This window comes from Chenopodium quinoa, unplaced genomic scaffold, assembly GCF_001683475.1.
Source record: "Chenopodium quinoa cultivar QQ74 unplaced genomic scaffold, ASM168347v1, whole genome shotgun sequence".
NCBI lineage: Eukaryota > Viridiplantae > Streptophyta > Magnoliopsida > Caryophyllales > Amaranthaceae > Chenopodium > Chenopodium quinoa.
The window spans coordinates 1790933-1863021 of NW_018745675.1; the positions used below are offsets into that span (position 1 = coordinate 1790933).

At 42.4% G+C, this 72089-nt stretch overlaps 2 protein-coding genes across 6 annotated transcripts; both read right to left on the reverse strand.

Annotated features, from left to right (window-relative positions):
- Positions 1-8833: 8833 nt before the first annotated feature.
- On the reverse strand, positions 8834-14081 carry LOC110717257 (flocculation protein FLO11-like). The gene is made up of 8 exons (XM_021895914.1): positions 13754-14081; positions 12367-12522; positions 11996-12265; positions 11176-11207; positions 11001-11096; positions 10374-10530; positions 9626-10290; positions 8834-9344 (listed from the first exon to the last, which is right to left on the reverse strand). The coding sequence occupies exons 1-8, from the start codon at positions 13854-13856 to the stop codon at positions 8985-8987; spliced, it is 1839 nt and encodes a 612-aa protein (XP_021751606.1). The 5' UTR covers positions 13857-14081; the 3' UTR covers positions 8834-8984.
- Positions 14082-29113: 15032 nt separating this feature from the next.
- LOC110717236 (interactor of constitutive active ROPs 2, chloroplastic-like) lies at positions 29114-34472 on the reverse strand. 5 transcript variants are annotated; one of them, XM_021895891.1, is made up of 4 exons: positions 34163-34472; positions 32902-33028; positions 31560-31773; positions 29114-31036 (listed from the first exon to the last, which is right to left on the reverse strand). In XM_021895891.1, exons 2-4 carry the CDS (start codon positions 32919-32921, stop codon positions 29378-29380), a joined length of 1893 nt encoding a protein of 630 aa, XP_021751583.1. In that variant the 5' UTR covers positions 32922-33028; positions 34163-34472; the 3' UTR covers positions 29114-29377. The 5 variants fall into 5 exon arrangements, with proteins under 5 accessions (XP_021751583.1, XP_021751584.1, XP_021751582.1 ...); XM_021895892.1 differs by lacking the exon at positions 34163-34472 and having other exon boundaries at positions 31560-31770; positions 32902-33368; XM_021895890.1 differs by lacking the exon at positions 34163-34472 and having other exon boundaries at positions 32902-33366.
- Between the last annotated feature and the right edge of the window lie 37617 nt (positions 34473-72089).

A 72089-nucleotide genomic window follows, 5' to 3' on the forward strand; every position in this document is an offset into this window, starting at 1 on the left:
TCTTCCTTGCCCCGGCTGCCTTACACATGCGGATACCGGCTAGCAGGGCCTCGTATTCTGCTTCATTATTTGAAGCTTGAAACTTGAATCGCAGAGCATACTCGTATTTGTCCCCCTCTGGGGAATGACAAACTACGCCTGCCCCACAACCGTTCACAGTAGAGCTCCCGGGTCTACATACACTTTCCAAACTTGATCAGTATTATCCAGCTGTACCGGCCTTGTCATTTCAACAATGAAGTCGGAAAACGCCTGACCCTTCACTGCCCGCCTAGGTTCGAAAGTGATTTCCAGACTTTGAATCTCCACGGCCCATTTAATCATTCTTCCGGATGACTCTAAAGTGGTCATAGGCCATTTGAGCGGCTGATCAGTATAGATGGTAACCGGATGAGCCAAGAAATAAGGTTTCAGCCATTTGACTGCTTTGTAAAAAGCAAGAACAAAATTTTCAATCATGGAATAGCGAAGTTCAGCATTCCAGAGGACATGACTTATGAAGTAGAACGGGAGCTGGTTGCCGTCTCTCTCAGCAAGGAGAACGGCACTTAGGGAATGATCTGAGACGGCTAAGTACATATAGAGAGCCTCCTTGGGTAGGGGACTCACTAATCTTGGCAAAGAATGCAAGTGTTGTTTCAACCTCTAAAATGCCGCCTCAACCTCTTCACCCAATTCAAATCTTGACCTCTTTTTGATTGCTTGAAAAAAGTAGAGGCACTTGTCACCTGACCGGCTGAGGAATCTCCCCAATGCCGCCAGACAACCGGTAAGCTTTTAAGCCTCCTTGACGGTACGAGGCAACTGCATGCCAATCACCGCCTGTACTTTGTCCGGATTGGCCTCTATGCCCCTCTGGTCAATCAAAAATCCGAGAAACTTTCCAGACTCAACACCAAAGACGCACTTTTTTGGGTTAAGCATGACTTTATGCCGCCTGAGGGTGGTGAAGGCTTCTCGGAGGTCAGCTAGATGATCCGCCTGCAACTTGGATTTGACTATCATGTCATCAATGTATGCCTCAACATTTCTCCCAATCTGATCATAAAAAACAGAGTTTATCATTCGTTGGAAGGTAGCAGGCGCATTCTTCAACCCAAACGGCATCATCGTGTAACATTATAACCCTTGATCTGTGACAAAAGCCGTCTTCTCTTGATCTTTCTTCCACAAGGGTATCTGATGGAAGCCGAAATAGGCATCCATAAAACTCATCAGAGCATGACCAGCTGTAGATTCGACCAAGTGGTCGATCTTTGGAAGCGGGTAACTATCTTTCGGACAAGCTTTGTTTAAGTCCGTGTAATCTACACACATCCTCCAGGTACCATTCGGCTTTTTCACAAGGACAACATTGGCTACCCAATCCGGGTAGAAGCATTGCTGAATGAACCCAGTATTTAAAAGTTTCTTGACCTCGGCTGCTGCCGCCTGAGACCTTTCCTCGCCATGGTTCCTTTTCTTTTGCCTTACCGGCTTTTTCTTAGGATCCAGGGCGAGTTTATGAATAGCAAGATCCGGACACACTCCCGACATTTCTTCTACTTCAAAGGCAAACACATCTTCGAATTCTCTCAGCAATCAGAGCAGGTCGATTCCCAAGTTGTCAAATGCAACCTTCCCAACTTTGGCGGTTCTGTCTGGACGGCTGTCTTCTAGGATAATGTCAATGATTTCCCCTGCCGGATGGGGGCGGAGATCATCTGACCTCTCCCCTGACAGTGATTGCTATTGTTTCTCTTTAACGGGGGCCAGTAGTTGGTCCGCCTTTCTCTTTTTACCGGCTGCCTTAGTAGCCGGTAACTCTTGATCACACTCATCAAGTTCAACTAGTTCCTTGTCTTGATCATCTGTGACCAATGTGGGTTTGACGTCCGAGAGGTAACACTCTCTCGCCGTCTTTTGGTTCCCACTCAAGGAGCCGACTGTGCCATCATCCCTCTCAAATTTAATCAACATTAGAGATAGGATGATCACTGCCTTTAAAATGTTAAGGGTTGGGCGGCCAATGATCAGGTTGTAGGCCGTCAGTTCCCCTACAACGAGAAACTTGACAACCATGTGCCGGGCCTTCCCCTTCTCTCCAAACCGGATGGGTAGGTCAACCATGCCCACCGGATGTACTATTCCTCCCCCAAAACCAACCAGAGGATATGGGGCCGGATGCATGCTACTTGGCTTATACTTGAGTTTTTCCAAGCACCGGTAGCTTATGAGGTCAGATGAGCTCCCGGTATCAATTAAGATTCGGCCAACTCGTTGATTAGCGATTTTACATTCAATGACTATTGGGTCATCATGAGGCCGCCTGACCTCTCCTCTATCCTTTTCGGAGATATGGACCTCCGGGAATGAATTTTTAGACGACTGGCCCTCATCCACTGAGTTGACCAGTTTCCTAATGTTATCCTTACTGCCCCGGATGGTAGGCCCGCCGCCCGCAAATCCACCGACTATGGTTAGGATGGTATCCTCATCCGTATCAGATTAATTTGCCAGTGTCTTTGGAGGTGGTCCTTTGGCCTGGTTGGGAGCACCCTTTGATTTGGATAGATAGGATTTTAGAGCTCCCTCATCAGCAAGGCGGTCAAAGAGCCGCCTGAGGCTAATGCAGCCTTCAGTATCATGGCCTATTTCTTCATGAAAAAGGCAATATTTGCTTTTATCCCGGCTGCTCACGGGACTCTTCATTGATGTCGGTTTTTCAAGACTCAACCGGTTTTTAATTTCCTTGAGAATGGATGCGCAATCCTTGGTGAGTTCGTACTTCGGAACATACGGATCCGACCTCTTTCTCTTTTGGAATTGTTGTCCGGGTGGCTTTGCCGCCCAGACCTCTTTTCGCTTCTTTTCTTCCCTTTTGGCCGGCTGGGTAGGCCAGCTTTCTCTTTTATCGGATCTTTTATAATCCGTTGGAAGTTTAACAGCGCAGAGTTCCATTGCTTGGATGTAAGCCTCCGCCTTCATTAATGACTCATGAAGATTAGAGACCCTCTTCCTAACCAGGTCAAACTTAAAAGTTGACCCGTCTTTTAGGCCTTTGAAGAAGTCAGTATAGGCAACCTCATCAGACAACCCCTGAATTTGGATCCTCATCAGGTTAAAGCGCCTGACATATGACCGGAGTCCTTCCTTATCTCCCTGTTATATTGCCCCCAGATCAAGGCTTGTTTTCTTAGCAGGGATATTCATAGAGAAGTTGGACGTGAACCAGTAGGCCAACGTTCTAAAATTATTGATGCATCCGGCAGGTAAGTTACCAAACCAACGTTGAGCAATCCCTTTCAACGTTGTCGGGAAGCACCTACACAATGAAGCATCATCCAAACCCTGCAAATACATCAGGTTGGTGTATGCCATGAGGTGATCTTCTGGGTTGGTGGTACCGTCATAGGCACCAACCAACACGTTTTTAATTTTTGACGGCTGGGTTATCTCGGTGATTTCCCTGGAAAACGTCGTTGGATGTTCCCCAAGGTTGAGCAGCCGGAGCTACCAGTCCATAGGCTGGGCAGGCGGCTGTTGCTGTCCCCCGAAAAGACTCGGCTAAGAATAAGGAGATCCAAAAGGCGTGTATGGTGATGCATGTAATGCCAGTTGGATGATATGAGGGCCGGATCGGGCGGAAACCTCGCTCGTCCGGCTGTCATTGTTTGTTCTCGAGTGCCTCCCTGATGTGACATGGTAACTGTCTCGAAAGGTCGACGTTGATGCCGACTCGGAGCGCTTCTGAGTCTTTTTATCCTGGATGAGCGTCCGAGCATCAGAATAGACTTTCTTCGTTCCATCCGGCTGTATGTGCCGGAAGGGTTTTCTGGCTCCCTCCATGGGAGTGTGAATTTTTGAGAAATCAATGGGCCTATCCGGCACCTTTGACTTCGGGTGTGGGGTAGACGCTCTACTTTTCACTGTCTTGGCCGTCTTATTTCCAAGACGCCTCTCTTCCGCCTGACCCTTGCGGGGGTCGGCTGAGTTGTCCAGAAGGCTTTTGATTTCCCCTTTAAAACTCATCATCATACTTATGAGTTCATCCCTGGAGACTGGAGTGGCTCCTTCTGAAGCAGGAGTTAACCCAAGCGGTCCCCTGGTGGGATGGCTTTGGCATGCCAGCTGCTCTGCCCGTTCCCTTTTGTCTTTGGAACGAGTATGCTTGGTATTAAAAGAACTGTCGGCAGCTGTGTAAGTTTCCACCTCATAATTGTCGGTTGTATCTTTGTCCGAGTGGACCTCAGCCTCAACAGCAGGCTGATTATCTTTACCCGGTAGTACAGGTTCTGAAGTCATCTAGAAAGTACTCTCCCCACAGACGGCGCCAGATGTTTGGGGGTTTTTTATGTGTCCTACGGGAGGGTTACAATTTCCTAGTATGCTCTTTCCTTCGCCTGTACCTACACAAATAACGGAGACTCCGGTTGGGGGGTGGGAGTTCCGCCTCCGAAGATTAAGTTAGAACCTTTCTGAAGAGGAAATAAGAACAATAAATGCTTCTCGATTGGAGAGCATTTGCAATGGGTTTCTGTGTTTGGTTGGTTGTTGGAAAAATTATCGATCCTCATAAATGAGGTCTGCCCCTACTATTTATAGTAGGGGAGAGCTGTATCTCAATTTAGGGTACAATGACACGTGTCGCAAAGGGATTGAGCCCTTGCTGATCGTTACAAGCTTGACACGTGGCAAGCCTTTATAGGGTCACATGTCCTAGGTGTATTTTTACCCTAAACACGTTACATTGATCATTGAATAAATAACCTAAGATATTCCACTATTATAAAATAAAAGTATATAATTATGTTATGACGTAAAAGACAACGAATACACGGTAGTTGCATGAGTTGAATTGTACCACTTATGTAAGAGAATTTTGTAAAAAAAAATCTTGTATAAGAAACAAGTCACTTATGTATAATGTCAAATGTAAAGAAACAAATATGATTATCAATAATCAATCATCATTTGTCATATATATGTATAAATATAAGTGTGAATAATGATGAGACAATTGTTTGTTTATAATTTTCTTATACGAAACAATTAAGTTTAAACTATAAGGTGGCGTTTCAATCTATATCAAGGTACAATGTTCGAGTTTGAATGACTAAAAGATATAAAAGGGACCCATTGTTCAAAATTTGGAATGAATCGTAATATAAAAATTGAGTCTCTCCCTAAATATTTCATACCCATTGTTAATCATTATCCATGATTGGTACAAATAAAACTTACTCCCTCCATCCTAATATATAGTTCTTATTTGTGTTTTTTTTCATGGTATTTAAGAAATTAGAGGAGAAAGTGGATGAAGTACATGAAAAAAAGTGCAAAGTACAATTGTAGACAAAAGTTAGAGAGGGGAAAGTGAATGAAGTACATAAAAAGGGTGAAAAGTACAATTATAGACAAAAGTTAAAGAGAGAAAATGGGAAAAAGTACAAAGCTAGTGGAAAATTTATGGGTAATTTAAGAAGTATAATGAATAAAGTTAAAAAAAATGAGGGTATAATGGTCTTTATATTCTATCCAATTATAGAAATAGGAACAATATTTGGTTCTCCAAAATAGGAAAATAGGAATTATAATATGAGACGGAGGGAGTACGAAATAAATTTCATGCGTGTCCTAATTAATGAGTACATACTCCAAAATAAATACTAACTTCATACGGACCATACCCATCGATAATCATTATCCTTAATTGATACAATACGAATAAAACTTAAATAAATTTCATTCGTATCCTAATTAATGAGTACATAATAAATACTAACTCCATATACCCATTGTTAACCACTATTCTTGATTGATACAAATAAAACGAGAATTTTTTTCAGTAGCATGTGGAGTGCCACATAAACTATTATTAAAATTAACCAATTATATATTAAGTAAAATAAATTAATTGCGCAGGAGCAACATTACAAATGAAAATTTGAAAATTCAATTCATTGACACTTAAAAAATAAAAACCCTAATAATTTGAGGGTTTATTTTATTTTTAAGAATGAAAACTTATTTTTTGATATGAACCACAAGTATTAGGGATTTTATCCCTTTGATAATGAAAAATAGATTATATAATTAATTATATGTTTAATAATTTAGTAAATATCTGTTATCAGTCAGTGTAGTTTTAATCTTTTCTTCCTACATTTGATAACACTCCCCCACCAGCCATCATCACTTCCAAGTTGACTTGTTTGCATAGTTGCAGAGTTAGGTTCAGTTGAAGCTGATATGTGACTGTAAGTAGCACAGGTAGATGCAATGTTGGCATGGGGAGCGCCTATCTTGAGGTTGTGGTGGTTGTTGCATGAAATCAATATTTGGAGAGAGCATGTTAGTCATAGTCTATTAGTAGTAACTTGGGGAATAAGCTAGAGGTTTGTTAGGAGGAATTTTCTATAAATAGACTTCATTAGGAAAATATATATATATATATATATATATATATATATATATATATATATACATATGTTAAATATTGTGAGGTTTGTTATTGGGAGAGAATGAGCCTCTCGAAAGCTCATATTTGAAGAATACCCACCTCTCGAAAGTGGAATTATCATTCGAATTAGTGTAATTCTCATCTTATCACTATAATCACCATTTTTCTTCTTATTTTCTGCCATTTTTAGTGCTGTAATTATGTCAGTTCCTAACAAATTAAATGATATCAGAGCAGTATAGTCTTTGGTAGATTGAGCCATTGAAATTCATTTTTCAAGAAAAAAATGAGAAATTCCTGTTTCTCATAGTGAGAAACGAAATTTGTTTCTCATGGGCGCGTTTTCGTGAATAAATTTACAACTTTTTCATTATTGTGGGCTTCGCAATTAAATAAAGTTGAATAAAATTGTTGGTTTATTTACAAAAATACCACACTATAAGAAATTGGGGCTCCCTCGAAAAAAATGAAGGTTATCGGAGCTCCTAGTCTGTCACCACCACTTAAGGAGGAAATGATGGAGATATCAAAGAAATTCTCTGAAAGGATGGAGGAGGCCACGAAGAAATTTTTTGATAACCTTCAAAGAGATCAGGTGGAAATCATTGATAATGCTTTCTCTCCGATCTTCTCTTCCATACAACTGGAATTGAAGGAAAAGAAAGAGGAGCTTGAGAAAGAAGAGAACCAAGCAGATTGGATAGGGGAAGTGCCAAAGAACAAACATGCCGGCGAGGAGTTGGGTGAAGGAGGCATATTCAACCCTCACATGGTGACAACCTCAATCAGGCCAAAGACATCGAAGGAGGTGGAGCTGAAAGATCTAAAAAGTACAATAGGCAATTACATTCTCAGTAATTTTGGAGGAGGCTCACACGGTGGTCCTAATGGTTGGTGTGGCTTTGTTGGCAGAGAATACAAAGCTACTGGTGGCAGGAATGACTTCCCACTGCCATGGGTAGGTGGAAGACGTGGTGATTTTGCAGGTGGATTTACCGGTGAGGTCGAGGTGATCGCACTAGCGAAACTGGTGGTGTGCCTTTCGCGGGTGGTGTTATCGGTAATTTGAGAGTAGTGTGTCGAGAAATAAGACTGGTGGTTTTGTAGGTGGTCTGGTGGAATAATTGAGAGAGGTGATGCCAGATGTTGTGGATCCGGTGTTGGTGATTTTTTGGGTGGCATGGAACCGTGGAACTTGCTGCAGAACATTCCAGAAACAATGAAGTATGGGAGAAGCCACAATGAATCCTTTGTTGACTTGGAAGGAAGGTTAATTCCAGAAGGAGTTAGTAAGGGTATTTGTGTCATTTGCCGAAATAATGACATAATAGCTGAGGTAAGAGTTTGTGGGTCTTTCTTTTCATACCAAAAGGTTAAGTTGGTTGCTGAAGAGGGGAAAAGGGAGGAAATGGACCCAATTTTTGTGAACGGGACAAGGCCCATTTCTGACACTTCTAGCTCCCAACCCATTCTCTCATACCCAGCTTTTCAACCCCACTCCTCACATTTAATATTTTACCCCACTCCTCACATTTAATATTTCCTCATGTCCCTCCAACCCACGTAAAATATATGATGGAAGACCAATATCTAGCTTTATTAACACAAGGCTTATATGCACAAATCAGTCGCCTAGTCCCCATTACTCAATCTCTGTGCATATATTTCAGAATCTACTACCTGATGACTGCTACAGAGCTTTTGAACAGATATCCATTAATAACTCTCTCAATCCACGCCCTTACAAATCTAAGACCAACACCACCAACGCCATGCTTTACTTCCATTACAGTATAAATTCTCCACAGCCAAGTTCAAAACCTCACGGAAGCAGGACCTTGGTTACGATTGTGAAGACAAGTTGGACACAACTCATCATTGCCACTGCCGGGAATCGAGTGCCAACTACTACCCACCTTGAGGACAAGGTGAAAGTTTGGGCAGCGGGTAATGCAAGGAATCAATATTTAGAGGGCATGTTAGTCATAGTCTATTAGTAGTAACTTAGGAAATAAGCTAGAGATTTGTTATGAGGGATTTTCTAGAAATAGGCGTCATTAGGAGGAAAGAGGATATGTTGAATATTGTGAGGTTTGTTATTAGGAAAGAGTGAGCCTCTCGAAAGCTCATACTTGGAGAGAATCCACCTCTCGAAAGTGGAATTATCATTCAAATTAGTGTAAGTCTCATCTTATCAATATAATCACCATTTTTCTTCTTATTTTCTGCCATTTTTTAGTGCTGTAATCATGCCAGTTCCTAGCAGTTGTGCAGCAAAATAAGAGTCCGGAGGGAAATATGGCTGACGACTATTTGACAGTATATGAATACCTATGCTTCCAAGTAGTTGACATAGATTCTTCTACCCTGAATCTACTAGTCACTCAAATATTTACTTATCCAAACTTCTTAAAATGGTAATATATCATCCGATCTATACCACAAATGTATAAATTCTCTTTGAATATGTTCATGGCAGTGTACTATTCACTTGCCCATACATAATTTACCTTGGAACGGTATATTGCATTTCACAAAAGTGTCAGCTACTTCCCTTTTGAGTTATCTCTAGAGAAGGCACTGCGTCACCCTTTGAAAATGATTCGATGCCTGATCCAGGTGGCGAGGTGCTTACCTCAACCACATTAGATACCCTATTCTTTACTGTCAAAGGAGTCCTTGCTGCATCTGTTTTAAGGTTTGCATCAATGATTTGTTCTTTAGGCTTGGCAGTTGCAGCAGCAGATTCTGTTATTTTAGAAGCACTAGTGCCAAAGCCAAGTCTTGTTTTGTTTGTCGCCCCAGAAGTTTTGGGTGTTCCTGCTGCTGATCTAGGAAGGCTGCTGGGCAAGGCAGAACGAGGTTGTGAACTGCTACTAGGAGTCTTACCACCAGCTTTTGCCTGTACAAGACATTCCTCATTATTGCAAAGTATGGACAATACATGCAGATAGGATTAACACTAATAAAGCATACTACGTATTTTAAATTATGGAAACATCCAAGAGCAAATTGGGTATAACTCAGCAGATAACTCCACCCAGCAAGTTGCTGCTTTTTACAGGCTTTTGAGTTGTGACAGCATGAGATAAGACCCAATCGCCCTTCTCTCACAACCCAAAAACAGCAGCAGGCTAGGCTCGAGAACCTTGAAGAAAAATTATCAAATGTTAGAAAACTGACCCCATCAAAAAAACCAATGTTTGGTGATGGCATTCGAAGACCTGATGGTTTAGCAGAGCCTGGATGAGGATTGGACACAGCACTCCCTATTGAAGGTTGTATCGCAGATTGGCTAGATATTGGCACTTGATTGTCATGATCACCCAAAGCTCTATCACTAGATAGATTAAGCAGATTTTGAGAAACATTGCTATCAGCACCAACATCATGAGAGGTAGGGGGACAAGGATTCAAGCCAAAATGTTTTTGATTAACTGTAGCTGTTGAAGAACATGACTCAGTGGACCATTCACTAATAGAGCTTGCAGGTGATATACTACAGGAAGGTGTCGATCTGGACTTCAGATAGTCTGAGAGATGGGACTGCTTATTCTGAGACTTCACCTTTTCTACAGTGTTAGTTGAAGCTCTATTCTTGACACCAGGTAGCAGACTGACATTCTTGTCCAACGTCTTTTTTCTGATTACACCCATTTGAAATTTTCGGACATTTTCAGATGCAGAGCTACTAGAGCTGTCACATGACGAGCGTGAACTGTATGTTTTGGTTCTGTTCAATACTGAAGAAGCTGCAGAAATTTTGGATGAAGACGGAGCTTTAGGTAAAGGCTTTCGCGAATCAACTTGATGGGAAGCATCTGGCAATGAAGTTCCCTTCCCTGCGCCTATTCAAATCAGGCTTAAAATTGGCTTCATTGTTTACATATTGATTCAATAGGGTAATATAAAGAAAATTAGTCTTTTTTACCTTTCACATTTCCTGCAGCCTTAGAATCTGATTTGACGCGGCTGGCACTAATTGACATTCTCTTGGTAGTTGCTGCTACTTGCAAACTTGGTCCACTAGCTGGCTTAAGTGGCCTAGAAAGCAGTGAGGTAGGCTCTCTGCTACGGTTGACAGGAGGCTTTATTCAGAAAACAAAATGTGGTCAGTCCAACTACGTTGTTGTAAGCACAAAGTACATTTCCAATATAGTGATATCACTGTAGTCAAAGCTTAACAATAGTTTTAAAAATTAGAAAATACTCCCTCCACCCCAATAATATATGTGCAATACCTATGAGTTGCACATAAAAAACAAAGGAAGCACAGAAGTTCCTAAAACAAATGTCTGAAAATATTTATTCACATATGCAGAAAACTTCATAAAGTGTATTAATCCTCCGCGTAAAAACTCAAAATGTAAATATTTTAGGGGACGAAGGGAGTAATAGACAGCTCTGTCCAGAATTGTGAAGGAACTGTAAGACAGGTCATGTTCCAGATTATCACAATGTATGCAATAAATTGTTTAAATTAAAATGCAGCTAAAAACATACATAAAGTGAAGATATGCACATATATGGATGGTAGTACAGCAAGGGATTTACATGCCTTAATCTCTTGTTTGCAAACAGAACCTGGCTTTAATGTTCTCATAGGCCCACGTGCTGCCATATTAAGTTTATTGGAGGCTGTTTTGGGCTTTGCCTACAAGAATCAGAACACAACTAATCTGAGTGCCACCAAAATAATCAAACTCTAAAAATGCCTTGTCAGATCAGCTTACCAATTTGCGTGAAGGTTCAGGTATCTTTGTTGCTGGGAAAAAACAAAAAAACAGAATTAGTAACCAAAGAGGATCCTGGCACTGAAACGGACAGTTTGCACATGACGGTCTTCAATATTAGAGTTCTGGCAGAACAAAACCAAACACTATTGATATTACAGATGAAATGGAAGGTTAAAGATGTTTATTCTTTTAGACATGATTAGAGCCCATCAGCCCAGTTAGCCACCTTGGTATCCATGGAATGAATAACAAAACAAGTAAACTCTGATACTTCAGGACTCTTAACAGATTACATGCAATTGAAACTTTATCTTCATTAAGCACTCTTCAGGGAACTACAACAAGAAGTCAAGAACATAATCGAGTACTTTCACAGTCCCACACAAATGAATATCCCAAATTAGAGTTCATAACTTCATATCAATAATATATAACTTTATTGGAGAATTATAAATTCTATCCTATTCTAACGTTGGATTAAATCCTATCAGCCAAGAAACAAAGAGATTCTAACCTTGCAGTTTCTTCTCTAAAGCTTTTCCATCGCTCTAGTAGTCTAGTTGCACATTACGAAACAAGGCTGAACGTGACTTAATATTAGTTAAAAAACAAAAACCTTGATATGTTTATCCTAAATTGAGATATATGAAAAGGCAACTAAAACTACAATGCCACCCAACCACAACTCCAATATGTCAGATGAAGTAAGGAAAATGATTCTAGCACAAATGCAATCAAACTCAAATTGAATTGCTGGCTTTCAGCAAAATCTTAATGTTAATAATGCATGCTAGAAAGAGCACATCATGTTACTTACAACAATCATTTTTGGGTTCTTCTCCATGGATTTTAACGTCACCACTACTTTCTTTAGTCGAAGACTTGCTGCATCTCTGAATTGAAGCTCTTATATCGCAGAAAAGATCAGCCTCAAGACTTTCCAGCGTCACATTATCACTCTGAAAAGTGGAGATTGAATCAGTTGACTTGCTTAATTCCTCTTGGATACCAGGTAGAAACGGGCTTTGCTTCACACCCGTCTCAGACCCCTCCATTATGCTAGACAACTCCTCGGGATCAAGAACTCCTGTTTAAAGTAGACAGAGAGTAATAGATCATCTCAATGCAGGACAGAAACCATAGGATTAAGGAATAACACTCAATATAGTACAAAACAAAAGCAAATACCAGCATTGGTAAAAAATGCACTATCCCAAGCCAAACTTTTGCGCAGGTTACATTTGCCAGTTTTCCCAGGTTTATGTAAAACCAAGGAATCAGATGGTTGGTCTGTAGGTGCTCCTTCAGTAAAAATATGGTCTGCATTGTCCGCTATGCTGGGTTCTGTGCATCATCAAACAAGAATACTTCTAAATATATGCAACACCAAGCACACATGTATCGTTATGCTCATGTAGGACACAATTGGAAGAGAACACTAAGACTTTCTAAACAAAAATTCAAAACTTTATAGTAGAAATCAATTTTCGGAAAAGTTATCATTAGGAAGCCTATAAAAATAATTCTTTGGAATCATTGTGCACACACACACACATACACATCTTTAAGGACTAGTATCACCCTACATTAGTAGAAATACATTACAGAAATTAGCTACAATACTGATTCCATCAAAATTAATTTTATGATAAGTACAATTCTTTTGGTTAATATTTCCGTAAAAATTACAAGGAAACCATGGCTTTTTCAGGTTCAAAATTATGCTTGTCATAAAGTATTCAAAAATCAACATAAACTCATCTGACCACAATTACAGTAATCAACAAAGCAATTTATGTTGGTAGCACATGAGTTCTGTATGGAATTTTACACTTGGAAATAAGTAAAAATGTTTATAGAGAAACGTAAACGTTAAATATCATAGAATTAAAGGAAGTGAGCTAAAAGTACCGTGGTAGTAATGAAACCCATCTCATATCCTCCCATTTACTTGATTTTAGTAAGGTCGTGATAGTAAGACCAATCATAAACCGCCATTACAAACGAATATGACAATATGTAACATGATTTATAAGACCATCTAAGAATATACATAATATGTGATAACTTTGTAAGTATTCATCAAAAAATTATATTCTTCAATATATTGGCAGCATAAGAATCAAACGCAGTAGAGCTACTTGAGCAGTACACTAGAACAGGCCATTTCTCACAATTTTCAAACTGCCGTTTCGTACATGATTTGGTGGGTTCCCGTCTTCCCGACGAATGGCCCAGTAAATTGTTGCTGCTATTACAAAAATTGGAATTTCCATTTAACAATGAAAATTCAAAATAACTTCTTAAAGCTATCATAGCACATGCTTGCTACTAATGTACTTAACCAAAGAATGTTTATATCCACTCTATACACACCAATCTATTTTCACAGCATATAATCAGCAATTAGGGTAAATTAAAATTAATTTTTTTTTAAAAAAAAATAAATAAAAAGAGATTCTGAATTTAAACTACTACCAAACAAATTGACAAAAATTAAGCTGAATTTCACAAAAGAATGCAAAAACAGCTGTAAATCATCGACAATTAAGATCGAAATAAAATCGAAAATTACCTGAGGAAGAAGCCAAAAGAAAATCATCATCGGAAGCGGAAACGTCGATGAGAGAGAAAGCATCAGTTTCAGCATCAATTTGAGGCGTTTCGAGAACCTCCATTTTCGATTGATTTGTAGATCGAACAATGATTGAGAACTCGGAAGTAGAAAATGACCTAGAATTCGGCGCAAATTTGAACAGGAGTTTTCAGTGAAGCGAAGAGTAGTAGATGAGAGAGAAAGGCAGATGAAAATTTTGAAGTTGAATATAGGCGGTTTAAAGTTGTTGTGGACGAATAAAGGGATGGGAAGCCTATGAAAGAGACTGTAGAGTGGGTGTGATGTGTGAAACTTCTAAATTAGACCGTTATATTTCATGCCACCAATATAAAAACAAAGCAATTTTTATACTACGTATTTGGGTTCTTAAACATGGCCAACATTTTTCATCATTAACACCAACATGGTCATGTCCTTACTACATTCCTTTAACCTGCGATCCACAAACCCCTTCTTACTTGCGACCCACTACCTCTCCTTTACCAGCGACCCACCATGCTAATAATCTCCCATTGGCGACCCACCACCACCTGATCACCAACGGGGGAGGTGGTGGTTTTTCATTTGGGCAGCCTACACAACCGGCGGCCAAAACCAGTCCAACCTGTGGCTAAACAGGTTTGGCGCCGGTTCGACCACAATCTATATATTTACTATCAATAAGACAAACGGATCAATGTGAAGTTGATAAATATCGCTCTATGATTTGCTTCGTACTTACGTAATTTTTTTATTATCAGACATTGTTAATATAATAATTATATTTGATTTTTCCTATAATGCTGTAAAATAAAGTAATATATGCTATTATACTTTCTCCGTTCGTTCACTTTAAGTTGCAACACTTTAACTTTTACGTTTTCCGGCGCATAATTTTAATCCCCCGTATCTGTAATTATACACAACCTCTGTTTTCCTAAGTCTTAGTTATTGTAACTATGGAAAGATTGCAAACCCAAAAAAATGGAAAAGGGAACCATAAATATGGGTACTTTTGTTTTAACGAGGAGAGAGATAGAGATTATAGGTTTTATTAGATATAATCATGCCCCACAATGTGAGTTTGTATGTGATAAAAATGAATAAAAGTTTATTATACTATGAATAAAGTAAAAGTGAGTAAAACTTAGAAAAACGAATAAAAGTAGCAAGTGAATAACACTTAGGAAAATGGATGAAGCTTATACATAAAAATTATTAAAAATAATAGATTTTTGTGAAAATATAAATTGAGACTAATCTAACACGCGATCCCACTTGACTATATTTTGCCCTGCATATAAGGCCTTGTTTAGTTCACCTTATATTAGCTGATCTGAACTGAACTTATTTTTTCTAAGATGATCTGATAAGAACTTATTATTTCAAATCTGATCTGATTTGAACCTTTTTTTTTTATCTGATTCAGAACTTTTTCTTTTTATTTGATCTAAAATTATTTTTTCTAATTTGATGTAAAGTAATTTTGATTATTTTATTTTTCAAATTTTAATACTATCATATTATTTATTTATTTATTTATTTATTATTATTATTAATTATTATTATTATTAGATGTAAGCCCGTGCGATGCACAGTTTTTTTGTATGGTTTTTTTTATACACAAATCTAATAAAGAAATTTTGTTGGGTAAACCATATAATATTTTAATTAAATTAATACTGTCTATTAGAAAAAAAAATTATTATCATTAAGTAACTTATAATGTAACTTTATTGGTCAATCTCAAAAAAGATAATTTTCTTAGTTAAATCATATACTTCATATTTTGATAAAATTACTATTGTATAACAATTGACTTTATTGAATTTTTTTAATTCTAAAATAGAATATATATGTCGTTTTTCATTGGTTGCAATAATGACTTTGTTTATATGGCACATAGTCAAAAAAAGTTATATGTATTTGTTTAATTCAAGTTTTTTTCATTATATGGTTTATACCTCATTTTTTATGTCAAGCTTATAAGGTATTCACATATAAGGCCACTAAGGGCACAAGCAAAAAAATATATCTTTTCAATGAAGGATAATACAGAGTATTCTCATTAAATTGGTTATTGATTGGCCTCCTTAGTTATGGTCACCGTTCATCGCATTCAAGAATTTCTTGATGTTCAACTTCTGAAATACGCAAGTTGTTGGTATTTGGGATAATATTCTCATAAAATTGTATGTTTATTTGTGTGGGATTGCCATTAAATAAATTATATAGGATTAAAAAAAATGCTAAATTTAAAGTGTTGATAATTATTTCATTGAAAATGATAAACTTTGTTAATGTTGTTTAGGGTAAAAATTACCCTAGACACGTGGCCCAATAGGCCCCTGACACGTGTCATCCCCTTAGTGGTCAGCAAAGGCTTCAATCCCTTTGCGACACATGTCCATTGAACCCTAAAACTGGAAAATAAAGTTCCCCGTGGGGGAGACCACATTTATTGCATATACACAAATTGAAACACAAACCCCGAGCAATAGATAATTGCAGAATTCTCCCAATCAGCGAGAAGTATTTACTGTTTCGCACTTATTACATTAGACGAATTTTAACTTAATCGTCGGAGGCGGAACTCCACCCCCCAGCCGGAGTCTCCGTGATTTTGCAGGTATAGACGTCGAACTGCGCATACTAGGAATTGTAACTCTCCTGCAGGACACATCAAAAAACCCTGAAACATCTGGCGCCGTCTGTGGGGAGAGTACTTCCTAGATGACTTCTGAGCCTGTACTACCTGGTGGGAGTAAGCAGCCTCCCGCAAACCCGAGGTCCATTTGGACGAAGACACCTGTGACAATTATGAAGTTCAAATTTATACTGCCCTAGACGGGTCTTTTAGAACAAAGCGCACCCGTTCCAAAGAAAGGAAGGAACGAGGTGAGGCTGAGGCTGCTCCTAGCAGCCCGACCAGAAGAGCGGCTGGGTTAACCCAGGCGGCGGAAGGAGTTGCCCCTGTCTCAAGAGACGAACTCCTGAACCTCATGACGAGTTTCAAAGGGGAGATCAAAAACCTCCTTAAGTCAACCAACCCTCGTAAGGGTCAGGCGGAGGAAAAACTTCGTTCCGGAAAGAAAACGTCCAAGTCGTTGAAAGACCGCATGCCTACGCCTCACCCAAAGACAAAGGTGACGGATAGGATCATCAACATTTTGAAACTTCGTTTCCCTGCAGAGGGAATAAAGAAGCCCATCCGGCATATACAACCGGATGGATCAAAAAAGACTTACTCTGACGCTTGAACTTTAATCCAAGAAAAGAGAAGTCACCACATGTCCGCGTCGGCCTCTATGTCGACCTACCCGGACAGTTTCCAGAATGCATCCATGCAGCATTCTGAGACAAACAGAGAAAGTCAGTCACGCGAGGTTTTCGTGCGTTCTGGCCTAAATATCATCCATCCGGCACCGTATGGGTCACTATACATGCCGTATGGATGTCCCTACAAGTAGCCGACCCTCTTTGGGGTTCAGCTGTCACATGTCCAGCCTATGGACTGGCAACTCCGCCTGCTAAACCTTGGGGAACAGCCCACGACGTTCTCGAAGGATATAACTGAGGCGGCACAGCCTGCCAAAATAAAAAATGTATTGGTTGGTGATTATGATGGTACCACCAATCCGGAAGATCACCTCATGGCTTACACCAACCTGATGTATTTGCAGGGTTTGGAGGATGCCTCCTGGTGCAGATGCTTCCCGGCTACTTTGAAGGGCATTGCTTAGCGGTGGTTTGGCAATTTGCCAGCCAGATGTATCAACAATTTTAGAACGTTGGCTTACTGGTTCGCTTCAAACTTTTCCATGAACATTCCTGCTAAAAAGACAACCCTTGATTTAGGGGCAATACAGCAGAGAGAGAAGGAAGGACTAAGGTCTTACGTCAGGCGGTTCAATCTGATGAGAATCCAGATTCAGGGACTGTCTGATGATGTTGCCTACACAAACTTCTTCAAGGGTCTGAAAGACGGGTCTACTTTTAAGTTTGATTTGGTCAGAAAGAGGGTTTCCACTCTCCACGAGGCCTTGATGGAAGCTGAGGCCTATATACAGGCGATGGAACTTTGTGCTGTAAAAATTCCATCAGAGTACAAGAAAGTTGATAAGAGAGAGAGCCGGCCTACTCAGCCGGCAAAGAAGGAAGAAAGGAAAAGGAAATAAGTATGGGCGGCGAAACCTGCTGGACAGTCGTCCCAGAAAAAAGGAAGGAGATCAGACCCATACGTTCCGAAGTATGAATTTACAAAGGACTGCACCTCCATTCTAAAGGAAGTAAGAGACCGGTTGAAACTTGAGAAGCCGGCAGCAATGAAGAGTCTCGTCAGCAACCGGGACAAAAGCAAATACTGCCACTTTCATGAGGATGTTGGTCATGATACGGAAGGTTGCTTCAGCCTCAAGCGGTTGTTTGACCGCTTGGCTGATGAGGGGGCACTGAAATCTTACATACCCAAGTCCAAGGATACCCCCAGGCAGATCAAAGGACAGCCGTAAAAAACGCCGGCTGGCCATTCTGACACGGATGAGGAAATAATCTTCACCATAGCAGGAGGTTTCGCTAGTGGGGGCCCTACCATCCGGGGAGCCAAGGACAATATTAGAAGGCTGGTTAACTCAGTTGATGAGGACCAGTCGTCTAAAAACACCTTCCCAGAGGTTCTCATCTCTTAAAAAGATCGGGGCCAAGTCAGGCGGCCTCATGATGATCCCATAGTCATTGAATGTAAGATAGCTAATCAGCGAGTAGGCCGGATCCTCATAGATACTGAGAGCTCGTCTGATCTCATAAGCTATCAGTGCTTGACAAAACTCAAGTACAAGCCTGGCAGCATGCATCAAGCTTCTCACCCTTTAGTTGGTTTTGGGGGAGGAGTAGTACATCCGGTTCGTAGGGTTGACCTACCCATCCGGCTGGGTAAAAAGGGGAGCGGACGGCACATGGTCGTCAAATTCCTTGTTGTTGAGGAACTGACGGTCTACAATTTGATCTTGGGACGTCCAACCCTTAATGTTTCGAAAGCAATCATCATACTGTCTCTCATGTTAATAAAATTTGAGAAGGATGATGGCACAGTCGGTTCCTTGAGTGGGGACCAAAAGACGGCGAGAGAGTGTTACCTCTCAGACATCAAACCAACAATGATCGCAGACGGTCAGGGAGAGGAAGTTGTAGCACTTGACGACTGTGATCAGCAAGCACCGGCTCCGAGGGCAGCCGGTAAAAAGAGAAAGGCGGACCAAATGGCACCCGCCAAGAAAGAAAAGCTATAGCAATCACTGTCCGGGGAGAGGTCAGACGACCTCCGACCCCAACCGGCAGGAAAAAGTATAGATATCGTCTTAGATGAAAGCCGGCCCGATAGAACTGTCAAAGTTGGGATGGTTGCTTTTGAAAGGTTGGGAGCAGACTTGCTCCTACTGATAAGAGAATTCAAGGACCTTTTTGCATTTGAAGTGGAAAAGATGCCAGGCGTCAGTCCGAATCTAGCTGTCCACAAACTTGTCGTGGATCCCAAAAAGAACCCGGTTAGGCAAAAGAAGAGGAACCACGGTGACGAAAGATCTCAGACAGCAGCCGTCGAGGTCAAGAAGCTACTGGATGTCGGGTTCATTCGGCAATGCTACTACCCGGATTGGGTAGCAAATGTTGTCCTTGTGAAAAAGCCGAATGGAACCTGTCAGATGTGTGTAGATTACACAGATTTGAACAGAGCATGTCCAAAGGACAGTTACCCGCTTCTAAAGATAAACAATTTGGTCGATTCTACAGTCGGTCATGCTCTGTTGAGCTTCATGGATGCCTACTCAGGTTTCCATCAGATTCCCCTTTGGAAGAAGGATCAGGAAAAGACGGCATTCGTCACTGATCAGGGGTTATATTGTTACACGGTATTGTCGTTTGGGTTGAAAAATGCGTCTGCTACCTTCCAACGAATTATAAACACAGTCTTCTTCAATCAGATTGGGAGGAATGTAGAAGCATATATTGATGAAATGATAGTCAAGTCCAAATTGCAAGAGGATCATCTAGCTGATCTCCGAGAAACCTTCACCACCCTTAGGCGGCATAAGGTTATGCTTAACCCCAAAAAGTTTGTCTTCGGTGTTGAGTCTGGGAAGTTTCTCGGATTTCTGATTGATCAAAGGGGCATAGAAGCCAATCCAGATAAGGTGCAGGCGGTGATTGACATACAGTCGCCTCGTACCGTTAGAGAGGCCCAAAAGCTTACCGGTTGTCTGGCAGCGTTGGGAAGATTTCTCAGCCGGTCAGGCGACAAGTGTCTCTACTTCTTCCAGGCAATCAGAAAGAGGTCTAGATTTGAATGGGGGGAAGAAGCTAAGGTGGCATTTCAAAAACTAAAACAACACTTGCATTCTTTACCAAGATTAGTGAGTCCTCTACCACAAGAGGCTCTCTATATGTACTTAGCCGTCTCAGATCATTCTCTAAGTGCTGTTCTCCTTGCTGATAGAGACGGCAAGCAGCTCCCGGTATATTTCATCAGTCATGTGCTTAGAAATGCTGAGTTCCGGTACCCCATGATTGAAAAATTTGGCTTGGCTTTGTATAAGGCGATCAAGCGGTTGAAGCCCTATTTCTTGGCTCATCCGGTTACCGTCTATACTGATCAGCCACTCAAACGGCTAATGACCACTATGGAGTCATCCGGTAGAATGATAAAATGGGCTGTTGAAATTCAAAGTCTAGAAATAACTTTTGAACCAAGACGGGCGGTGAAAGGTCAGGTGTTTGCCGACTTCATTGTCGAAATGACTAGGCCGGTACAACCGGAAAACACTGATCAGGTCTGGAAGTTATTTGTAGACGGAAGTTCTACAATGAACAGCTGTGGTGCAGGCGTGATTTGTCATTCTCCTGAAGGGGATAAATATGAATATGCACTACTGTTCAAATTTCAGGCTTTAAACAATGAAGCTGAGTATGAGGTCCTGCTAGTCGGTATCCGCATGTGTAAGGCGGCAGGGGCAAGGAAAGTTGACGTCTGTTCTGATTCTCAACTAATAGTTAGCCAATACCACGGTGACTATGAAGCCACCCATCCGACAATGATTAAATACCTCCAGGCGGTCAAGGATGAGGCCGGGACACAATGAATTCAATCTAAGTCAGGTGCCACGGTCAGAAAATAATCAGGCGGATGCACTTTCAAAATTGGCATCATCCGCCACTTGCGATGCGCCTAGTTCAGTCTTCTAGGAAGTCATGGAAAACATAAGTATTGAGCATGATCCCATTGGAGTTCTTGACAGGAGATCTACTTGGATGGACCCCATCCGGTCTTATCTCGTAAATGGCACCTTGCCTGATCCCTCTTTAGAAGCGGCTGCTCTAAAGAAAAGAGCATTAAGCTTCGTCATGCATAAAGGGGAACTCTTTCGCAAAGGTTACCTACAGCCATTGCTGAAATGTGTTACCCCGGAAAGGGGAAAAGAAGTATTGGAAGATCTGCATATGGGCTAATGTGCTTCACACATAGGCGGCAGATCATTGGCAAAGAGAATCAGGCGGCAGGGTTATTTTTGGCCCACTCTTGAGGCAGATGCCTTAGACCTAGTGAAGAAGTGTGACAAGTGCCAAAGGTTTGGCCGTCTAATACACCAGCCGGCGACTGACCTAACGACCATCTACAGCCCGATTCCCTTTGCCAAATGGGGCATGGATATTCTGGGGCCATATACGCCTGCCACAGGCGGTCGTAGATACATCCTGGTTGCTGTGGATTACTTCACCAAATGGGTTGAGGCAAAGGCGGTTAAGGGCATAAAAACGAAGGATGTCATCTCCTTTATTTGGAGAAACATCATCACTTGGTTTGGGGTACCCATGTCAATGGTTTTTGACAATGGCCCTCAATTCGAAACGCCCATACTCAAGAGTTAGTTGGGAGATCAAGGAATCTCACATTATTTTGCATCTGTAGGCCGTCCTCAGGCAAACGGTCAGGTTAAAGCTTTTAACAAGCTCATCTCAGACGGCATAAAAAAGAAAGTTGAAAAAGTTGGCGGTCCTGTGGGCGGATGAGCTACCTCACGTCCTTTGGGCCATCTGAACAACTGAAAAAGGGGCAACCGGCGAGACCCCATTCCTCATGGAATACGGCACAGAAGATGTCCTTCCTATTGAGTTATATGAACCAATACTTCGAATCATGCTCTATGATGAAGAAGCAAACTAGGAAGCCATGCGCCTAGCATTGGACACTCTCCCGGAAAGAAGGGGCAATGCTGCCTTACGTCATGAGATTTACCGTCTGAGAATGACGAGAGCTTACAACAAGAGAGTACACAAACGGCCCCTCAAAGTTGGGGACTTTGTGCTACGAAAGCTTGAGGCAACCGGTAGGGCTAATGAACAGGGGAAACTAACTCCCAATTGGGAAGGCCCCTACCGGATTTTTGAAGAATTTAGAAATGGTACCTACCGTCTAGAAACCCCAGACGGCAGGGAACTTCCTCGTACTTGGAATGTAGACAACTTGAAAAAGTACTACTTCTGAGAAATATTGTATTTTCGTATTTTTTGTAAATTTGTATATCGAATGAGAAATATATTATTTCCTTTTTTGCATTTGTATTTTTCCGGTGCAACAAACACCGGAAGATCAATATTATTATTCAAAAACCGTCTGCTCCAAAAAGAGCAGACATCCGGCAACACCTATTTGGGTGATTGTTGAAGAGAACAGCTCTCTTCTGGGTGGTACATTATTCTAGCAATCACCACTCGAACGGCATTAACCGGCTGAGGTTATTAAACATAAATGGCCGAATGATCCATTGCATCCAAGATACAACCGGTATTTACTCCTAAGTAGTATTGACGGTGTGTTTGAAATCTTGGTGAAACCGGTTAAAATAAACCATTTGTACATAAGATAAAAAGTCATGTGAAACACACAGGCGGCAAATGCCTAAATTTGGCAGAAGTAAAAACAATAACATTGAACAGTCTATTTTTGACTAAATAGACATCCGGTGACACCTACTTGGGTGAAATCACCTAGCAGAACAGCCTCCATCCGGGTGACACGTTCTAAGTAATCATAAATTTGAACGGCATAAACTGGTTGAGGTTATATAAAGCCGTTCTAAGTGATTCATTGTACCCAAGAGATAGCCGGGCTTTCTAGCAAAGCAGCTCACACGACATATTAGTCTTGGTCAGGGTAACCGGCTTTGCTCAAACGTATAGCATACGGGCCTTACTCAAAATTAGTACAGACGGTCTAGGCTGCTTGAACATCACAGACGTCCTTTTTGCGACCTTGTACAGACAGATAGTTAAAGCATATTTACATCCGGGAAAAGCGACAACTCCAAAGGTAGACCCAACCGTTGGTATTATGGACGGCTGCTGGTTAAAGTTGGTCAAAACTAACAATCGTTCAGGGGCATATACAATGGCAACATCCAGAAGAATTGAGAATTGCAGTTATAGAACTTGTGAAAGTTGCAACAAAATTTCAATTTTAAGCAAACCGACTGTGTCGGTGAATATATATATAAATGGAGAAATTTCAGCCGGACCCTTGTCCGAGGAAATTACATTGAAATACACAGCTCACAGGCCAGTGAAAGAAAATAAGAGAACAATGTTTTCTCCTCCTGCTGCTGCTCCTGAGCCGGCTCTTCTTGGTTGCCAGCCGCCTGCTCTTGAGGTTGTGCCTGATGCTCTTCCTCTTGCTGGTCCCCTTCTTCGACCAGTCCGGCCCACTCTTCGAAAGGAGCAGGCGGGTCCAGACCAAGTACCTTGGCATCGTATACCTCTGAGGCATACTAATACCTAAGGTCGAAGAATTCATAGCCGAAGTCCGGGTGAATGAGCCCCCAGGAGAGCTTCATGCGCTCCTCGCAGTCGGCCTCGTTCTCAACAATCAGGCGGCGTTGTTCCTTGTCTAGCTTATCTTTGTGAGCCGCTAGGCTGGAAGCAAGCTCATTTTTTAGCCGGTTGACCTCCAAGCGAAGGTCGGTGTTCTCCTTGTCAGCTCCCTCCAATGCCTTAATATCGGCTAGGAGGTCTTTGACTTAAAGCGCCAGCTCATCCACCTTCAATTTTGCCGCCTCAGCAGCAGCAACCGTTTCTTTGAAAAGCTCCTCCTGTTTCAACTCCCTCCGTTTAGTTTCCATTTCATATCTAATGGCATTGAGTTGGGAAACATCAATGAGGTCAGATGCCCGTCTCTAGGCATCCCTTACCTCCTCTTGCTTCTTGCGCAAGGGAACTTGGAGCCCATCAACTCTTAACATCACCTAAGATGTTAACCGGTCATGAAATGTTAGAAAAAAATTCAATAACCCAAACGGCAAAACAAAGAAATTACAAAAAATAATGCAACTGGTCAATTACCTCAGCTAGAAGGGAAGTGATGTGGTCGAGGTTCACTTGGTGCACAACCGGCACCGCCTCCTTCTCGGATCGGGTAAGGGTCCGGATCATCCTCTTGACATATTGCTGGTAGTTAGGCCAGCTAGAGGAAGCATCTGCAATCAAAGATTGATTTGTCAGGTGTTGGGCATACACTGCGCCAATATTCAGACGGCTGCCAGAAAAATCCCCGGATTGGCAAGCTTGGGTCTTGACCCTCATAGGCCCAAGAAGCCAGGGGGGATCAAAGGCGAAAGTCGTACCTTTATCGGACTGTGGGGTAAGATCACCCCCAGCCGCATTAGAGCCAGTGCCCGTCTAGGTCTGGCCAGCCGGTGTCTCCGGCTCCTTTGATTCCTCGACCACCATTTCAGAGGTCGGGACAATGCCTCGCAGGCTCTTGCCTACAGAAGTAGGCCTGTCTCCCGCAGGCGGTTTAGCAGGGGCACCAGCAGCCGGTGCAAGAGTCGACATTCTTGGCACCTTTGCAGCCGTTCTTTTCACCGTCTTGTTCCCTGCCTGAAAATGTACAAAAAACAGCCGATTAGTGGCCAATTTACATACAAGTGATACAGCCGGCAAAAAGGGTTTGAGAAATGTGTTACCTCGCCATCCTTAGCTGCCAGTTGCGACTTCTTCTTTTCAATTTGCTCCTTCCGGAGCTGAGCGGCTGATGTAGCCGGAGTTTTCTCTTTGGGTAGCTTCTCCATAGCTACTTCTGCAAAAACAAAAGAAGTTGGTTTAAATACAGTATAAGTTAGCCATATCAGGCGGCAGAGGCCGGTTAATTAAAAAAACCTACTCTTAGTGAACATGGTGCTAAGGTTACAGGCGGAAAGAAACGCCTCATCCTTGAACCAGTCCGGGTGGGGCACCCAGAACTGGGGAACTATAATCTCACTCCCATCATCCAGGCGGAGGGTCGTCTTTTTAAAGAGACCCCTCTCCATGATCTGATCCCATGCCTCACTCGGCACTCTTGGGAGAGCACACTTCTTCCTGAGCAAAGCCGGGTTCTTATTATATCTACGCAGCCGGCGGTTTAGTTGGGGAGTTGGTAAAGAAACGGCGTAAAATTAGCTCTTCCAACTGCTCTATTTGGACGGTTTTTCCAAAGTCATCATGTATTCCGGGTGCGTGGTTAGAGTATACCACGCATTCCATCCACCCGGCGCTCGGCTGAGATAGTGCATATGTGCGAAAGCTTCCCAGCTGGGCTTAACCTCCTGCATCTTGCAGGCGGCAATGTATCCAAGAATGTTGACCCATGAGTTGGGGGTCAACTGCCAAACACCCAGATCATACCCCCGTAAAATAGCTTTTATGCAATGGTGAAGGGGGAACCGGAGGCCGGCTTTGATTGTCGCCTCATAGCAGCCGAAGTAGTTGTCGGCATGCTCAATGTCGTCTTCCCAGACAACAGTTGCCTCTACAGGCGGTACTACTATTTCCCATCCTTCCCCAACCGGCTTCTTCTCCAAAAAAGCAGGGAATGTGGCATTTAAAGTGACCACATCCCTAGCGGTCATGCTGAACTCGGTTGGGTTGCTTGCAGGCGGCCACTTATAGGCTTCCTCATCAATGGGAGTGGCTGCCTCTGAAGACTCAGAGCTGGACTCTTCGCCGGATTCCTCGTCGGCAAGTCAAAATCATAAAGGATGCTGTCATCCGGGGTACTAGGGGCACCCGGCGCATCATGAGATGTCCTATCAGGCAGCACTTCGGCCTGGTCTTCGTTTAAGGGTACAGCCGGGTCGGCGGCTGCGTCATTAGACTTATAGTCGGGATCTGTTGCCGTCCATCTGGTCCGAGCCATTATGTCCTGCACATGAACAAAGACGCGTCAGATTCGAGGTAGATGAAGGGTGATCCAAATACCCCCAGACGGCATCCCCAGTCCTAAACTCAGCCGTCTCAGGTGACCGGCTGACCACAGTCGTAGGCTGTGCCGTGTGTGTTTTGAAAGACCCCATTTACTCTATTAAAACTGCATAACCGGGAAATGGGAAGTTTAAAGAACAGAAAAAATGAAAGTTGTACCTTTTAGTTGATGAAGACAACCGTAATTGAAAAGAGTGGCTTGAAGATGCCTCAAACGGTAGAACCCGGATGTGTTTAAAGTTGAAAAAACAAGATAAAAATCAGCCGGTTTTCTATAAACTCACTCAAAAAATACCACCGACGGAATTAACCGCCTGTGTTTGTTTAGAAAGATAAGATGCAAATTTGTGAAGTCCACTCCAAGATACCCAGACGGTATCTAGTGGATGGGTTCAGAAGTACCCCAGGCGGTCTAGAACCGGAGGAGATTCTACGAAAAGAAAAATAGTAAACTGCTCAAATACCCTAGGCGGTCTACACCCGGCTGTGTATCTATTCAAAGGGCAGTTATAAATTGTTCAGAGGTATCCCATACGGTGCAAAACCGGATGGGGGTCTATGGAAAGGAAGTTTAAATTGTCTAGTTATACCCCAGGCGGTGCATAACCGGCTAAGGGTAAAGTAGGCAATTGAGATGCAAGATTATTCAGGCGAAATTTCCCCGGCTTAGGGTATAGTGAATCACTTGGAAAATAAGCTGAAGGGACCCCAGCCGGTACCTTACCAGTTGGTTTTGTTTTTGAAAAGCATTGCTATAAAGTGCCCAAGGTGGTGTTTATCCGGTTGTTGTTTACAAAGCATAAAAGAGAAAGAAAGGTCATCCAGTACTTTGGTAAGATAATCCAGGAGATGCCCAGCCGATAGCCGGATGCGAATGATTTTCAGTAGCCGGATGTAGAGAATTTCTTGGAAATAAGAGTCAGCCGGGATCAGAGCTCTCAAGAATTTTTTTGAAAAATTATGTAAAGTGTTGAAGAAAGAGGGTTTGTTCCCTATTTATAGGAAAATAGCATAAGGTGAATAGACGCCTTCTGCCCTAGAATTCAAAATTCAAAAAAAAAAAAAAAAAAAAAAAAAAGAGCAGGAAAGTAGACCAACCGTCACTTACCCAAGCGTCTGACGCCTGTCACAGGTGATACGTGGCAATGTCACGTCCCACCTGTGAGGGGCAGATGTTTAGGGTAAAAATTACCCTAGACACGTGGCCCAATAGGCCCCTGACACGTGTCATCCCCTAAGTGGTCAACAAAGGCTTCAATCCCTTTGCGACACGTGTCCATTGAACCCTAAAACTGGGAAATAAAGTTCCCCACTATAAATAGTGGAGGAGACCACATTTATTGCATATACACAAATCGAAACACAAACCCCGAGCAATAGATAATTGCATAATTCTCCCAATCAGCGAGAAGTATTTACTGTTCCGCACTTATTACATTAGACGGATTCAACTTAATCGTCGGGGCGGAACTCCACCCTCCAACCGGAGTCTCCGTGATTTTGCAGGTATAGACGTCGGACTGCGCATACTAGGAATTGTAACTCTCCTGCAGGACGCATAAAAAAACCCCGAAACAAATGTACTTAATATTTTTATCGAATAAATGATAAATGATTAGCGAATATCTTTATTTTTTTTTTTTTGCGAGATAAATTGAGAGAATATAGTTTTTTAGTTTTAATTTTTTTTTTTATATATACTCCAAAATAGAGCTTTATTTTTATTTTTTAATAATTGAGCAATTTTTTTTTTATATAAGTTTATATTTAATGTATATATTATTATATAACTTTATATTACATTACTATCTTTATCTAATCCAAAATTAAACATTTTATTGTTTAGTTGAAAACATGATTTTAATTTTTTAATTTTTAAATTGCAAATCTCTTTTTTATATAGATTTAATTTTAAGACAATCGTATATTTTATTTCTATCACTTTTAATATTTTATTTTCTATTTTCCTTTTTTAATGGAATTTTAATTAAAACGTAAGTTACGTGTAATATTTTCAGTTTTTTTTTTATATAGATAGATAAAACTCATATGATTATTGTATGGTTATTGATAAATTTGTTTAAATTTTAATGTTATTTTTTTTATAGTAATAAACATATATTTTCGTTAAGTGAAAGTTATTTTTTTCACAATCTATAATTAATACTAGAGTAATTACTGCTGACATCACCACTGTCATGTGTCAACTTCTTATTAAAAAAATTCCCTCCAAAATTATAAATGACATCATCCTTTTTTTTTTCCTTCTCCATTTCAAGATAAAGCTAATGTTTGAAAAGGGTAGATTAATTTTCCTAAAAGCTTTTATGACTAAATTTACTACCTGCAAAATTCTCTTTCGTTTTCCTTCTTTTCTTCGTATACTACATTTTTTTCCCCGCTAGAGTTTATCAGTGATGGCATGAGTTTAAATTTTCTACTCTTAATAAATTCTTCAAAAATTTTATAATTGAACTAAAAACAACTAAACTGATATAATGCCAACATTTCATAAATTTTATTTAATTATGAAGTTAATTAAAATATTTAACATCTTTTTTTTATTTAGCTCAATTTAGCTAATAAGAGTGATCATTATTTATTATATTTTTTCTTAAATTATTTATATTGCACACATACAATAATTACAAAGATAAATTAGTAACTATATATATATACTTAATAATGGCTTTGTCCAATATTAATTTTAATTGATATTTTGTTGGCCTGTTCATTACCGACCTGCTATTGACCTGCGATCCGCATTGGCACACCCGCTATTTAACCTATAAAATGTGGCCCTTTTTTATTTGTCCCGCAATAGACCCGTACGACCCGCCCCGCCCAATAACTAGGTCTAGTTGCTACTCATCGCGATATCAGATGCAGCCTTAGCGCTTTCATGTCATTAGTATACATGGTGGGTAAGTAGGCTTACTATATTACGGGGTTCATAATATGTAAACCTATTTACATTACCTTCAAAACATAAATCAAATATCTTCCAATATTATATCTAGAGCTTGGCAATCCTAGAGCTAGAGGTAACTTTAATTTTGAAATTTAGTTGAATAGCATAGAGGGTGAACTCAACCATCAGCTCAAGAACGAGCATGTATTAAGCACATAGTAATGGAATAACTGGAATTAAGTGTCCGCTGAACTATACAAACACTCTGTAAAAGCATTTGTCTTGCTAGAGATTTTTCCTTCCAACCACATACACGATTACATTGCCACAATCTACCAAAAACATCAAAGAGATTCTAAAAGAAGATATTTTAAACACAGTACAACAGTTTTCGTTTTAGATGCATCTTATTTTTGACCCTTCTTCCATAACACCCCAATCTTCTTCAACATGTTACCATTTTTCTTTTTGGGTGAGTCGTCATCCATGTCATCTGAAAGAGGAGAGTCCATCTTTGCAGCAAGAGTATTATAGCCACTATCAAGAGAAATTGTGCGGTCCACAAACTTTCCATTGCTCCCAGCTGAAAGCATATTAGCAGCTGCTTCAGCTGCCTTCCTCCATTGGTCTGACTGAACTTTCAATCTCCTTAGCTCGGCTTCCAATCCTGCGTTTGCAGTCTGCGCTGCATCTAGCTGTTCAGCAACTCTTGTAGCTCTCTGACTACTTTTATCTGCCTCCTCAGTTACGCACCCAAGTTTCACCAACGCATCTCTTTCAGCAGCCTTTGCTGCTTCTGCTAATGCAGCTGCTTCATTGTTTTTTTGGCTGCTCTCCTCTCTTTTCTGTATCTCTGCTTTTAGCATCTCATTCTCCACTGTGGTATGCTGAAATTGAGTCTCCTTGTCCAACAAAGCTTCCTTAAGATCCTGGAGTTCTGTGTTCAACTTCTTCAGTTCCACCTCAAGTTCAGACTTCTTGGGACTCGTCTCATATTCCTCAATTTTGATGCTTAGTTCTTTGTTATTTTCTGATATATCTTTTATTATTGTTTTTTTAGTCATCGTCTCTGATTTCAGCTCTTCAATGGCACCTTTTGCTTTCTTTAACTCTTCCTCCAATTCAGCCACCTTAGCACAAGAGTCTGCCTTTGCCCGCTCCACTTGATCATACGCATTTCTAATTTGTAATGTGCTTTGGATATACTCTTCCTCGTATCTAAGTTCAGAAGCTTCTAATGCAGACTTTAATTGATCAATCTCTAGTTTTAATGAGTTGATTTCAGCTTCGAGCTCACCGGATTCACCTTTCTTGTCTTCACCATCCTCCTTGGGCATGATCTCTTCTGATGAATTTTGGCTTTTAGTTTCCAAATCTTCCTTGAGCTTCCTCACCATGTTTTCTAGTAAAGTGACTTCACCTTTTGACTGTTCTAATTCTGACATCAAACTATTGTAAGCCTCCTTAGCCTTGAGGCCCTCAGATCGTAGACTCTCTGCACTTTTCATGGTTTCCTCTAATTGCATCTGGGCCTCTCTAGCCACTTGCAATGCGTGAGCTTCAGATCCTTTGCAGTCATTAAGCTGCTTTCTCATACTCTCAACCAGCGAAAAAGTTTCAGAAAGCTCCACCCTTAAATTTTCTATCTCAGAATGTGCTGTTTCTGCATGCATACTCTGTGTAGCTTCAGACTCAGCCACCTTTTCAAGCTGTCTTTTAAGTTTCTGGATCTCATTTAGGGCAGAGGCCAATGCAGCAGAATCCATAGAGTGCTGCTTTTGGATAGCCTCAAGCTCAGATTGCCAAACTCGATCACGTTCTTGAGACAGTTTGCGGAGTTCTTGAACCCGAGAATCCTCACAAGTAGAAAGCTCCATCAGCTGCTGCTGAGACTCTTCAAGTCTTGCCGACATGACTAAGAGCTGTTTCTTTGTTTCTTCAGACTCTTGTTGGGTACGCTGCTTTAGTGTTTCAGATAAGATCAGCTGGTCCTTTGCCTTCTTAAACTCAGCTTCAAGTTGAGAGAGCTGATATTCTAGCTCCGACAATTTGCTGGGGGTATGCTTCTGGATAAAAAAACATACCAAATGATAACTTTGTCAATAATAGTTACTTGGTATAATACTACTAAGCTAAAAATATATTAGATGGGGAGGAGGAATCCTGTTTGAGCGTCCGCCCATCATTAGTTCTTTCTTTCCAAATTACTTATCCCCATCCGCCAGTTCAGATGGATATTATTTTACATTGAACATTTTTATTACGGAAAGTTATGCAACTGCCTTAAACATTACAAATAGTAGGCAGTCAAAGAAAACATAATCGATCAATTTAAGAAAGAATTAAACAGCATTATCTGCTTGGTGGGTTTCAAAAACCGAAGTTTTTCCATGTAATGGTTGTATTGATACAACTAAAATCCTATATCATATTCATATATTAACAGAAGCTTGCAAAAACATGTAATGTTTCTTGATTAACATAAGATGAGTTTATTCCTAAGGTGCAGCTAATTGAATGCTTAATAAATTGTAGAGCATTAGAGTCTAATCCAGTTGATCAGACTCATTTGCATAATGGATAGACTACCTCATTCATTGGGCTTCGTGGTGATCCACGTTCCAAGACTTTAGGACTCCTTTTTTTAGGTGTCTTACTCAAAGAATTTGGAGAAGCAATTGATCCAGAACCTGATCCTGCCACCTTGAGTGGCCGAGCAATCCGATTTGTTGTGGGAGATGACTTCTGGGAAGATTTTGTGGAAGGAGGTGTCCTCTGAGGCATTTCTGATGAGCCATTCCTACTGCCCATGACAAAAAATAAAAAAATAAAAAATAATAAAATAATAATAATAAATTAATTAATTAATAAATTAAAAAAAAAAAATCAGTAATTAATAGAAGTACAAGCCAGCGGATGAATTCCCGCCTTCCCGGTGGTGAAAGGAATTACTTTGCTATTTTACTCTTTTTTAACGCTGGTTTATAAGGCCAGTAAATTCAAACAACAAGACAAGACAAGTTTACAAGCCAACAATTTTCCCTGCCAAAACCAAAACTCATTCATAGTATCTGTTGTATCCATATGACAGTGGATATTTTCTTTAGTCGTGAGCAGTGGAAGTGTCATACAAGCATCTTTTCTTGTCAAAGATCTCCCTATTCTTTTATCCAATATACAGCTTGCACCCCCCCCCCCCCCAATACACACACGCGCGCACACACACACAAGGTAATCAAAAACTGAAGTTAAAAGAGCCACTATTGCATGTCCATTAAGAATTAAGCAAAATAAAAAAAAAAATTCTCTGTATATCAATGTAGTTGAATGATGTTCAATTCAAACAAGCAGTTTGAAAATGAACCGATACTCCCTTCTCCACACCTACACCCAAAAACAAAATTCCTTCTTGCTGCTTAGCTCGATTAAAATGAAGACGAGCTTCATTAGTAGAAAGTTTTATTATACAAAAAAATATTATATAATCCATATTATAACCACAGACCATTGGTGTCTTTTTTTTTTTCCCCCTTTGTCTCCTTTCCTAATTCCTAGGCCAAGGAATGTGGGTAACAAAATCATAGCAGGTAAAACATGCCAGATGTGCCCTACAAGCAAACATTGTCAACAATTTAATTACGAGTGCACACCCTGCACTTGAGGACAGTACTCACTTGGTCACTAACACAAAATAAAGCAGACATCTTATGATCTACATTAAACTGATATCTTAAGCCAACAAATTAAATACTTGACATAAAGACATTGAACATACATATTACCGCTTCAAGCACATAGCCGTGACTCATGAGCAGTGAATATGATAAACAGCAAGGTCAGGGCCGGGAAACAACTTAGAAATGAGTTGAATTTAGGAAAGCAAAGATAGTTGTAAGTCTCCCTTAGGAGTTAAACACAAAGCAGACATTACCTCTCTTTTGGAGTCTGCATATTTCACCCGCTATTATAAGTAACAAACAAGAAACAGCAATGGTCAAATTAGCCTTCTCCCTGACCCACCAGCACGCATATACACACAGCAATGTCAGAAGACCTCTCTGAAACAATACATGTGCAGAAAAGAAATGAAATGCTGATCAGAGAGATACCCAGCACTTAATGAGTAGTATTTTGCATAATACAAATCAAAGCAAAACTAACAACAACAAACAATACAAACAATCCCTTCAAAGGAACTCCATCAAAATTAAACAACTGCCACTCGTACCAACCAATACCCACAACAGAAAACATATTAGGAAAGCAAAAAAAAGATCAGTTGCTATCTCAGATAAAAGGGAAACACAACACTATTACAAAACTAAACAAAAGCAACCCCCACAAACCACATTTTTACGTTTCTTTTTCTTTTCCTCCTTTTCACTCCAGACCATAAACTGTTTTTATTCTTTTTCTTTTCTTTTCTTCTTTTAAATAATAATAATAGTAAAGCTAGATTTGTATACACGTGTAAAAAGAGCCACAAAGGATAGTGATAAAAACGGGATTCAATACCAGGTCCCGCTAAGACTTTACCAACTTAGCTAGCTCGCATCCACCAAATTAAAGTTAATGTGCAAGAACAAAGATTTGGTCTTATAGAACATTATTAAAAGCAGGCATATGTAACTAGGAAGCAATGACACAACAGCAACAATAAATAATTAATCTTCGGTATATCTATTTATTTCTTATTTTTAAATAACTTCCACTTCCAGAATAAGAAACCAAATCTCTTCTACACTACGCAATGCATTTGCATTTGGAACCCCTCTTATATATATATAATTTGCTAGTTTTATTTTCTGGGTCACTCCTATTACTCCCCTCTAATTCTCTGATTCCTCAAAAAAAAAAAAAAAAAAAAAATAAATAAATAAAATAAAAAACACCATAATGAGCACAAAAGTTGAGCTTAGATCTAAGACTAATAATAAAATGTAAAATACATCAATTAATTAACATTAAATACAGGGGAAGAAAAACAATGGAACATTTTAACTTAAAACAAATAGATAAAAAAAATAAAACATAATATATCTGGTATATTCATTACTATAATCCCAACAACCAAACAAGTAAAAATGTGGGTATTTAAGCAAACTTTCTCAATTTGTTTTGAGATCAAATCCCGTCTACATCACTAATTAAGCTATCTTGTGCCAATTAATGGGGATTAGACAGAAACGTACCTGAAATAAGAAGGGTGATAGAACAATGGAGAAGGCAACTAACAATTTTAGTATTTTACTGATTGTTTTTGGAAAATTCTAAGAAAATGAGGGAGCTAGAAAACAAAACCCTACTGCTTAAGGAAAAAAAAATGAAGGAAAACGGTTAAGTTTCTAAATTAGCATTGGGGAATTGATTCTGTTTTGGGGGGCGAGTTGTTTGAGTATTGTAGTAACCAAAGTTGAGCAGGTTGTTTCTTTTCTTTGTTTTTCTTTCCTCTTCACTGTAACAGTCAGTGCTGACTGTCGAATGTCGAGCGTAAGAGAAAGAGGAAAAAAAAGGGCGGGGGCATTGGCCCAACATTTCGATTTACGTAGTAATTCTTTTAGATTTGGCTAATAAGCGTTTTAGGGCGTTAGATAACTAATTAATATATTTTACATATATAATATTAAGTTTGGAATACATGATAAAATCACGTGTCAGCCGATGTAATTAATGTTAATTTTGCCTTAATATTTCCATATTTAGTTCTTTTATCTATAGTTTTTGCTTATTTTTCTTAATTTTATTACTCCCTTCGCAGGTAGCATTGTGCCTAAATGCATAATAAGATACTACTTTCATTTCTTATTTTGTGCAACTTTTTCCAAAAACGAATAGTTCGAGTTATTGACATCAAAATTAAAAGTTTTCTAAAAAGAAGTTGGAAAATTGATATAAATAATCCCACATTTTAGTGGTTTGCTTATATTAAGTCTCATCTTTTAATTAACTCAATATAATACAAACTTTTAAGCCCATCATTTTTAATCGGACCCTCCTCAATTATAACCTTATATACCCGGCTATTTGGTGTTATACCAAAACTTTTAGCTAATTTCATCATCCAATCAGTACACTAAACCCAATCCAAAAAAAAAAAAAAAAAAAATTAAATTTTATACAATCAAGAATCTAATCGGGTTTAGTAATAGTTGAATAAATTAAAATCAACTACATTTACAATTAAATTTTATAAAATCAACTACATTTACAATTAGGAAAAATACACTTTAATAATCCCAACTTTTGATTATTCTACAATAATCTTAACTTTTACTTGCATTTTTTTTTTCAATCCCGTTTACCGGTTACCTAAAGAAATTGCTCAAAAAAAAAAATAAAGGTTATTTTTTTTTATTTATTTGCCACGTGTTGCATGTCAATTAGCTAAATATTTTTTTAAATTAAATTAAATATCCAAAAAAAAAAAGAAAAAAGAAAACAAAAAACAACTACCCAGCCATTAACGCTGCAGCCATAGTCAGCCATTAACGCTGAACCACTCCCTTCCCGGCTTCCCCAGCCGACAATCCCCCTCCCTGAATCACCGTCTTCGATCCAACCCCACAAATCCGACCTCTTTCCCTTCCCCCACACCGGAAACATTATACTATTCCCCTCACCCCATTTTTATTTCCGTTTTCTAGCGAATGGAGGTTTGGGTTTTGGGTGCTTTCGGCGGTGGGGGGGAAGGAGGCGAGGTGGTTTCGGTAGCTAGGGTGTGTGATAAGGACGATTTTGGTGGCGGGGGTTTTGGTTGATGGTGGGTACGCGTGGCGTTTTAGGGGACGGGGGTTTGATTTTGGTTTGTTTCGGGGGTGGGCGGTTTTGTCAGTGGGGCAGTGAAGGAGGGATTATTTCGGTGATGTAGCAGGGGAGGCGGTGGTTCTGGCTGTGGGGTTGGGGAGGGAGCTTGCCACCACGGTGGTTGTGGGCTTGGTTTGAATTTTGGTTTTTTGGTTTTGGTTTTTTTTTTTTTTTAAATTTTTAGACCAATCCTACTTAGACACATGTCAAGTGACTTGGAATAAGTTAGAATAAGAGGTCATTGATTTTTGTTGACCGATTTGTGATTAAAGAAAGAAAAAGAAGGTAAAAGTTGGGATTATTGCAGAATAATCAAAAGTTAGAATTATTTAAAATAAATCGGGCAAAGTTGGGATTATTAAAGTGTATCTTTCCTTACAACTAATCCCAACAAAGTACAACAAGATACGCATATTATTTCATAAATTTCTTTAAAGGACCAAGCTTCCCTCAATTGTACTCCGCATATGGAAACACTACCGAATTAAGGGGTTTAAGAGACATAAATGGAGTTTTTTTTCCTAGACACCTCCAACTGTCCAAACGAGAAAGTGACGCTTCAAGGGATTATCGCATGATGCTTCAAGGGATTACCGTACATACTTCAGTAATGACGGTTGACTTCAAGAAGTAGCAGGGGTAGTTATGAAGAATTAGTATTCATTTAATAGCCACGTCACCAAATAACCGGGTATCGTTGGTTATATTGAGGAGGGTCCAATTAAAAATGATGGGTCTTTAAGTTTGTATTATATTGGGTTAATTGAAATGTGGGACTAATATGAGCAAACCACCAAAAGGTAAGATTATTTATATCAATTTTTCCAAAAAAAAAAGGTTCTTTTTATGATAAATTTTTTTGTGTAAATTTACCAATAAACCCTTACTTTCCTTGAATTAACTCTATAATCATATGTTATTAACCTAACTAATCAACCCTCAATAAAACCCTAATCCACATTCTCTCTCCTCCCTCACAACCACACATGTAATACCCCATATTTTTATACGTATTTTAATTCAAATCATTATTTTATGAAGCATTTAAATAATTTGAAATTAATTATTTGTGGTATTTTATTAATTTAAAAAGATTTATTTTAATTAAAGGTCTATTTTTATTTATTTAATTGCTTTGAAAATATTTTATTTTATTATTTAGAAACTTTGGGGCATATTATTTTATAAATGGAAATTTAAAGTCAATGGTATTTAAAGAAAGTCAAATGACTAGTTTGAATAGGAGAAGAGATCATTAAGGGTAGAAAGAGAGTTTAAGGATAAGAGGGTTTTGAGAAGGGGTATAAATACCCATCTTATGAGCAAGTTAGATCTTGCCCAAGGTGGAAAATACCCAAAGGTAAACTCTCTCCTCTTATTTTCTCTTCCTTAATTTTTCCCCTCCCCTTTATTTTTTTTTCACATGCACACACAAGGTGGCCAGCCGCCACCACCACCTCCTACCGGTTCATGGTCGCCAGCAGCCAGCAGCAGCAACAGCTGCCGGCGTGGAGGGCGGCAGCAGCCCCCTCCCCGTCGTGTGGCTGTGCGACTTCAACACAAAAAAAAATCTTTTTCTTTTAATCCTAATCTAGCCTTGATTTAATTATTATTTTTGGGTGTTGTGATGATTTTTATGATTATTATGTATATAGATTTCAGATTTGGTTTTTGAATATAAAAGCCCCAAATTGAAAACCCTAGGTTTCTAAATTAATGTATATTGATGGAAATTGATTGTAGTTGGATGGAATTATTGAAATAGGTGTTTTTAAATATAATTACAGCAATTTTACATATTTTTATAAAGCTGGAATTTTTATATAAAGGTTTGAAAGGATTTTTAATTACCCATTAATTGGAAATAAAATTAGGGGTTTAAATTAATTTTCAGCTTGTTTTAGAGGGTTTATAAGTGATTTAAAGAGCGATATATTGCAGGATATATAGAATAGGTATTAATGTCTCTTTGTAATTTTGGGTTGTAGGAGATTTCTAAGTGAGTGATTTTGTGTAGTTGTGAAGATTTTGGGATCATATTCGAGGTACGTTTGCATACTCGGTAATTACTTAAGTGTATAGAAGCATGCTAGGCTTTGTTTAATTAATTCCAAGGTAGTATCATGATAGGTATTGGTTGGAATTGTTGAATGTATTGATGTTGGTGATTAATTTGTGAAGTATGAATTATTCACTACTAGAAATAGGCCGTTTTCCGACGGAATCGTTCCGACGAACCTAAATTCTGTTGGAAAATTTGAACTTTCCGACGGAATTAGGGTATGTTAGAAAATTCCGTCGAAAAAGGTACGTTACGACGGAAAATCCGTCGGAATTCTTGCGACGGAAATTAATTCCCTCGGAACTATAAGCTTCCGACAAAATATTCCGTCGTAACGTACCTTTTCCGGCGGAATTAAAATCCGTCGAAAATTTCCGACGGAATATTCCCTCGAAAATCCCAAATATTGCGACGGATTAATATTCCGTCGGAATCTTAATAAAAAAAAATAAATGAGAAAACCCTTTAAAACCCAAACCCTAAAACAGCCCAAACCCCCCCCCCCCCTCATTTCCGCCACACTCCTTCCCCTTTCTCCTTCTCTTTCTCTTTCCTCTCCTCTTCCTTTTCTCTGTTCCTCTTTCTCCTTCTTTCTTTCTCTGTTCCTTCGTTCTCCTTCTTTCTCCTTCATTCTCTTTCTCCTTCGTTCTATTTCCTCTTTTCCTTTTCCTTTTTCGTTTTCTTTTTCGTTCTCCTTCATCCTCTTTTCCTTTTTCGTTTTCTTTTGCGTTCTCCTTCATTTTCGTTTCCTTTTTTGTTTTCTTTTTCGTTCTCCTTCATCCTCGAGTGTGGACTGGTGGTCGTCCATAATTATGGTGTTTATGGTCAAATTCGACCATAAAAATTCCAAATCTGGAGTTTTTATGGTCGAATTTAACCATATAATCCCAAATTCGAGGTTTTGGAGGTAGAATTGAAGGTATGTCTTCGTTTTGTTTCTATTAATTTGCTTTGATATTTTTTTTTATTATTATTGTGGGTTAATTTCGATTGTTTGGTTAATGTTTGATTTCGTTGTTTAATTTGAGTTTATTTTTGTTGATTTATTTTTGCTTGGTTGTTTTTTCTGTGATTATTGTGGGTTTTTTTTGTGGGTTTTCGAATTTTCGGTGGTGGCTGGTGGTGGTAGGTGGTATACTAGGTGGAGCTAGGTGGTTTACGGTGGGTAGGGGGCAGTGGGGTATGCGTGGTGTAGGGTTTCGTAGTGACCCGACACTACGCGGAAGGAAACCCACAAAGACCCGCCCCTTAATTAAAGCAATTAAACAAGCATAATAAACTTAATCAAACAAGATTAAGGATAAGAATTATACCTTTGACGCGTTCTTCGCTCCCAAGGAGCTCTTACTTCAAAATCTCGAAAAGACGAGATCTCCGACGGATCGTACCCTCGACCCGACCCGAGCGTCCTAAGTCTTGAAGGTTAGTCAAGACCCGGACAAAATAACTATGAGTTTTACGAATCAAAGGTTTACTCTTTTCTAGAGTTGCCTTTTTAATTCCACTCAAGGTTGTCTCAAATCCCAATACCAAGCATGGTATTTATAGGGAAATGATCCCTTGATATTTCAACCTCCACCAATGTGGGAGAATGAATTTTTCTAATTAATTTATTTCTAAAAAAAATCAATAAACAAAAGCAATCACAATTCGACAAGTGTCAAGGAGGGAGAGAGAGTTAGGTGAGGACCATGGAGAGGTGGGGGGACCAATGCCTTGCTCCCCAAGGCTTTCCCAAAGCCTTGGTCCCCACTCTCCTCATAAACCGCCTCACCCTAGCATGCTGCCCAACTTCCAACTAGCGTGCCAGCTGGCTGTGCCAGCTAGCCTAGCATGCTAGCACAAGCCTAGCAGCATCGCTGATGCTCGCTGGTGCGTGCTGGCGCTGGCGCTGGTGATGACTGGTGCGTGCTGGCGCTGCTGCCAGCATCCCTCGCATCCTTGCTACTCGCATGGCCCAGCATGCGTGCTGCTAGCAAGCCACGCATGCTGGCCTCTTGCCACGCACCGCACTCCTACACCATGCGCACCTCGCATCTCTCTCGCACACAATGCCTAGCATGCGTGCTGCTAGCGAGCCACACATGCTTGGCTTGACGTTTCTTGCTAGCTTGCCAGCCCCTCGCACACACTCTCGCACTCCCTCACGCATCAGCCTCGGCACTGCGCACTATGCACGCACATGCCTCGCCCAGGCACCACGCACCACGCATGCGCCAGTGCCTAGCACTAGCTGTGCTTGGTGCGTGTGGTCCTGCCATGCGCCCAGCACTATGCTAGGGCTGCTATGGCATCAGGCCATCCTAGGGCACGCATGGTGCGCCTAATGATGCTGCCTGGGTTGCGATGGCGCCCAGCCATCCTAGGGCACGCATGGTGCGCCTAGTGATGCGTATAGGCCCTGCGATGGGCTGCTGGCTTGCGATGGTGCCTAGCATCATGCTAGGGCTGCGATAGCGCCTAGGCATGATGCTAGGGCTGTGCTGGCGCGCCTGGTGCTAGCGACAGCCAGCCATGGTGCCTAGCCATCATGCTAGGGCTGCCATGGCGCACCTAGTGACTATGATGATCTAGCCTAGCCTAGCTATGGCTACGCTCATACTTGTCGATTGTGATTTTGCGACGCTCGGTCTCGACGCCCTAGGCTCGATTTCCGACGTCTGTATTCGTAAAACTCTGTCGACTTATTAAATCCTTTCGGATCAATTCGACGTCTCGGATCGGAGATTCGATTGGGTTCGACCCGAAGGGTTCAGTTAAGATTAAGCTGTAATATCAATTGTACCTCGATATTACTGATCAGAAGCGGCCTCCACCTAGGCATTCCGATCACTTGACCTTACTGAAGAATTACCTCTGTAATAATTCTGAACCCTCTACCGGAATAATACACTTGTTAGAAGGACACCATTCCTTTCAATCTCCCACTTGTCCTTCCAGACAAGTGTGCATATTGTGTATAGCTCATTTCCTTTGTCTCTTAATGTTTCTTTGTGAACTATAAGGTAAGATTCTTTGTCATCCTTATTACGTTCAGAAGTGTTTTTCGATCTCCGAGTTTGACTGTCAATAAGCAGATGATTTCTAAAATCCATCTGAGCATGGCCATGCATTTTACAGTCTTACTCTTCGAGCGGCCTTTTAAACAACAAAACATTTTCCCTATTGTTAGTAGGGGGACAATCCTAGTCTTGTATTGTAAGTTCTTCTTACTAAGAGGACATAGACTCCCGAGTGTTCCCGTTATGATCCCCAGTTACGGCAGACGTTAGGAAACATCAAAGAGCCTAGTACTCAAACAAGAAAACTTCACAGTACTCATGGTCTGAGGAAATAAGTTCCGATAGCCATAATGAGAAATGTACTTATGACAAAATTTAATTTTCTTAAAGTACTCTCATAGGTCTTATCCAGTACAGTTCTAAACTGTACCTGTGCAAATGATTTATGACGGTCACGTCCTCGCAACACAACAAACGGTGCTGTAAATCATACTACACACTAATCTATTGCGGTCATCAATCGTCCATATGTTAGACGACCTCGATTAGGGATACTTTTCGATTTAATATTCAATGTTCACTTAACAGGTGTTTCTTTATCCAAGACATGGTCTTGATACCCTATTTTGAATATTTCCGTAAATCGAATGGACTCATTATTTAATTCTAAACCACAATTAAATAGTAATGGAGTGAATGATAATTTTGCACAAAAATTAATTACTCCATTAATGAATGGTTTTAGTACAGTGTCTTACATTAAATCAACCCTGTTTAATTAAAACACTTGTACAGGGAATATCAAAGCCAGTCTCCAACATGCTTGATTCCCATTTCCTCAACATGTTTGTTGTGTTTCACTTGAGGCAAAGGTTTAGTTAAAGGATCAGCCACATTATCATCCGTGCCGATCTTACAAATTCTGATTTCACCTTCGGATTTCCATTCCCTTATCATGTGAAATCGCCGTTGCACGTGTTTGACCTTCTGGTGTTCTCTCGGCTCTCTGGCTTGAGCGATAGCTCCATTATCATCACAATAAAGGTCTATCGGTCCCTTGTTTGAGGGTACAACACCAATTTCACTGATGAACTTGCGAATCCAAACAGCTTCCTTTGCAGCTTCCAAAGCGGCCAAGTACTCGGCTTCAGTTGTAGAGTCTGCGGTGGTGCTCTGCTTGGCACTCTTCCAGCTGAACGCTCCTCCATTCAGACAGAATACATATCCCGACTATGACTTGAAGTCGTCTCTGTCAGTCTGGAAGCTAGCGTCGGTGTAACCTTCAACAACCAGTTCTTTGTGGCCTCCATACACCAGGAATTTATCCTTGTTCCTTTTCAGGTACTTAAGGATGTTCTTGGCCGCAGTCCAATGCGCCTCTCCTGGGTTCGATTGGTATCGACTAGTTGCACTCAGGGCATACGATACATCTGGCCTTGTACATATCATGGAATACATGATCGATCAGATTAGCGAAGCATATGGGATCTGATTTAGTCTTTCTCGCTCAACAGGTGTCTGCGGACACTGTTTCTTGCTGAGAGTTATGCCATGGGACATGGGTAAATGCCCTCTTTTGGCATTTTCCATGTTGAATCGAGCCAGTACCTTATCAATGTAAGTACTTTGGCTTAATCCAATCATCCTCTTAGATTTATCCCTGTAGATCTTGATGCCCAATATGTACTGTGCCTCTCCTAAGTCCTTCATTGAAAAGCACTTTCCCAACCAGCCCTTTACGGACTCCAACAATTTTGTGTTGTTTCCAATGAGCAGTATGTCATCTACATACAGGACCAGGAATGCAATATCACTCCCACTGACCTTCTTGTATACACAAGACTCATCTGGATTCTTGATAAAACCAAACTTGCTGATGGCTTCATCAAATCGCAGATTCCAACTCCTGCTGGCTTGCTTTAGTCCATAAATGGACTTCTTCAGCTTGCAAACCTTTCCAGCGTTGCCTGGATAGACAAAACCCTCTGGCTGTGTCATATACACAGTTTCTTCCAAAATCCCATTAAGGAAGGTGGTTTTGACATCCATTTGCCATATTTCGTAATCGTAATATGCATCAATCGCTAGGATAATCCAGACGGACTTTAGCATTGCAACTGGTGAAAAAGTTTCATCATAGTCAATCCCGTGGACTTGTCTATAACCTTTTGCCACCAGTCTAGCTTTGTATATCGATACATTTCCATCTTTGTCTGTCTTCACTTTGAAGATCCATTTGCAACCAATGGGTGTATAACCCTCGGGCAAATTCACCAAGTCCCAGACTTGATTTTCAAACATGGAGTCCATCTCGGATTTCATGGCCGCTTGCCATTTTGCAGAGTCGGGGCTCGTCATAGCTTGCTTGTATGTCGCCGGTTCATCACCATCCATAACTAGGATGTCCTGATCATCAGTTAAGACAATACCGAGGTATCTGTCTGGTTGAGATCTTTGCCGTTGCGACCTACGTAGGGTAATCATTTGAGCATTTACATTGTCTGTTTGACTCTGACCAATCTTCTCAGATGCTTCCAAAGTATCTAGATTGTCAGTTTTGTCAGGTTGACATTGTTGCTCGTCCTCTCGAACTTCGTCGAGTTCGATTTTCCTCCCACTTGTCATTTTGGAAAGGTGATCCTTCTCCAAAAAGACACCATCACGAGCAACAAACACTTTGTTCTTGGATTTATTGTAGAAGTAATACCCTTTGGTTTCTTTTGGATATCCCACAAAGAAACACTTATCCGATTTGGGGTGATGTTTGTCCGAAATTAATCGCTTGACATATGCTTCGCATCCCTAAATCTTGAGAAAAGACAACCTGGGAGGTTTCTTAGTCCATAATTCATATGGAATCTTTTCAACAGCTTTTGACGGAGCTCTATTTAGTGTTAGTGTTGCTGTTTGTAGCGTATGTCCCCAAAATGAGGTAGGGAGTTCACTAAGACCCATCATTGACCGAACCATGTCTAACAAGGTCCGATTCCTCCGTTCGGACACTCCATTCCATTGAGGAGTTCCAGGAGGTGTCAACTCTGAAAGAATGCCACATTCTTTCAAGTGATCGTCGAATTCATGGCTCAAATATTCGCCACCTCGATCCGATCGAAGTGCTTTATTTCTTGCCAAGTTGATTTTCAACCTCTTTCTGAAATTCTTTGAACTTTTCAAAGGATTCAAATTTATTCGACATTAAGTAGATATAGCCATATCTACTATAATCGTCGGTGAAGGTGATGAAATATCGGTAACCTTGCCTTGCGGGTGTGCTCATAGGTCCACATACATCCGTGTGTATTAGACCTAATAAGTCACTTGCCCTTTCTCCTAACTTGGAGAATGGCTGTTTGATCATCTTGCCTAATAAGCATCCTTCGCAATTTTCAAATGACTCTAAGTCAAATGAGTCAAGAACACCTTCTTGAAGAAGTTTCTTGATGCGTTTGATGTTAATGTGGCCAAGACGACAATGCCACAAGTAGGTTTGATTCGACTCGATGGTCTTAGCCCTTTTGGCAGTATTCTCAATGTTATAGACCTGTTTGTCTAGTGACAACACATAAAGACCATTTTCTGAATGTGCCTTTCCATATAAAACATTATCAAAATATATAAAACAACTATTGTTTTTGATTCGAAATTTGAATCCTTTGGCGTCCAACGCCGATATTGAAATAATGTTTTTGGTCACTCTAGGAACATGATAACAATTTTCAAGTTCCAGAACAAGCCCAGTGGGCAAAGACAAACTGAGAGTTCCAACGGAGACGACATACATCCTTGCTCCGTTGCCGACCCGAAGCTCAAACTCTCCCTTCTCTAACCTCCTACTTATCCTTAGTCCCTGAGCATTGGAACAAAGGTGTGAGCCACATCCGGTATCTAATACCCATGATGTTTTGCTAGCGAAGTTTAAGTCTATAACAAAAATACCTGATGAAGAAGCAACGTTTCCGTTCTTCTTATCTTCCTTGAATTTGAGGCAGTCCTTTTTCCAATGTCCCTTCTTCTTGCAGTAGAAACATTCGGAATCTGACTTAGAAGAAGCTGCCTTCTTGTCCTTGTTGCCCTTGGCAAACTTTGACTTAGGCGGGAATTTCTTCTTTTTCCCTTTAAAGCTCTTCTTTTTGCCCGCACGTTTGAACGGCTTGCCCTTCCTCACCATGAGCATGTCATGCTTGCCCTCATCCTTGAGGGTTTGCTCGGCTTGCTTCAACATACCATGAAGCTCGGTGAGGGTTTTCTCCATACTATGCATGTTATAGTTCATCTTGAACTGATCATAGCCTTTATGAAGGGAGTGGAGAATGATGTCAATTGCCATTTCAGTTTAATACCCAGCATCGAGCCTTTCCATGTTTTCAAATAATCCAATCATTTTGAGAACATGTGGGCTGACTGGCTCTCCTTTCTTGAGCTTGCTCTCAAGGATCTGCCTGTGGGTTTCGAACCTTTCAGTTCGGGCCTGCTCTTGGAACATATTCTGAAGCTCAGAAATGATCTCAAAAGCTGTCTCCTTTTCAAAGAAAGTCTTTTGAAGGTCCGGAGACATTGTGGCCAACATGATGCATTTGACATCCCGATTGGCACTATGCCATCGGTTAAGGGCTGCCTGAGTGACCTCCTCATTGGGAGCGTCGGGCATTTCCTCATCAAGGACGTATTCCTTTTGCTCCTGCATTAGCACAATGCGGAGATTTCTTTGCCAATCAAGAAAGTTTGGCCCGCTCAACTTCTCCTTGTCGAGAATTGAGCGCAAAGAGAATTGGTTGTTGTTTGTGTTACTTGCAGACATGATTTCTACAATTGAAAGAATTTGAAGTGAAAAACCATTCATACATCAATAAGTTGAAATTTAAAGCGTTCATGCATTTATTCACACTTATTGAACATTTTATCCACGCATTTTAAGATTGTCCCTTATGGGCGAGAATAAAATGATTCCGAGATCCCAAAGATCAAGAAATGGATAAGCATGCTTTGGCTTGTCTTAACCATTAAATATCTTAAGGTAAGCAATCCAATTGCTAATAGCTCCAAGCTACTCTCGGTTTGATAAAATGCCGCATCCAATGCATACTTGACATTTTATCTCTTTTGCCACAACATCTAAGGACTCCTTACTGATATCGTTGAGCTTAACCAAGACAACTTGTATACCTGGTATACCTTACGTTCCTAGGGAAGTAGTGATGCCTCGCTTTGGCGTAATCCATCACGTACGCGCATTAGTTCGGTAAGTGTTGTCCTTGGAATGGCAAATTTTAGCTCAATATTATTAAGGGACCTAGGGTTTCTATGTTGGTTGATTTAAGTGAACTTAACTAATCATCGCAACATCATAGAAATCCTAGACATGCATCTAGCAATCATATATATATATATATAACAATATATATAAGGCATAAAATGGATGCATTTGGCAACTAGCATGACCCCTTGAAATCTTCAATTTCCATGGGTCTTCATCTTGGCTTGTCTTCGTCGAAACGCCGTCTTGAGACTTCTTGGCCAAAATGAAATAAAAGAAGCTAGCTAGAACGACTAAGATTAATCTAAATAGTACAAAAATACTTAACGGTTTGCAGACCATATTTAGATTTACAAAAATACATAACGGAACGTAGTCCGTATTTTCTATCCTAGTCGGGCCCCACTAGTTGCCATTTTTCAAACAACCTGTTTTGAAAGCAATCTTTCATTCACCCGTTCACTATTTGTGAACGGCCCATGCAATTTTACGAAATACACAATTAAACACGCAAAACTAGTAACTAACTTAGGTCGTTAATCCAATTAACGCGCCTAATTAAAACTAGTCAAAGTGGTTTAATCCATTATTTCTAAACGCAAAATGCTAACCATTTAATTAAGCTCCCACTAACTTCCGCATCCGTACTTAATCAATCCGATTAATTAATTCGGCATAACCCGTAATTTGTCAAAATTTTGCAAAATCAAAATCGAGGTTTTTAGCCTCGTTAAAATAAATAATTAAAATTATTAACACGGTAAAAATCGCAAAATCATAGCTCAACGTTAAGCAAAATCATCCAACAAAGCCCTTGGTGGGTGCGCACCATGGCTGCTAGGCAGCCCATGGCATGGCGCCATGGTGCGTGGTTGAGGCCTGCTGTGCCTAGCAAGCAGCGCCTCAAGCCCCAGCTGCCAGGCAGCATGCTTCGCATGCTTGCTAGCACGCTGGTGCCTGCGAGCATCTGGCCTGCTGGGCAGGCGCATCATGATGCTCGTGGTGCACTGGCTGATGCTTGCTGCCCTGCTGCCCAGCAGCTTGCTTCGCAAGCTAGCCCAGCCACCCCACGCACCCCTGCCATGCATCCCAGCCACACACACACAACGCATAGCAGCATCAAGCCTCGCCCTTGTGCGCACCATAGGCAGCCACATGTGGGCTGCTAGGCAGCCCGACTAGCCTTGGTGGCACTTGGGTGTGTGGCCTTGATTTGCGTGCTATGACTCGGGATTTTAATCCCGATTTACGTGTGACATGAATTAATTCCAAATTATATTTTACAATTAGTTTTAGGGAAAATAAAATAAAACAACCATTAAGTCTAACTTAAACAAAATTTATTTTAATTGGTGCACAAGCCTAAATTTATCCAAAATTACAATTTTGAACAAAATTAGGTCAAACATTATGCTTAAAATAAAATGAGCTATGTCCAAAATTAATATTGCCAATATGCAAATTAATCATGGATTTGACAAAAGGGAGTTGGAAAAATAAATTAATCATCCAATGATAAAATTTTCCAACTTGCATACTTGTGTAAAATACCAAGATTACATCTTCCAATATGAAGATTAATCAAATTTTACTCACAAGTAATTGAACATAATGGATTTTAATCAACCAAAATATGAAAAAATCCAAACTTTGTTCAACATGGAATTTAGGGTTAGGGTTCCAATCATTTAAACACTTAAAGATTAGAACTTTAACAACACTTGGGAACTTAAAAAACAAAATCACAACAAGTTTTCACACCTTATTGCAATTTATTTGCAAAATTGTGAAAAACAAGTTTATGTGATTACTTGGTATATCAACTTAAGCACTAATAAACACTCCATTATTATGCTCAAGGATATTTTAAAACCAGTAGATTAGTGATGCAAATGTGCATTTAATCTAACCTTGTAATGCTTGCATTAATCAAGGCTTAAAAAGAATTAAAACTTTCGTTGAAAAACGAAAAACCCCAGAAAAAATGGGTTTATGGTTCGAATTTGGATTCTGGACAATCCTAAAAGGGCTGAAACAGTTCCAGAATGTCGATTCCACCCAAAAATCACTATTTTTGAGCCAAAATCTGGGTTCGACAGCCAAATCGATAATAAAATCGTGTTTTAAAATTTAATTAAATGGAGCATCTAATCTAATTAGATGAACATGAACCAGAAAAATAAATTCTTTAAAACACCTTAATTAAACAATAATTGCAAAAATTAAAAGGAGCGTGGCTCCGTACCGCTGTAGGGTTTCGTAGTGACCCGACACTACGCGGAAGGAAACCCACCAAGACCCGCCCCTTAATTAAAGCAATTAAACAAGCATAATAAACTTAATCAAACAAGATTAAGGATTAGAATTATACCTTTGACGCGTGCTTCGCTCCCAAGGAGCTCTTACTTCAAAATCTCGAAAAGACGAGATCTCCGACGGATCGTACCCTCGACCCGACCCGAGCGTCCTAAGTCTTGAAGGTTAGTCAAGACCCGGACAAAATAACTATGAGTTTTACGAATCAAAGGTTTACTCTTTTCTAGAGTTGCCTTTTCAATTCCACTCAAGGTTGTCTCAAATCCCAATACCAAGCATGGTATTTATAGGGAAATGATCCCTTGATATTTCATCCTCCACCAATGTGGGAGAATGAATTTTGCTAATTAATTTATTTCTAAAATAAATCAATAAACAAAGGCAATCATAATTCGACAAGTGTCAAGGAGGGAGAGAGAGTTAGATGAGGACCATGGAGAGGTGGGGGGACCAATGCCTTGCTCCCCAAGGCTTTTCCAAAGCCTTGGTCCCCACTCTCCTCATAAACCGCCTCACCCTAGCATGCTGCCCAGCTGCCAGCTAGCGTGCCAGCTGGCTGTGCCAGCTAGCCTAGCATGCTAGCACAAGCCCAGCAGCATCGCTGATGCTCGCTGGTGCGTGCTGGCGCTGCTGCCAGCATCCCTTGCATCCTTGCTACTCGCATGGCCCAGCATGCGTGCTGCTAGCGAGCCACGCATGCTGGCCTCTTGCCACGCACCGCACTCCTACACCATGCGCACCACACATCTCTCTCGCACACAATGCCTAGCATGCGTGCTGCTAGCGAGCCTTGCATGCTTGGCTTGACGTTGCTTGCTAGCTTGCCAACCCCTCGCACACACTCTCGCACTCCCTCACGCATCAGCCTCGGCACTGCGCACTATGCACGCACATGCCTCGCCCAGGCACCACGCACCACGCATGCGCCAGTGCCTAGCACTAGCTGTGCTTGGTTCGTGTGGTCCTGCCATGCGCCCAGCACTATGCTAGGGCTGCTATGGCATCAGGCTATCCTAGGGCACGCATGGTGCGCCTAGTGATGCTGCCTGGGTTGCGATGGCGCCCAGCCATCCTAGGCCACGCATGGTGCGCCTAGTGATGCGTATAGGCCCTGCGATGGGCTGCTGGCTTGTGATGGTGCCTAGCATCATGCTAGGGCTGCGATAGCGCCTAGGCATGATGATAGGGCTTTGCTGGCGCGCCTGGTGCTAGCGACAACCAGCCATGGTGCTTAGCCATCATGCTAGGGCTGCCATGACGCGCCTAGTGACTATGATGAGCTAGCCTAGCCTAGCTATGGCTATGCTCATACTTGTCGATTGTGATTTTGCGACGCTCGGTCTCGACGCCCTAGGCTCGATTTCCGACGTCTGTATTTGTAAAACTCTGTCGACTTATTAAATCCTTTTGGATCAATTCGACGTCTCGGATCGGAGAATCGATTTGGTTCGACCCGAAGGGTTCAGTTAAGATTAAGCTGTAATATCAATTGTACCTCGATATTACTGATCGGAAGCGGCCTCCACCTAGGCATTCCGATCACTTGACCTTATTGAAGAATTACCTCTGTAATAATTCTGAACCCTCTACCGGAATAATACACTTGTTGGAAGGACACCATTCCTTTCACGTGGTTATTATGGGGGCAGGGGGGTATGCGTGGGTAGGGGGGCAGGGGTGGGCTGGTGGTGTGGGTTGGTGGTGGGGGTGGGTTGGGGTGGTGAGCAGGGGTGTGGGCAGTGGTGGATCTGGGTGGGGTAAGGGTTAGGGGTGGGGCTGTTTTTTTTTTTTTGTTTTTTTTATTGACTTTTCCGACGGAAAATTTCGTCAGAATATACCTCTTTCGACGGAAAATTCCGTCGGAATATAACTCATACCGACGGTAAATGTTCCGTCGGAACATAGCGACGGACTTCCCAATTAAGTCAAAGTTGACTCCGACAGAACAAAATCCGTCAGAAATTCCGTCGGAAGGGACCTTTTCGACGGAATTTTCCTCGGAATATCGCGAATTTCCTACAAAATGTAATGCGACGGTGCCTTCCGACGGAATTCCGTCGGAAATGAGCATTTCTGACGAAATTTCAGGGTTTTCCAACGGATTTTTTCCGTCTTTGATTGGCTGTTTTCTAGTAGTGTATTTGTGATGAATTGATGATTGGAATTAATTATGTTGGCATGTTGAATATGAACCACACTTTTATTATTGGCATGATTGAGAGCATGTTTTATTTAAACTAAATGTTTAATTTGGTTTGGAATATAAAAAGGGAATTTGTTATGGTTCATATAATTTTTAGTGATGCTTTAAGCATGGGAATTGAGCTATTAAGTGTCTAGGTACACATGAATAAAATGTATTGTGGTGCCTAAGTGCACTTAAGGTGTTCTAAACACCGAGGGATAGGATTTGCGGTGCTTTATGTGCTTAAGGTGTTATTTAATGCCGAGATAGTTTAAAAAGGGTTCTACATTAAATTGATGTGGTCACTAATTATTCAAGAATTAAATTGGTGTGTTTGATTGATTGAATGATTTATTATGATTAATTGCATTATGGTTTGAGAGTCATCACCAAGTCTACAAATATGTAAATCACGTAAAGTGAAAGAGATTGCGCACCAAAACTCTTGGATCGTATATACCTCGAGTATGAACATATGGGGGGAGTTATACGACTTTATATTTGACCATAACTTCTACTAGGAGTATAGGACGCTGTATTTTCCTTTATTTATTTTATGCGCCAGACGTCCAGTCAGTTTCATGTGGCATTTGCCTACCCGGTTAGCTTCCGGTGTAGTTTACCTCAATTTATTTGGGGCAGGGATTTGGTGGGAAACTCGTTCGATGCATAATCAAATTAAGTAAGTAATTTATTTAGTTATTTGTTGATTGGTTGTGTTGTATGCTTGTAAACAGGTGCAACAAGGTAAGTTGTGTGTTGATAAGATGAAAATATGTTAGTGTGTTGTTCTTACGCTTATGTACTCAACATTGCTGATTGTGTGTTTGTATGTTTGTTTGGCCTTGTCTTCTTGGCCCTACGACGACCCGTTTCTAATGGCAGGTAGTGGGGACAAAGTAAAGAGAAGTTTTTCAAGTGATGAAGCATAGTCATGATGGGCATGAGTGAAGAGCGAATCATGCTTAGTTTCTATAAAAATATGATGTGGTTTATTGTTTTGATTATCATATATTTTGCTTGTGAGACTGACACAAAGGTTTTTATAATTTGTTTTGGGTTGATAAGGGCCTACAAAGGTTCCAACTTGTAGGTTGACTTCATTGGACTTTACTTTCGTTTGAAGTGAGTCTTCCACTATGAATCTTTGATAATTGCCTTAGCCGTTTTCACGGTGGCGGTAATGTCTTAGAATTTCCTTATTCGTATTTTATAAAGGAGCAGAACATGTATTTTAAGGAAAGAAATTTCTAAGGTGTTACAAAGTGGTATATGGAGCTTAGGTTGAGATTTTTATTACCACTAAAGCCAAAAATGTGTTTTAAAGTATTTTGTTTTAAATTTGGCCAAGTGTTTATTTAATCAAGTAATTTTAAAAGTGAGTTATTTTATTTTATTTTAAATTGTAAGGACCGAATTTTTTTTTCTTGGGAACATCCGAATTTTTTTATTATTTTTTATTTTTAATTAGGGTATTCGAATTTTTCTTTCTTTTTTTTATTATCGCCGAATGTTTTGGCCTTTTTCAGAATTTATTTTCGATTTTTTTTTTAAAAGAGGAATAAAAAATAGTTTTAGTTTGTTCATTTTGCAGGAAAGCGAAGAATTAAGGTAAGAATTATGTGTTAAAAGCTTTAAAAAGCATGTTGGTGAGCTTGGGTAGGAAAGAATTTGGGTATATAAGTTAGAAAGAATCATGTTTTTGTGTCCATTAATATTTAGGTTGTGATGTTTGATCATGTGAATTAATTGATTGGAAGCATGTGATTATGTGACTAGAAATAAGTAAAATTGTTTGATTGAACATTAATTCTAAATTCATGCAAGAACTGCATATTTTATTATCTTTGGGAAGGGAATTATTTTCTAAATCTTTTCCTTTGCAAGATGCCGATCTCTTAGCAAGCACTCTCAAATTGGTACTTTGATTAAGAAAGAATATGAACATCCTTTTGACTATGTCAAGAAAATTTGTTTTTATTGTTCCCATTTGAGCGATGTCCTAGGAGACAAGCATTATTGTTTCGGGGTTTTTTGATGTCCTGCGGGAGAGTTACAATTTCGGGACTAGTATCCTTGCGCCTGTACCTGCAAAACAACGGAGACTCCTTGTGGTGGGAGTTCCGCCTCCGACGGTCAAGTTAGTACTTGTTTGAGGAGTAATAAATGCGGAAAAGTTAAGGTTGGGAGATCTGGTTCCTCTAGGGGAGGAGTGATCAGTGTGTTTAGGTTCTCTAGGTAAGGGTAATTAATTGCTGAATCCCCTTTAATGAGGATTACTTAGAGTATTTATAATCTTGGGAAACGTGCCAAATACTAGGTTTAGGTCAACCTAGGGCTGACTGGGCTTCCCTTGGTAATTGGGCCTAGGTGGCCTGTTTGGCATATGGAGGCCACATGGCGTGACTCAACTGGTTCTTGGTGGACGAATCAACGCCTGACACGTGGCAGGCTTCTATTGGCCCATGCGACAAACACATGGCAGGACCTGATTGGTCCACTTGTCAGATGATGATTGGTAGGGAAAAATCCCCTAATCATTTGCCCCTCACAGGTGGCACGTGATTGTTCACATGTCACCTGTGACAGGTGTCGGCCTGTAACAGGCGACGGCCTGCTACAGGTATCACCCTATGACGGGCCGACGCATTTTTCCCGCTCATTTTTTGAATTTTGGAAGCGACTCTTCGCATTCTCCTTTGCCCTATATAAAGGCATGTTGACCAAGTCTTTTGTTCACATTTACGAACTTTTCCAAGAGAACTCTCGGACCCTGAACTTGAGCTCTGACACTTTGCAACTTTTGACCTGCCAGGACGACTGTTTTACTAGGCGCCTACTCGAGCAAGCTTTTCAGAACTTAAGTTTCAGGTAACCGTCTGTTTCTTTATTCTTTTTGCTTTTGCACCTTTTCTTTCTTTTTTTTGAAAATGAGACCTCAAAAGCATCCGGCACGACCTAGGTTAGCAATCAGCCGGTCACCGGGGACGGCTGAGTCTTGGACTAGGGGTGCCGGCTGCTCTGCGGTACTTTAAACTTTGCGCAAGCCCCGGAATCCAACTGTCTTCGTATCTATGCAGGATAGTATGGAAAGAACAAAAAAGACCAAGAGAATAGAAAACTCTGATGGCTCCTCTTTCCGGGTTCCGATTAGTGAAACGTTGGACCAGCCGCCTGATACCGCAAGGACCCAAGGCGGCCCTTCTGCCGAGAGCTCTGAGGAGGGAGCTAAGATAGCTCCTTCCCACTTCTTTGTTGACTTGGCTAGTCAGCAAACGACCCCTAAAGAAGAGGAAGGGTCGGCCCCCTCAGGGAGAGGGGAGGAGTCGGACTCTTCTGATAGTGAGTCTGGCTCTAGCTCTTCAAGCCGCCTCTCTATGAACTCAGAGGAAAGGCATGCTCGTTTGCATGAGGCGAGAATTTCTCATGCAGCTGAAAAGGGGGACGGCTGGTCGGAACCATCCGCCTCGCATAGGGAGTTGAACACTCCTTATTACTGTCATGTCCCAAAGGGCCGGATCAAGGCCATGAAAGAACGAATAGACACTTTTCTATCGGACCATACGATGGGTCCGAATTTTCAAGTATTTGTGCCGGATGGTGAGGATACAGTCGTCTGGCCCGCAGGGTCTAGCTACAGGGACGCCTGTTTTGGCTGCTACGAGGTGGCCATTAAAGCTGGACTGCGATTTCCCTTGCATCTGGTCGTCCAACAAATCCTCGATGGTTACGAGGTGGGGCTTTGGTAGTTAGCCCCGAATTCTTGGTTCAACATCCTTGGCTATGTAGCCGGATGTGAGATGCACGGGGTGGAGCTAAATTTTGAGGCGTTCACCCATATGAACTATCTCAGTCGGACCCCCAAGGCAAGCTGTACCGACTGGTACCAAATAACGAGCCACAAGGGCTACCTAATGACCAGGGGCAAAGAAAATAAATGGAAGGATTGGAGAAACACCTTCCTCATCATTGCCAGCCCTGACAAGCTGCTGAACAAGCGCTACAATAGGTGGAACAGAGATCCACCTGTTCTAGCAGGTGATTGCATCATGCCGCTTGTTCCCCTCAAGGCCAGGGAAGAGATCCTGGACCGAGGGCTGTTTAAAGTAGAGATTAGGGCCAACTTTACTACAGGGGAATGATAACAGATGCCTTTGCACTGCGTTTTCAAATTCAAGTGGCTCTATGATGAGTCTTTTCTTGCCGCTTGCAGCCTTAGTAGTCGGTCCTCCAGAGGTAGCCGACCTCTTGAATATATGTACCCTTCTTTTGATTTGTTTTCAAATTTTTTCTAACTCTTGTGGTTCTTATTGTAGTTGATGCTATGAACCAAATTTCTGCATCTAAGAAGGCGACTGCCTTGCTGCGAGCCTGCATCATGCAACAGAAGCGGACCTCTTCTGATTCTCCTGCCAAGGAGATGCCCATAGTGAGTTTCGAGCCTTAGAGCTGGTCTTGAAAAGCTGCTTATATCAGTATTGACCATTCATCTTTTTCGCAGGTAGGCACTTCCAAACCCTCCTCCTCCCAACAGCCGGACTCGAAGGTTCGGAAGACGACTGGTGGGAGTACACCTAGATCTACCAGGAAACAGTCGGCTGACAAGCAGCCAATCATCCCACAAATTGTGGGGAACCCATCACTAGTCCTCAGTTGGCTGCCAAGAAGTATAAACTGCTCTGCTAGAATTGACTTATTTCTTTATCACTTTCTTCAAGTTTCTGATGTTTTTCTTTATTTTGATGCAGGCAGCCCTCAAGAACAAGACTTGGTCCAAGTGGCCAAGTCTATGATTAAGGCCGTCCCTCTAGAGAAGAGGGATGCGGTCAAGGGAGTCGACACCCTTGACCTAGATGGCATCTTAGGTCTTCTTTCTGAGGTAGACTTAGAATATTTTTAAAGTGCTGACTTTGCGTGCGGCCTGTTATTCTCAAATCTGATGCCTGTTTTTTCCTTTTTCCAGACCATGCTGCGAGTACACGGCCTCCGAAGGCCAATCAGCGCCAAGAACAAAGAGGTAAAGGTTGCTAAAGCTATGGCCGCCTCTGACGTTGATCAGGCAATGTTTCAAATTGCCCAAAATGAAATTTTGACAACTGATATTCTTTATTATCAGGCGCAGACCACTTCCGCTATCCACATCGAGTTGGAGGCGGCCAAAAAGAAGAATAATGAGCTGGAGGCAAAGGTCAAGAGCCTCAACAATGAGCTGCGGCCCCTTAAAAACATTGCCTATAAGGCTGAAGGTCTGCAGACGTCTCTTGACACACTCAAGGAGCGCCTGGAGAAGCAGGAGGCGGCCATCTCCAAAGATCTTAATGCAAAGGCTGAGGCTGAATAGATGGCTTTAGCTCAAGCCATGATGGAGGACTCGGCTCAGATTATGAAGATGACCTGGACAACCCTCTTCCCAAAAGCTCATCATGTCGCCTGGGAGAAAAAGTTCAACGCTTGTACTGAAAAGTACAACCAACAGATCATGAGGCAGGCGGCTGAGGAGGACGAGGCGGCCGAGTCCGGCTCAGAAGAGGAAGTGGAGGAGGTGGCCCTGCGGCTGATTGAGGTGGATGCATCTAAGGAAGCTGTCCCTGATGCCGAGAAAAGTAAGAAGGATGCCTCCTAGAACCAGGCGTCCCTTGCTGATCAGGCGGCAGCCAATACTGAAACCCTGCCTCAATTTTAAAGCTTTTATATCTTTAACTTTTCTTCGGTCTGCGCGCCACTTATTCTTGTATCACTTTACCCGGCAAGGGGGCCGGGGTATTGGATATTTAGCCGGTCTTTATGGCTGGCTATTAATATGAATTTGGCGACCATCTTTTGGTCGTCTTTGCTTATTGAATTTTGTTTCATGCTTTTATTTTTGCCAAGTGTCGAGGATCCTTGATATCCGCTTACATGTCATGCCGACTGTAGAACAGGTACAAAGTAACGACTGCCTATGCCCCTGGACGACTGGTTGTCTTGGTTCCAGGTTAGGCGATCAGTCGGCCATTTTTCCAGTCGGACCCCTAACATATTTTAGGAAATACGTTAGGTTTGGTCATCTTTTTCAAGTTAGAAAGGAACAGGCCGTTTATAACTAGCTCGCCTGTTTGTTAAGATAGGAATAGTTCTTTAGTCTTTGCTTGCCAAAAAGCAGTCGACCTACGAACCAGATTTTCAAACATGTTTGGTTTGAAAAGAGATCATCTTAGCAGGGTCGGGGTACAAGAGCTCTGGTTCGCCCTTAGACAGGCGGACTCATCATACCTTTTAAATCCTTACTAAGTATGAGAGAGTGACTTATGGGCAATTTTTGAGGTTACCCATTCGTCATCTTTTATGCTTGAGTAGTAGAGGCATCTGGCGGCGGAGGCCGGCTGATCCCCTTGATTCGCCAATGTTTGATGGCTATTAACCTAAGGAGTGGTAACCTAGTAGGAATAGGGGTTTGAATGCCCCTGTTTGCCAAAAAACAGGCGGTCTACTCAAACGTTTTAGGTTCCATACCAAGTTTGAGGGAGTGACTATGAGTTAACGTTGGTGTTATTCAATCGCCGTCACTCCTGCTTGAGTAGTAGAGGTACCAGGCGGCGGAGGCCGGCTGGACCCCTTGATTTGCCAATGTTTGTTGGCTATTAACTCAAGAGGTACCCCCTGCATTTATCCCAAGTAATACAAGCGGTTATCCGACGCGGATGTTAACTGCTAACACTTGTTTGGTTTAGTGTTAGTTATCCTTGTCTCAAAAACGGCTACGTGGTTGTCCTTGGGGACAATCTTCTGGGTGTCGTGTAATTAGTTTATATAACAATGTTCCACCCAAAAGGGAGCTGCTCTCTGCGACGAATTTCATCCGGAGGGATGCCGCCGGACGTCTGCTATGATGTTGGGACAGGTCGTATTAGTTTAAAGATTGGATTAGTTTGCTGGGCGCCTGGTCTGATTATTCGGCCATAGGCCTTGGGTAGTTCATGGAGAAATAAGTATAGGGGAGTAGCCAACTGTATAGCTATAGGCGGCGTGCCCCTCTTAATTGAATGCAGGAGTAAAATAGAGAGTAGCCAACTGTTTAATCAGTTTGCATGACCCTTGATTAGGGGATTTTGCTCCCACCAATCGGAATGCGCCACGTGGGCCAATCAGGTCCTGCCAAGTGTCCCCTAGTTGGACCTCTCAGGGCTTGCCACGTGGCACACGCTTATTCGTCCACCCTGGACTTATTATGTCATGACACGTGGCATACTCCATGCCTAATGGAGAAGCCGGTCACCTAGGCCCAACTTCCGAGGGAAGCCCAATCAGCCCAAGGTTAACCTAAACCTAGATTGGCACGTTTCCCGAGGTTATAAATACCTCCCTTAATCCTCATTAAGGGGGATTACGCAAAAACGCAAATTACACACATTAAACACTCTCACCTAGAGAGACCCAATCACTTTAATTTCCGCATTAATTACTCCTTAATCAAGTACTAACTTGACCGTCGGAGGCGGATCTCCAATCATCCGGAGCATCCGTTTGTTTTGCAGGTACAGGCGTCTTGTTCCAGTCTCGGAATTGTAACTCTCCCGCAGGACATCAGAAAACCCCGAAACATTTTGGCGCCGTCTGTGGGGAGAGTACTTCTAAGATGGCATCCACGTCTGTACCGACTCCTGAAGAGAGGCGTCCCCTAGACGACCCTCAAGTTCAGTCGGACCACGATACTGAGAATGAATTTGAAGTTGAAGCTCACACAGCTTCAGACGGGACCCTAAGGGCCCGACGTACCCGTCATACCGAAAGGAGGGAACGGGAACATCTTCAAACTGGAAGCGAGCCAGCAGGCGCACTGCCTGTTCGGCAGCAGCCGACTGATGGGTCTGCTCCCATCACAAGGAACGAACTCATGACCTTCATGAGGGACTTCAAGGGAGAAATTCAAGAGTTGATCAACAAGAAGCCGCCTGCTCTGGACAAGGAGCAGTCGGCTAAGAAACCCTCCACTTCACGGAAGAGGAAGCCAGTTCAAAGGCGAGAGGCGACCCCTTGATTTCACAAAATACCGTTTTCCTACTCAAGGAAATAGGAAACCTGTTCGTCATATTCAGGCGAACGGGTCGAGGAAAACATACACAGACGCTCATCTACTGCTAGAGCAGAAGAAGAGTGACCGATTGTCAGAGTCGGCCTCTACTTCAAACTTCCAAGACAGTCTGCGAAATACCTCGATGAGGCATACTCAGTCGTATCATGAGGGTCAGTCAGGCGGCACCTCCCGTCAGTCCGGTTTTCATAGCGACCAGGCGGTACCAAACTTACCGTTTGTACCGCAACAACAGTATTTTTTACAGCCACCTCCGTTTGGTGGACATGCAGCAAAAAATGTCCAACCTATGGACTGGCAGCTACGGTTGCTTAGACTTGGTGAACAGCCGTCGGCCTTCTCCAAGGAAATTACTGAAGCCGCTCAGCCGGCCAAAGTGAAAAATGTATTAGTAGGCGCCTATGACGGCACTACTAACCCAGAAGACCATCTGATGGCATTCACCAACCTGATGTACCTTCAAGGGTTGGATGATCCCACTTGGTGCAAGTGTTTCCCAGCGACTCTCAAAGGAATCGCACAACAATGGTTCGGCAACCTGCCGACTGGTTGTGTAAATAACTTCAAGACGCTTGCTTACTTATTCACCTCCAACTTCGCCATGAACATCCCTGCAAAGAAGACGACCCTTGATTTAGGAACAATTCAGCAGGGCGAGAAGGAGGGGCTTCGTTCTTACATCAGGCGATTTAACCTGATGAGAATACAGATTCAAGGGTTACCGGATGAAGTAGCCTATACTGACTTTTTCAGAGGTCTCAAAGACGGGCCGACCTTCAAATTTGATTTGGTCCGAAAGAGGGTGGCGACTCTTCAAGAGGCCTTGATTGAAGCGGAAGCCTATATACAGGCGACTGATCTTTGTAGTACGGTAAAACAGTCAGACCGGAAAAGGTCCGACAAAATAGAAGGACGACAGAAGCAGTCGTCAAACAAGGACGAGAAGAGAAAAGAGGTCTGGGCAACTGATTCCTCTAAACAGCCGTCCCAGAAGAAGAAAAAAGAATTCAAACCATACTCTCCAAAGTATGTGTTTAACAAGGATAGCCAATTTATCCTAAAGGAAATCAAGGGACGTATCTCAATTGAGAAGCCGGTCCCCATGAAGGGTTCTACAAACAATCGGAACCAAGAAAAATTCTGTGATTATCATGAAGATGTTGGTCATCACACCAATGAATGCATCACTCTCATGCGGTATCTGGACCGCCTGGCTGAGCAAGGTGACCTTGACACTTATGTCAAGAAATCTACGGGGAACACTTCCTCGAAAAAGCAGTCGACCAAAAAGAATCAACAGGCCGACAACTCCGATATAGATGATGCAGTCGTCTACACCATTGCAGGCGGCTTCTCAGGAGGCGGCCCCACTATTAGGGGCAACAAAGACAATATCAGACGGTTAGATGTAAATTCCGTTCACCAAGAACGACCCTCCAAATATTCATTTCCTGAGATTGTCATCACTGAAGAAGATCTAGGAGGGGTAAGAGGGCCGCATGACGACCCTATCGTTATTGAATGTAAAGTGGCCAACCAGAGAGTTGGCCGAATCCTCATAGATACCGGAAGCTCCTCCGATCTCATCAGTAGAAAATGTCTGTCGAAACTAAAATATCAGACTGATTGCATACATCAGGCATCCCACCCTTTAGTAGGGTTTGGAGGAGGAGTCGTCCACCCAGTGGGACGAGTGGATTTACCCATCCGCTTGGGCGAAAAAGGGGAAGGACGACACATGGTAGTCCGGTTCCTGGTAGTAGAAGAACTCTCGGCCTACAACATGATTCTGGGACGACCAACCCTGAATAATTCCAAGGATGTTATAATCCCATCTCTTATGTTGTTCAAGTTTGAGAGGGATAATAGAACAGTCGGGTCCCTAAGGGGAGATCAGAGGATGGCCCGAGAGTGCTATCTCTCGGATGTGAAGCCCACTGTTATGGCCACTGGGTCGAGAGGTGGAAAAATAGACCTTGACAATGTCAAGGAGAGTGCGCCTGTTCAAGAAGCAGGCGACAAGAAGAGAAAGGCATCCCAGACAGGGGCCGCAAGAAAAGACAGAAAATAGCAATCATTGGCAGAGGAGCGGTCGGATGAATTCCGCCCTCAGCTAGCTGGTGAGCATACGGACCTGATCTTAGATGACTCGCGTCCTGACAGAACAATCAAGGTTGGGACGACTGCTCTAAGGGACCTGGGTGACGACTTTCACAAACTATTAAAAGAGTACAAGGACATCTTTGCATTCAAGTCCATCAAATGCCAGGCATTAGTCCTGATCTGGCGGTACATAAACTGGCCGTGGATCCGAAAAAGAAGCCGGTACGACAGAAGAAGCGGAACCATGGCGAAGAAAGAAGTCAGGCGGCAGCCGCCGAAGTTAAAAAATTACTTGATGCAGGGTTCATTCGGCAATGTTACTTCCCAGACTGGGTTGCAAATGTGGTGCTTGTTAAAAAGCCGAATGGCACCTGGCGAATGTGTGTAGACTACACAGACTTAAACAAGGCGTGCCCCAAAGACAGTTACCCTCTGCCTAAAATTGATAACCTGGTCGACTCAACAGCCGACCATGCTTTGATGAGCTTTATGGACGCCTACTCTGGTTTCCATCAAATTCCTTTATGGAAGAAAGATCAGGAGAAGACGACCTTTGTCACTGATCAGGGGTTATACTGTTACACGGTCATGCGGTTTGGTCTTAAGAATGCCCCGGCCACTTTCCAGCGAATGATAAACACTGTGTTCTTTGATCAGATTGGGAGAAATGTCGAGGCATATATTGATGATATGATTGTCAAGTCTAAACTTCAGAAAGATCATCTGTCGGACCTCCGAGAAACTTTCGCCACACTCAGGCGGCACCATGTCATGCTCAATCCCAGGAAATGTTTCTTTGGAGTTGAGTCTGGGAAATTTCTCGGATTCCTTATCAATCATAGAGGAATAAAGGCGAACCCTGAGAAGGTGCAGGCGGTCATCGACATGCAGTCGCCTCGTACCATCCGAGAGGTTCAGAAGTTAACAGGTTGTCTGGCGGCCTTGGGAAGATTTCTAAGCCGATCAGGCGACAAATGCCTATACTTTTTCCAGGCAATTAAGAAAAAGGCAAGGTTTGAATGGGGGCCGGATGCTGAGGCGGCCTTCCAGAAATTAAAAGTTCACTTGCATTCCTTGCCGAGGCTGGTCAGCCCTTTGCCCAAAGAAGTACTCTACATGTACCTAGCCGTCTCTGATCATGCGTTAAGCGCTGTTCTCCTTGCTGAAAGAGACGGCTGTCAGCTCCCGGTCTACTTTGTCAGTCACGTACTGAAAAATGCCTAGTTGAGGTATCCCTTAGTGGAGAAATTTGGTCTTGCACTCTTCATGGCTATTAAAAAATTGAAGCCCTACTTTTTGGCACATGCAGTCGTCGTGTATACAGACCAACCTATCAAGCGGCCACTGACCATCATGGAGTCGTCAGGCCGAATGATCAAATGGGCCATAGAAATACAGAGCCTCGAAGTTACCTTCGAGCCTAGAAAAGCAGTGAAGGGGCAAGCCTTTGCTGACTTTATTGTTGAGATGACTCGTCCTCCTGACTCTCAAGTTCCAGACCAAGTCTGGAAGGTATATGTGGATGGAAGCTCTACTTCAAATGGTTGTGGAGCAGGCGTCATATGTCAGTCGCCAGAGGGTGACAGGTACGAGTATGCTCTACGCTTCAGTTTTCAGGCCTCAAACAATGAGGCAGAATAAGAAGCTTTACTAGCCGGAATCCGCATGTGCAAGGCGGCAGGGGCAAGAAAAATAGACGCCTGTTCCGATTCACAATTGATAGTGAGTCAGTACAATGGCGAATACGAAGCAACCCATCCGACCATGATAAAGTATTTACAGGCGGTCCGACAAGCAGTCGGCTCCCTTGAGGATTTCCATCTGACCCAAGTGCCGAGATCAGAAAACAACCAGGCGGATGCACTTTCAAAATTAGCATCATCCGCCTCCTGTGATACTCCTCGAACTGTTTTTTGGGAAGTAATGGAGAGGAGAAGCATTGAGGAAGACCCTATTGGAATCTTAGACAGAAGCTCAACCTGGATGGATCCAATCAGGGCATATATGACAAATGGTACCCTGCCGGATGATCATCAACAGGCGGCAGCACTGAAAAACGAGCAACCAGTTTTGAAATAATAAAGGGAGAACTTCACAAAAGGGGGTACCTTCAACCCTTCTTAAAGTGTGTTACTCCAGAAAAGGGACGAGAGATACTAGACGATCTTCACTCTGGTTACTGTGCTTCTCATATAGGCGGTAGGACGCTTGCTCAACGGGCAAGGCGGCAGGCCTACTTTTGGCCTACTTTAGAAGCAGATGCAATGGAGATGGTGAAAAAATGTGACAAGTGCCAAAGGTTTGGCAAGCTAATTCACCGTCCGGCTACTGACCTCACTACCATTCATAGCCCACTACCGTTTGCTAAGTGGGGCATGGATATTCTGGGTCCATATACGCCTGCTACAGGCGGAAGGAGGTACATACTTGTTGCAGTCGACTACTTCACTAAATTGGGTAGAGGCGGAGGCTGTAAAGGGAATCAAGACGAAGGATGTAATTTCATTCATTTGGAAAAATGTCATCACTCGGTTCGGGGTTCCCATGTCTATGGTTTTTGATAATGGTCCCCAATTTGAGACGCCTGTTCTCAAAAGCTGGTTGGGTGACCAAGGAATTGCACACTACTTTGCATTTGTCGGCCATCCACAAGCAAACGGCCAGGTAGAAGCCTTTAATAAAATCATCTCAGACGGTCTCAAGAAAAAGATTGAACGAGCAGGCGGCCTATGGGCGGATGAATTACCACATGTTCTCTGGGCCATTAGGACGACTGAAAAAGGGGCGACTGGAGAAACTCCATTCCTCCTAACTTATGGTGCGGAAGCTGTTCTTCCAATAGAACACTACGAGCCGACTCTTCGAGTAATGCTATATGACGAAGAGGCAAACTGGGAAGCCATGCGCCTGGCATTAGACTCACTTCCTGAAAGGAGGGGCAATGCTGTCTTGCGCCATGAAATTTACCGCCTGAGAATGACTAGATCATACAACAAAAAAGTACACAGGCGTCCACTCAAAGTGGGGGACTTTGTACTTAGAAAAATGGAAGCAGTTGGAAGGGCTAATGAGTCTAGAAAACTAACTCCCAACTGGGAAGGACCCTACCGAATCTGTGAAGAGGTCAGGGACGGTACCTACCGTATGGAAACACCAGACGGCCAACCGTTGCCTCGAACTTTGAATGTAGATAATCTTAAGAAATATTTCTTTTGAATGATATAAATAGTCAAGGGCTACTTAATAAAAGTTTGCATACTTAATATTCAATTTTGTACTAAGAGGGGCACGCCTACTAACAAACAGTCGGCTACTCTCCATACTCAGTTTTCATTTTTACTTAAGAGGGGCATGCCTACTGACAAACAGTCGGCTACGCTCCATGTTTAATTTTTATTCTTACTTAAGAGGGGCAGGCCGCCTATACATTTACAGTCGCCTACTCTCCATTGAGTATTTCACTTTATCATCAGAGGGGCATGCCGTCTGTACCTTTACAGTCGGCTACTCTCCATTGAGTATTTTACTCTATCTTCAGAGGGGCATGCCGTCTGTACCTTTACAGTCGGCTACTCTCCATTGAGTATTTTACTCTATCTTCAGAGGGGCATGCCGCCTGTACCTTTACAGTCGGCTACTCTCCGTTGAATATTTTACTCTATCACCATAGGGGCATGCCCTTTGGACATACAGTCGATTCCAAGACAGACGACCACCCTCCTATACTTAGCTAAAAATGATGGTGGCCTGGCCGACCCTGTGCCTAAATAGGCAGCTGCCCTCCTCTTACTTAACATTTGCGTCCACCAAAGGGCTAACCAAGGCCACAAGCCGAATGATCAGACCAGGCGCCAAGCCAACTGATCCAATCTTCAAAACTAATACAACCTGTCCCAACATCATAGTAGGCGTCCGGCGGCATCCCTCCGGATGAAATTCGTCGCAGAGAGCAGCTCCCTTTTGGGTGGAACATTGCTCTATAAACTAATTACACGGCACCTATACGACTGTCCCCAAGGGCAACCACGTAGCCGTTTTTGAGACAAGGATAACTCTATCACTAACCAAACCAGTGGTAGCAGTTGACATCTGAGTCAGATGACCGCCTGTATTACTTGGGATAAATGCAGGGGGTATCTCTTGAGTTAATAGCCAACAAACATTGGCGAATCAAAAGGTTCAGCTGGCCTCCGCCGCCTGGTACCTTTACTACTCAAGCAGGAGTGACGGCAACTGAGTAACACCAAAGTTAACTCATAGTCACTCTCTCAAACTTAGTATGGAGCCTAAAAGGTATGAGTCGTCCGCCTGTTTTTAGCAAACAGGGGCTCTCAACCACTACTCCTGCTAGGTTAACAACCTATGAGTTAAAAGCCAACAAACATTGGCGAATAAAGGGGAACAACCGGTACCCACCGCTTGATACCTCTACTACTCAGTTACTTGGCGACTAGGTAACAATCATGTTTACTTGGTCACTTCTTAAAAATTTAGTATGAAACTAAAAAGGTGTTCATATAGCACCTGTTCACACTAGATTAAATATGGCGGGGAACAGTCGGTCTAGACGGCCTAAAGTCTCTAGCCTAAAAACATGACAAGTAGAAAACCACTTTCCTACTTGGTTAATTTTAAAAATGACAGGACCGCCTGCCTAAAGGGGATCCAGTCTTTAAAATGGTTCGAATACCGATTGGATAAATGGCCGACTGATCGTCTAGCCTGGAAACTGACAACCAGTCGTCCAGGGGCATAGGCGGCGTGACTAACTATCCGTACCTGTCTGCAACTATTAGCCATGTAAAACAGTCGGTATAGTGTACAATTGGATATCGGCCATGTAAAACAGTCGGTATAGTGTACAATTGGATATCAGAATATTCAATACTTAAACAAATTTGAAGCAAAACAAAAATATTCATTAAAAGGAAGCCGATCATTAAAGACCGGCAAAATATTCAGAGCCCCGGCCCCCTGGCCGGGTAAATACAAACAAACGGCACGCAGGCCGGGGAAAGAAGACATAAAGCTTATGAAGGGGGCAAATCTTCAATATTAGCAGCTGCCGCCTGGTCAGCACTCTTTTTGCTGGACTCGGCTTCAGCTGCATCCTTCTTCGATGCATTACCCCCAAGCGGCACAAGCGCCACTACGGGCTGCTCCTCCTCCTCCAACGCCTCTTCCTCAGCAGCCGCCAGGATCTCTTGATTATATCTATCAGAACACTGGCGGTATGTTTTTTCCCAGGAGGCAAAGTCGGCATTGGGGAAGAGGCGGCCCCAAGTCATGCGCTGGATTTGAGCAGAGTCTTCCATCATCTCTCGGACCAGCTCTTTCTTTTCTTGCTCGGCCTTTTCCGAGAGCTCCTGAGTAAGACTCTTCTCCTGTGTCACCAGGCGTTCCTTTACGCTCGCCAAGGATTTCTCCAAGGTTTTGTATGAGGACATCTTTTGGCGAAGAGGTCTCAGCTCGGTTTTGAGGTTGTTGATGGTCGCCTCCAGCTCGCTATTCCTCTTCTGGGCCGCCTCTAACTGAGCCCGGATAGCGGCGGTAGCCTGCGCCTGATAACAAAGAATATCAATTGTCAGAACTTCATTTTGGGCAATTTGAAACATTGCCTTATCACAGTCAGAGGCGGCCATAGCTTTTGCAGCCTTTACCTCTTTGTTCTTCCGGTCAAGCGGCTTGCGAAGGCCGTTCACTCGGAGCAGGGCCTAAGTAAAAAGGGGAACAGGCGTCAGTTTCCAAACAAAAAAGAAAACAGGCGTCCTGGAATTCAAATACTCAAAAATATGCTAAGTATACCTCAGCAAGGACCCCTGCAATCCCATCTAGGTCAAGGGTGCCGACACCCCTGACCGCCTCCCTTTCAGCTGGAGGTACGGCCTTGATCATAGACTTGGCCACTTCGACCAAGTCAGGCTCCTTAGGGCCGGCTGCATCAAGCATAAACAAACGGATTAGACCTAGTAAAGAAGGGAGCAAGTCTAAAATTTACAAGGACAATTTCATACTTCTAGGTGGCCCAGCTGGAGTTTTAGAAGAAGTGGCCGGCTGTTTCTCAGCCGCCGCATGTTTCCTGGCAGAACCAGGAGAGCTCGCAAAAGTCGTCCTCCGGGCCTTGGGGTCCGGCTGTTGGGAAGAAGAAGCTCTTGGAGCGCCCGTCTAAAAAAGAAGAAAAGAGTCAGTATATGCATAAACACAACTCCAAAAGGAGGGTGAAAGGTTCGAAGCTTACCAAGGGTGCCCCCTTGTTAGGGGAGTCGGTTGAAGACTGTTGCATGATGAAGGCCCGCAACATGGCCGCCGCAGTCTTGGAGGCGGTAATTTTGCTCATGGCGTCCGCCGCAAAAACAAATAGCAAAGTTAATAAAAGTCATAACAAGAAATGCACGAAACAACAGAGTATTCGACAGGCCGGCTACCTCTTGAGCACCGACTGCTGAGGCCACAGGCGGCCAAAAAGTACTCGTCGTAGAGCCATTTGAAGCTCGGGATGCAGTGCAGGGGTACTTGCTCTCGTACCCTTGAAGTAAAGTTCACCTTTGACTCTACTTTGAAGAGTCCTTTATCTAGGATCTCTTTCTTAGCCTTGGGGGGAACAGGCGGCATGCTGCGGCCGCCTGCAAGAAAGGGCGGATTCCTGTTCCACCTGTTGAAGCGCTTGTTCAACTCTGTGTCTGAACTCTCAATGATAAGGAAGGTGCTCCGCCAGTCCTTCCATTTGTTTGCTTTACCTCTCGTCATGAGGTAGCCTCTGTGGCTCGTCAATTGATACCAGCCGGTACCGCCTGCCTTAGGGGTCCGGCTGAGGTAGTTTATGTGGGCGAAAGCCTCAAAGTTCGGCTCCACCCCGTGCAGTTCGCACCCGGCCACATACCCGAGTACGTTGACCCAGGAGTTCGGGGCTAACTGCCATAACCCCAACTCATACCCATCCAAGATCTGCTGAACAGCCGGATGTAGTGGGAAGCGCAGCCCAGCCTTGATGGCCGCTTCGTAGCAGCCAAAGCAGACGCCATCATAACTGGTACCAGCCGGCCAAACGACTATGTCTTCTGGATCCGGCACGAACACTAAAAAGCCGGGGCCCATTGTGTGGTTTGCGATAAAGCTCTCCACTTTCTCTTGCATGGCTCTGATCCGGCCCCGAGGTACCGTGCAGTAGTAGGGGGTATTTTGCTCTCGGTGAGAGGCGGATGGCTCCGCCCAATCGTCCCCCTTCTCAACTGCGTGAGAAAGCCTCGCCTCTTGTAGGCGACTGTTTTTCTCTTCTGTGTCCAGAGAAGCATGGCCAGAAGAGCTAGACTCAGAATCGTCCTCTGACGAGTCCGAAGAGGACGACTCCTCCCCTCTCCCGGAGGGGCCGGCCTCCTCTCCTTTAAAAGGAGCAGGAGAGAATGTAGAATTGTCAACTGTAAAATGGGAAGAGGTCACTTTGACTCCTCCCTCAGAACTGTTGGCTTTCAAGGCGCTTTGTTTAACTTCCACATCTGGCGCCTGGTCAGATGTTTCACTAATCGGCACCCTGTGGGAGGAGCCGTCTGAGTTTGAGATCCTGACAGTCTTTTTTGTTCTGGCCATCATGCTCTGCATAGACACAGATACAGTCGGACTTTGTATAAAGGGCAAAGATGGGTCCAGAAAAGGGCAGGCGGCACTCCTAGTCCTAGATTCAGCCGTCCCCGGTGACCGGATGATCACTAACCTAGGTCGTGTCGTGTGCTTCCGTGGTGCCATTTCAAAAAAGAATAAAGTAAAGAGAAAATTAAGAGTAAGAGAACCGACGGTTACCTGAACGAGTGACGATTGATGAAGTTATGAAAATCCTTTGCAGTCGGCTTGTCAGAGCAGGCGGTAGGCAGAAAGGGTCCAAAATGTCAGAGCAAGTTCAGGGGTCCGAATGTTCTCTCACAAAGTTTTCAAGTGTGAAAATGACCGAAGTCAACACTCCTTTATATAGGCGAAGTGAGAAGGCGAAGGGTCACTTCTAGAATTCAAAATATTGGCGGGAGAATCTCTCGGCCTCTCGCCGAGTGACACCTGTAGCAGGTCGTCGCCTGTTACAGGGCGATACCTGTCACAGGTAACACGTGACCAGTCACGTGCCACCTGTGAGGGGCAAATGATTAGGGGATTTTGCTCCCACCAATCGGAATGCGCCACGTGGGCCAATCAGGTCTTGCCAAGTGTCCCCCAGTTGGACCTCTCAGGGCTTTCCACGTGGCACACGCTTATTCGTCCACCCTGGACTTAATATATCATGACACGTGGAATACTTCGTGCCTAATGGAGAAGCCGGTCACTTAGGCCCAACTTCCGAGGGAAGCCCAATCAGCCCAAGGTTAACCTAAACCTAGATTGGCACGTTTCCCGAGGTTATAAATACCTCCCTTAATCCTCATTAAGGGGGATTACGCAAAAACGCAGATTACACACATTAAACACTCTCACCTAGAGAGACCCAATCACTTTAATTTCCGCATTAATTACTCCTTAATCAAGTACTAACTTGACCGTCGGAGGCGGATCTCCAATCATCTGGAGCATCCGTTTGTTTTGCAGGTACAGGCGTCCGGTTCCAGTCTCGGAATTGTAACTCTCCCGCAGGACATCAGAAAACTCCGAAACAACCCTCAATTGATAGAAAAAACGGAGAGTAGCTGGTTGCTCATGGAGCAGGCGGCATGCCCCTCATAATACAAAATAGATGAAGCAAAGTAGCAAATTTTTATTAGCAGCTCTTGGCTGTTTACATCATTCAAAAATAATATTTCTTTAAATTATCTACATTCCAGGTTTGAGGCAAGGGTTGACCGTTTGGTATTTCCAGGCGATAGGTGCCGTCCCGGACCTCTTCATAGATTCGGTAGGGTCCTTCCCAGTTGGGAGTTAATTTTCCTGACTCATTAGCCCTACCGACTGCTTCCATCTTTCTTAGAACAAAGTCCCCCACTTTGAGTGGACGCCTATGCACTCTTTTGCTATATGACCTTGTCATTCTCAGGCGGTAGATTTCATGGTGCAGGGCTGCATTGCCCCTTTGTTGGGGAAGTGAGTCCAATGCCAGACGCATGGACTCCCAGTTTGCCTCTTCGTCATACAACATTACTCGAAGAGTCGGCTCGTAGTGTTCAATTGGAAGAACAGCTTCTGCACCATAAGTTAGGAGGAATGGAAATTTTCCAGTCGACCCTTTTTCAGTCGTCCTAATGGCTTAGAGAACATGTGGTAGTTCGTCTGCCCATAGGTCGCCTGCTCGTTCAATCTTCTTCTTAAGTCCGTCTGGGATGATCTTATTGAAAGCTTCTACTTGGCCGTTTGCTTGGGGACGACCGACTGATGCAAAGCAGTGTGAGATGTCTTGGTCTCCCAGCCAATTTTTGAGAACAAGCGTCTCAAATTGGGGACCATTATCAAAAACCATAGACATGGGCACCCCAAACCGAGTGATGACATTTTTCCAGATGAATAAGATCACATCTTTTGTCTTGATTCCCTTAACAACCTCTGCCTCTAACCATTTGGTGAAGTAGTCGACTGCAACAAGTATGTATTTCCTGCCGCCTGTAGCAGGCGTATAAGGACCAAGGATATCCATGCCCCAGTTAGCAAACGGTAGTGAGCTATGGATGGAAGTGAGATCAGTAGCCGGACGGTGAATTAATTTGCCAAACCTTTGACACTTATCACATTTTTTAACCATCTCTATGGCGTCTGCTTCTAAGGTAGGCCAAAAGTAACCCTGCCGCCTTGCTCGTTGAGCAAGCGACCTGCCGCCTATATGAGAGGCGCAGTATCTAGAGTATAGATCTTCTAAGACCTGTCGTCCTTTTTCTGGGGTCACACACTTTAAGAGGGGCAGAAGATAACCCTTCTTAAAGAGTTCACCCTTGCATATTTCGAAGTTGGCCGCCCGTTTTTTCAGTAGAGCCGCCTGGTAATGATCATCCGGCTAGGTGCCGTCTGTTAAGTATGCCCTGATTGGGTCCATCAAGATTGAACTTTGATCTAGAATTCCAATAGGATCTTCTTCAATACTTCTCTTCTCCATAAATTCCCAAAAGACGGTTCTTGGAGTATCACAGGAGGCCGAGGAGGCCAATTTTGAGAGAGCATCCGCCTGGTTATTTTCGGACCGGGGCACCTAAGTCAGATGAAATTTTTCAAGGGATCCGACTGCTTGTCGTACCGCCTGCAAATATTTAATCATGGCCGGATGGGTTGCTTCGTATTCGCCATTATACTGACTCATTATCAATTGTGAGTCAGAACATGCGTTTATTCTTCTTGTCCCAGCCGCCTTGCACATGCGGATACCGGCCAGTAGAGCCTCATATTCTGCCTCGTTGTTAGAGGCTTGGAAGTTAAAACGTAGAGCATACTCATACCTGTTGCCTTCTGCCGACAGACATATGACGCCTGCTTCGCAACCATTTGAGGTGGAGCTCCCGTCCACATAGACCTTCCAGACTTGGTCTGGAATTTGAGAATCAGAGGGCCGAGTCATTTCTACAATAAAATCAGCAAATGCTTGCCCCTTTACTGCTTTTTTGGCTCGAATGTGATTTAAAGGCTCTGAATCTCTATCGCCCATTTGATCATCCGGCCTGACGACTCCATGGTTGTCAGTGGCCGCTTGATTGGCTGATCTGTGTATACAACAATTGAATGTGCCAAGAAATAAGGCTTCAATTTTCTAACGGCCATGAAGAGAGCAAGACCAAATTTTTCCACTAGGGGAACCTCAACTCGACATTTTTCAGTACATGGCTGACAAAATAGACCAGGAGCTGGCAGCCGTCTCTTTCAGCAAGGAGGACGGCGCTTAGAGCATGGTTAGATACTGCAAGATACATGTAGAGCACTTCTTTGGGCAAAGGACTGACCAGCCTTGGTAAAGAATGTAGATGGACTTTCAGCTTTTGGAAGGCCGCTTCAGCATCCGGCCCCCATTCAAACATTTCTTTCTTCTTTATTGCCTGAAAAAAGTAAAGACACTTGTCGCCTGACCAGCTGAGAAATCTTCCCAGGGCCGCCAAACAACCTGTTAACTTCTGAACCTCTCAGACTGTGCGAGGTGACTGCATGTCAATGACCGCGTGCACTTTCTTAGGGTTCGCCTCTATACCTCTTTGATTTATGAGAAATCCGAGGAACTTCCTAGACTCAACTCCAAACACACATTTCTTTGGATTGAGCATGATATGGTGCCGCCTGAGTGTGGTGAATGTTTCTCGAAGGTCTGCTAGATGATCCGTCTAAAGTTTGGACTTAACAATCATATCATCTATGTATGCCTCGACATTCCTTCCAATTTGG

What these genes read in the sequence shown, in the direction of transcription:
- LOC110717236 (XM_021895891.1), bottom strand. Translation starts at nt 32,921, where the DNA reads ATGCAGACTCCAAAAGAGAG. An exon ending in ATGCAGACTCCAAAAGAGAG is followed by an intron (nt 31,774 to 32,901) that starts GTAATGTCTGCT and finishes TGTCATGGGCAG; the next exon opens with TAGGAATGGCTCATCAGAAA. An exon ending in CACGAAGCCCAATGAATGAG is followed by an intron (nt 31,037 to 31,559) that starts GTAGTCTATCCA and finishes TTTTTTATCCAG; the next exon opens with AAGCATACCCCCAGCAAATT.
- LOC110717257 (XM_021895914.1), bottom strand. Translation starts at nt 13,856, where the DNA reads ATGGAGGTTCTCGAAACGCCTCAAATTGATGCTGAAACTGATGCTTTC. An exon ending in TGCATTTTTTACCAATGCTG is followed by an intron (nt 12,266 to 12,366) that starts GTATTTGCTTTT and finishes TACTTTAAACAG; the next exon opens with GAGTTCTTGATCCCGAGGAG. An exon ending in AGAACCCAAAAATGATTGTT is followed by an intron (nt 11,208 to 11,995) that starts GTAAGTAACATG and finishes GTTTTTTCCCAG; the next exon opens with CAACAAAGATACCTGAACCT.